Genomic DNA, 72,089 nt, shown 5'->3' with positions numbered 1-72,089 from the left:
TACTGCCGTGAGAGACAAGCCTTCCGCTTGAATAAAGTTACACGCAAAAATAAATTGGGCGTCTAAATCACAGGAAGGGACACAAAGAGCTTTGCACCTACATGGAAGTGAATAGGCGAAAATAAAGCAAAAGCAAAAAAAAAATGCACAAAAGCCATATTACCTGTGGATGTCCATGCCGTCCAGGAGTGCTGGACATACTCCATGAGAGCATAGTACGCGATTTCCAGCGCGTGGATGTTGAGGCAGCCGTCCCGAAAAGTCTGGTGGGAAGTTATGCACTTCTCACCCTCCGGCACCCGGGCATCCACGCGCGGGATTTCGCGGCAGCACCGCGATTCTGAGGAGCTGGACATTGTGCGGCACAGACCGCACTGACACCTGCGAAGATTGCATTGCATCCAAGTTCAATGCAAGCGCGCGAGCGCACAATTTGGTGTACACATGCTACAGCTGCGCCGATATCTTTATGCACGATTTTCTTTTTCGTCTGCTTGTTTACATCCCATACGAAGTCTAGGCCACCGTGGCTAAAAGCACAAAGAACAAGAATAAAGCACACCCGTTTTGCAAGCGGCACGCGCGCACGCGTCCATTGTATTGCTCCCATTTCATAAAATCACTCCTGCTTGAAAAAAACAGGCCTCGTTTTTATGAATGTGTACGAAGTTGCTGCGTATCGACAGCCGTGGGACGCTACCAAAAGGAAAAAACATTTCAAAGAACACGCACAGAGGTACCGAACGGTTCCATGAATGCGAAATCACCGGAGTGACTAGTTAGCACTTGAAATTCAAATAAAAAAGGTAGGACCTACAGGAAAGCGGCGTTATGCTGTTTTTTTATTAGTATTATTATTGCCGGCTGTACATTTTGCGTGAAATAAATCAGCCTACAGGTTTCGTATAACCGCGAGTAGCTGACTTTTCGCGGCAAATAACGCTGCGGCGCGGATCGGCAGGCATGTAAACAAAGGCTTTGCACACCGCGTCACACCTTATTCTACGGCATCACGTAATTGTCTGGTCCAAGCAAGATTTGTTTTTTTTTGTTCAGCACAACATTTCTGCAAAAATTACCAACGCTTCGCACTTCCATATCTGGCAGTGCATAACGTAATGTAATCTTACCAGTCAATGTTCCCGAGCCGCCACGCTTCTGAGTCGTCGTGCTGGACGGCTTCGTTGCTGTCCGACTCCTCGCCCGCAGCGGGTCGAACTTAAAATGTTCGGCCGCGCGTACACCTACAATGTCAACGTCGTCCAACGACCACGAATCGTCTGAGTGGGAAGACGATATGGCGGTGAATGCGCGCCGCGCCGCTCGCGCTGCGAACGTCACAGTTTCTGTACTTACGTCATGGGCTCTGGGCGCCTGCGACCACAACAGTGACGTCAAGTACGATGTCCTGTCATGGCGGCCGCTTCGCTGGTGTATGAGTCGAAACCGAAACTGACACGTTTAAAGAAGGCTGTAACTAATTATTTACGCTGCTGCAGACCATTTAATGTACCATTTTATGATTACTGGGGTGGTAGCCACCCATTGCAGCAAAAAAAAAAAAAACGCAACACAAAATTTTCGTGTCAGTACTCCTTTAAAACGGACAGCTAACTAGTCCGTCATAGTTATCGAAAATCACTGATCATCTGCACAAGGTTAACGTTCCGCAATGCCATAAAAATCTGTTTTTTAATTCTTTCCTTCCGAAAACAAGAAAAATAACCACTTGCTAACCTGAATGACCACAATCAGGGATGCGCGCCAATTTCGTGCAGCCGCGGAAGCCTAATTTCGTTCTCAGTAAACAGTTGTTTCCTTCATGTTGTCCACATCCGTGCTTTGTATATTTATCCTACACGTATTTCGGTGTTCTCATCTGTTATGCTGATTTTCTTTTGGTGGCTGAGTGTATCTTTTATGTGTTCAGGTATTTGCATGTATATTCTCAGGGTTGAAGTTCGATTGTGGCCTCTATTCCTATTTAGTGATAGGTATAAGTATTATTACATTTTCTCGTATGCTCGCATTGTGCTTATTTATTTGTTTGAACCTATATATTATCACAACCCCTCTATAATTTCCTGAAACCTCATTGTTTGTTGTATCTAAAGCGCATTTATTGTGGAACACGTGATCTCGCCATCTACAATAGTTTTTGCGTTTGCAACATTTTCACTCCTTTCTGTAATGCCCTTCATGCATTGAAGGTATTGAAATAAATAAATAAATAAATAAATAAACCCTAAAAAAGTTTCCAAGATTTCACGTGTAACAAGCTATCATCTGCATAACCGAGAAAAAAATGTAGAGGGAGCAGTATAGCCGCAATTTTTTCCAGCATTTTTTTTTCGTGCTTGGAACACTCATTGTCACACAGCAAAAGGTAATCGGCCACCTTGCAATGTCTTTGAACGTTCACGCACACACTAGACAAACTTGAGCAGCACCGAATCAAAACCAGCAGACCAGAACTAGGAAAGGTTGTGCTTGCTCGGAAACTGTTAAATATATTATGAGAAGCGCCGTGCACATTAGCGCCACAAAATGTAAGGAAATTAAATAAACTTGCCAAAAGAATCGTCATGGGTACAATAGTTGGCACCATTTTTCCAGTTATTTTTTATTTTCCGAATTATTTTAAACGCGCTTGTTTAAAAGAGCTTTTTCATGGATATATCTTGAAGGACAGAAAAAATTACAAAATACACTTTTAGAAACTTTTAAGAACGAATGCATTTATTTGCAATTAACGTTTTCCCTCTACAACCAAGGCGCGAAACGTTGGCTGGATGACTATGCTAACGTTGCGGTGCGCTATTATCAGAAGATTAAAAAATTACTTAGAAACGGTCATAACATGAAGGTGATGGCACACAATGAATGTATTCATTTCGCCTGCTACCAACCATTATTTGAAAGCGCAAATCTTTTTAAAGAAATTAGTTCAGTATTCGGAGACAGGTAGGCGCTAAATAAAGTAGACTGTTTGGAAATATTTTGTTTGTGTTTACAGCACATTGTTTGTACCCTATTTCTATTTGTGCTTTTGTTTCCCTTCTTAGTGAGCAGAAAGCACCAACCGCGGAATTGCTTGTTTTAAAACATTATTTGCCAACTTGGTGCCCGGAATAGCATTACCAAGCCGTACGTGTTGGCCTGTAACTGGCATATATTCTTCGTTTGAATCAGTTTTCAGAGACACTGTTGCGTTAGCCTCGGTAGCACAGGTTTGCTTTGTACCTAACACGCATAATGGTGATGTGAAAGGTATTTTACTAGATCGCGCATCTAGTTTTCACTCACTCTGTAACACCAAATTTGATATAAGACCTAATGCGATTGGTGGCACTCGGCGAGAGTTTGGTTCAAACTGCTTAGCACACATTAAGGTTTCTTTACAAATGTCGCTTTTATACTTTACAAATGACACAAACATAGGATAACGACAACTGTCGCGATGCGGTCACTCGATTAACGCTGCTTTAATGTGGATCAAAATATTTCCTATCGAAAAGCACAGTTGGCGTTTCATTTATTCATCTATTTCTTTATTGCTAGAGCGGATATTTATTTAAACCGGGGCCTTCAAAAGAAAAAAAACCCTCTAGTTCACTCTCATCTGCCCCGTATTGTTGCATCTGTCACTCCTCTCTTGGGATCTACTTTGTGTGCAGACAAAGAAAACAGGAACGCCGTGCTAAACGTCGGTTCACCGGCTACTGACAAATGCGGAAATTAGGTATCGAGCAGCTCAAGCTGCAAGAGTTTTTGCAAGGGATTGTAATCGGGTACACGTTTTTCTAAAAAATGGTCCAAACCCTGACTTATACCCCTTCAGACTTAGACTCCTTTAGTCTTGTTTTTGCATGGCCTCAATGGCGTGACGTAGTATATAATGGGTTTAACGTGTGAAACTTCAAATTTGGCAACGTTCAACGCACGCTCTCTCTTTACCGAGGTAAACGTGGATCTATTACTTGACGAGCTCCAGGACAATAAGTGGGATATTCTAGGATAAGCGAACTTAGAAGCACAAGTGAAGTGTTCATGTTGCTCACTAGAGGGCATTATCTGTGCTGCATAGGAGCCCAAGAGAAGAAGGAATTTGAGGTGTGATTTTAATACACAGCAGAAAAATCACGAAACGTGGAGGGGTGTTTCAGTATTATCGAGAGTGTTGCGGCTGTTGCAATCAAGGAGAACAAGCGATGTAGATTAAGAATGGTACACGCCGATGCGCTAACAAACAGGTGTGATGATGTAGCGGTAGACGCCTTTTACGAGCATGTCGAATCAGTAATGAAAAAGATAACAACGCAGTTTTGGATTGTGATGGGAGACCTCAGCGCAAAGGTGGGTAAGTAGAAAATTGGAGAAAGTTCAGTGGAAAACTCCGTAATGGACAGTTGCAACAGTTGAGGATATCCATTGGTGGGATCTGCCGCGAGAAACAATGTACAGTTCATGAACACATTCTTTTTCAAAATAAAAGTATAGGAAATGGGCGCGGAAAGTACGTGATGGTAGAACTGAAAACAAAATTGACTTCATTTTGTATGACAAACCGGCTGTCGTGCAGGACGTAGACGTGCTGAGTGAGACTCGTAACAGCGATCATAGGATGGTTGGATGCCAGATAAGGTTGGATCTCAATAAATAAAGAATGAAACTTGTGAAAACTAAGAAACCCCGCATGAATTCCGTCAGAGCCTGATAGCAGTACTTTAAAAAAACTTGTCAATACAAAGTATTGCTTCTAATCGAGCAAAACGGGGTACGGGTAGGCGGATTAACAACAACCTAACATCGTCACCGAGTAAATCAGCAGCAGGTGTTGGGAGGTACAACATTAAGGGTACTAACTCGAAAACTAAGAAAATGAATGGAGTCAGTGCGAGGCGTGAGACCATGAAGGTGTAAAGTGTCGCGGATTGGATTGAATTGCCCAAGCAGTCCAAAATGGTTAATATATGTTAAACAAACGACATTCGTTCATATAATATAGAAGTGAATAAAAAACCCTGTATATAAGGGGAAGCTTGAAAGTAACAAAGAGGTAGCTAGCGTTTCGCAAGGACAGGGTGTACGCACTCGGAGATGAGTATTGTTACATACCACAAAACTAGGGCCAGATAATAAAGGTAGCAGAACGATTCTGCCCCGGGCCATACTCCAAATACGTTAAAGCAGAGGAAAGTACTGATAGTACACGCGCAACTTGCTATGTCCCACTAGTAACTAAACAGGAGGTCGGAAAGGCTCACAGAGGCATGAAAAGAGGACAAGCTGCTGGTGGCGACCACAGAACGTTGGATCTTGTGGAGAAGAGAGGACATTTTGTACTGAAAAAAACTTGCTGTACAACTTTCGCAATGCATGAATACTGAAGCAGTGCCCCTGGACTAAAAAACGCCAACAATATTCTGATTCATAATAAGGGAGATCAGAAGGACCTGAAGATTTGCAGGCCTATTAGATTACTCGCCGTTGTGCACAAGCTTTTTACCAATGTAATACTCAGGTTTCAATGTTTAGTAAACACATCTTGGTTTAGAAACTGCGTTTAGAAACTGCGTAAGAAGCTCTCGAAGTAAAAAATTACAGTATTTTCCCGTAGGGGAACCCTGAGTAGTATGCGAAGCAGGCATGGGGTCGATTGAAGTGCCCATTATTTTAAGTTCGTCGTTTCCGTGAGGTTGAGGCACGTAGCTACCGTTATATTTACTGTTTGCTCTCCATGGTAACTACCACACTTTTCACTTACCGGAACTACGAAATGGGAAATTGCGTTCACCCCATGGTTGTTTCACATACCACCCAGGGTTCCCTTAAGGGAAGATGGTATAATTTTATTGGAACGGGGTGGGTGGTGTTAGAGTGGAGAGGCATTAGATGGATAGAGAGAGGGAGAGAGAGACTTTGTACGTGGTATGAGTTTGTCTTTATTTAAGCATTATTATCAGCTTGTTCAACATAGGTTACGTCAAGCTGTGGCTGGCGTTCCGCATTTATTATGACCGCCTTATGGTCTGTGAAATGTAAAGTAAAGTGTTGTTGTAGTGGATGAACCCTAAAGTTGCTGAAGATGAGGTCGATTGACGTTACCCGCATGGTTGTGGGCTGTTTGTAATCACGGCCCGCCGAGAATTGCCGACGCACGCCGCTGCCGACGCCGATGAAATATCGAAGGCGCGTGAAGCGTGCTCGTCTCGTGCCGGCCCAGGAAGACACCATGAAAACTGCCGCTTCAGGAGCCCTTAAAGGGGAAGCGTGCTGGTCACGTCCCGGCCCAGGAAGACACCGGCAACGCTGTCGATCCAGGAGCCATATAAGGGTAAGACACCACCGGGCGTTCAGCAAGGTGAGCTTGCGCAGTGAGGGTGTAAACGGCGCCACAACGACCACGACAAAGGGACGGACATAACCCCAACCATGAGATCCTTCTAATCTAAAACTGTCAGGTTCTCCTAGTGACTCTAAACTCTGAAGATAAAGTTATTACAATGGAAGAACTGCACACACAAATGATGATGATGAATAAATCTTTATTTGTCAAGCTGGTGCAGATGTTAGGGCACCCTCCCGGTGGGGGGCTTCCCTATTCCTAGATACCCTGAGCTCGGATGGCTGTCCAGGCCCTCTTCACCAGTTGACTTTGGATCCCAAGGTCTGGAATAGTCAGGCGGTTCACATAGAAAATTGCAAAGTATGCTATACTAGAAGAATAATCAAGGAATGCAAATCAAAACGCATAGTCACATTGGCGACATCAACAAATCAAGACCCAATCACAGTGAAATCATTGATTAAAATAAAACGTGAAAGCTGAACGTAAATGCGGAAAGAAGGACACAATTAAAAGATAAAGGTAGAGACAAAAAGATTTCAAGAACTACGTAAGTACATTTCGAGTAAGTATGTTAACAAACACTTAGGTAATGTATGCAGAGATAGCGAACTTATAATCGATACCATGAAAGAATTCCGCTGTGCAATGGCTGAAAAAAGGGCAGTCTGCAAGCAGTAATTGATGTTAGTTTTCGGTAGTAATTTATTATACTGTTCGGAGAACCGGATAGTATTTCTATTAGTAAGGTGAGAGGTGGCAAAACCATCAACAAGGACACTATTATGGCAGGAACGGTAGGTTAGCAGACCTCTAGTTTGCTGCAATAAACACCTGAGAGGTAGGACCTTCACGCTATCATAAATGCCCGTAACCGAGTCCCTGAAGGGGCTGAAAATTATAACAGGAACAGCTCCATTTTGGAGATGATATAGACACGACAAATGGGCGGAGTATGCAATGCCACATGACGACAAACAGTTAGTGAGGGGACTATGAATAAATGCATGATACAGTGACCGAAGGATGTGTGGTTGGAAGTATTGCAATCTCAAAATCATACATGTTCCGGGAATGCTGTCTTAGTAACCGATTCACTGTGAACATGAACTTTTAAATTCAAATCAAGCAAAACACCAAGGAATGACGTGATGCAGGACAGAGATTTAGCTTCATCGCCAAGATTTATACACGTGGGAGGGGGGCCAAAATCCGTTAGTTATAGGTATGGACAACCTAAAGTTGGTTTTTCTAGGATTTAGGTAAAACAGTCGTTTTCGTTGCGTGGGGCGGTGTTTGGTAGATCTCAGTTCAGTTTTTTTTTATATGGTTTAAGTCTATCGCGCGAAAATATCTTGGTATCGTCTGCGTAAAGAATGCAGCGCGAAATTTTGAGATTAGTCTGCGAATCGTCATTGAAAACGAAGTGGTCCTGGAATGCATTCCTGAAGAAGGCCTTGATCAATAATATTGGGACAGCAAAACGCCTCAGAACTCTTCACAACCTGTTTTCTGTCAGACAAACAAGTGAGATGAAGTGTTAAAGCAGGCCACCGCCACCGCATAGTTGACATCCCAGATTTATAACAACCCAGAGAGAAAGCTGTGCTTAGGAAAATTACAAAACCACAGATCACGTCCATGATGTCCATCAGGTGAGAGAAAAATCCACTGAATTCACTAAACCACAATTCATTGCATATATATTTTAGGAGAGAGCAGTTGGTTCCGCACACACCTTAGCCACGCTTGATGCACTAAACCACCAGGCAATAGAGGAGACCTACTGAATCCTTCTAGAAGACATCTATAAGGAATGCTCGGGCAGAAAAATCCTCCTCAAGCGAACCGATAAATTTCCGATGCGAAAGAGAGTAAGACAGAGAGATACCATCTCGCGAAAAGTATTTACAGCAGGTCTGGAGGGGTGGTTTAGATGGGTTCACTGGGAAAACATGAGAAAAAATAAACGGGGTATAGCTGAGCCACTTGAGGTTTGTGGAAGATGTAGTAATTATGAGAGACGCTGTACAAAACCTGCAAACAATACTTGAGGAGCAAAAATCAGAAAGCAGCAATGTGGCTCTGAAAGCAAATTTGATTATATTTAAAGTAATGAGGAATAAGGACGCGAAAGTACGTCCTCATGAGTCTGGAAAAGGAAACTCCGGTGGCAGATGGTCAATTCTCACTCTAAACATGAGAAAGAAATCCGGCACAGAATAGGCATGGGTTGGGAAGAACGCGGCAGAAACTCCCAAATAATGAAAAGTAAGCTTCCGGTGACACTGAAAAGTGCAACCTGAAATTTGTGCTACTACTGTGTATGACATACAGAGTTGCGACTTTGCCCCTTACTAAACAACTACAATGCAAACTGAGGTCGACATTACAGACTATTGTACGAATTATGTGAGGTGTAGTACTCAGGGACAGGAAACGAGCTGCCTGGATTAGAAAAAGAAGTGGAGTCAAAAGGTTGATATTTTAAATTAAGCAAAGGTAATTGACTTGGGAAGGAAATGTAGTGACATGGGCCGACAACCGCTGGACAATTAGGGTAACAGAGCAAATACCAAGAGTTGGTTCTAGGAGGGAATGGCCATTAATCCTAAGGAGGGATTACATGCGGAAATTTGAGGGTAAGCCGTGGATTCGAGGAGCACAGACCCAGAGAATATGGAAGTCAATGTGGGAGCCTTTCGTCCTGGTGTGTACCTGAATAGAATGTTGTTGCTGTTGTTGGTGGTGATTATCGTGTTGGTGATGAATATTGTATTCCACCTACGTGCAATATTGTATTCCTCCTATTGTATTCTAAAATACCCGCAAGGGTTCGTTCCTCGTTTGCAATTTTTGTCTTCGTACGCTTGACGGTCATTTCGGGACTCATTTAGCGAAGTTAACACGCGTTTTAGCGAAGGTTTTGATTAAACATTGGCGATGACTTTCATTCAAAAAGGGTTTTGCTCTTGTCTATTTTTTCTTTTCGGAGGGATGGTGCAATCTTTGCTCCACATCGGCACTGGTACAAACATTAGTGGGGTGGGCCGGGCGAAGTGTGCAGGGATGACAAGGCGGGCTGAGGCATATTCTTTTTTTTTTACGCCGTTAATGGATTCATTTTATGCCACCGTGCGTGGTTGCTGATATCATTTTCTTTCCTAAGCATGTGTTTTGTGCATGGTCAGGCAACTCTATCATAATAATAAGATACAAAACCACAAAAAATGCGTTCGGGAGTGTTGGTAAAGGCTATAACTTGTTTCGCATACCGAATGCTTGGTCATTTCTTTGTATCTAATATGTTTCATTGATGCCATTGTCTATAACTGGTCCTTTCTTACAATGGTGCAAGAAAAAGCATTCCAGGAAAGCATGCACTGACACGGAAAACTTGAATGGCGAAGCTGTTGCAGGTGAGCATTGCCGACAAATAGTTAAGTTTCGGTATCATTGTTCATTTTCATAGTTGTGGTGCTGGGAATGGTCGTCATATGCATCAAAGAGGTCGTCGTCCACTTCGCGCGAGGGATTTATGAAAAATTATAATCAGCTATACAGACTCCCACATGCTTTTTGTCATCGGCTCGAGGTAGCGGTGGGGGAATATGCGAGTCGTCTCAGGAAGGAATGGCCCCGTATATTCGGTCAAAGCAATTTTGTGTTCATCAGCAACGAATGGCATCGCGCCGTTTGTGTGATGCCTACGGCGTGTGTTTCAGAGAACTACATTCAATATGGCCACGCTCACTTTCCTACCGGTACTCCGTGGTCCAGCACAAACGAGGGTGCCGAGAACAAGAAGCTCTGTGTGCTATTTGTGTTAATCATGTTCTGCAGTGCATCAAGAAGTCGCCCATTGTCGTGTGTCCCGTGTGTGTCTTGCCGCGTCGTGGTATGTACGTGATGATATCGTGGTGGGCTGTTTTCATTCGGAAGTCCCATCGTCACCGAACTCGATCTAAGGACGTCGAAGTGTCGAAGCCTAATCTGTTGCTGGGGTATTTATGGAATAATTGTCGGTGTACCGCAACCTGTGTGAGGAAGTGCCACGATTTTCCCGTTTTCAACGCCAGTAGGGGTGACAAGTTGCAAGCGTTCTCATTTCTTGCTTTGAACGTGGGCTGCGCCCGATGTTGAGCGTAGACCTACGTGGTGTCCGTCGGATCCGACGCGCTTTGTCCAAACATGTGTCACGTGTTTCACTAGCCAGATACTGCCGCTCATACAGCTTTACGCGTTCTTAAGTTTATTGTCAAATCTTGCAATGTAACATATCTTTCCTAATGATTTCCGTTCCTTTGGATTGTGGGGATATGAACGCAGGAGCGGTTTGGCGTGTTTTTCTTTTCTTTTCTGCCACAAACAGGTATGATTACTGCATAGGTGCACTGACTTGCAAGGAATTAAACGTTCGTGCACAATTATTCCAGAGTGGGTAGCTTTAAAAAATCAGTATGAACCTGCCTTTCTGCGCGAGACGGGTCCCTCACGTTATTCCTATGCGAATTAGAATATTATCTCACGCGAAATGTATGAACGAGTGGGCGTCCCTGTCCGAAATCCCGCCACGCCGGGCATAGCGGATGCTGCTGCCGGACAAAATAGTGGATTGTTGTAGTGGGACACCGCCATGCCAAATGGCGGGCACTATCGGGCACGCCGCTATTGGGGGGGCATGGTGGTACAGATGGCGGCATACCCGTCTAGCGGGCATAGGCGTCACAGGGAGAATAGTGGGCCGTGAATTTTTCTGGAATGGCAGCCGTCTTGACAGAATATGCATAGATGTACGCGTGGCTGCCGGGACACTTTTGCTGCTTAATGTTGAAGAAGTAATGCGAAACCGTGCGCTCACACGACAGCTTCATTTTATTGTGCACAGACCCTGTTTTCACGGCGGCTCGCCTCTGTAAATAACCGCCACAGGTACTTGAGGGCATAGTTGACGCACACTTCACCAGGGGATTCTGAAAGTAAAAGGCAGGCCACATATCTGGTCAAGGAAACTCACACAGACCTTCCATTTTTTGTTCTCAATAAAGCGGTAGCTCTTCTTCTTAGTAACGTTTTCAGTCGCCTTCTATATCTGATATATGAACTGAGCCTGGTCTGAGGATGAACGAGTGAAAACCATGGACATGAAAAAAAAACTACGGGCAAATAAGGTTCTCACCCAAAATATTTTCTGCCTTTCATTAACATACTGAAACCACAGGGCGTGGAAAGGAATGGGATAAAAGTAAGAGGCCTAACACAAGCGTTGACCCGCAACCTGTATTACCAAAATGGGAAAACACACGCAGCTGCGCGCATGCGCAAAGGGAGAAGAAAATATTGATTCATGTCTGCAAACAATATTGCGCTGAAAAACAAGAAAACACAGGATAAAGCATGTGTAGAGGGGGCTGACAAATCACTTGATCATATGGTCGACAATCTTGGCTTCTTTTTTGTGGAGCGTAATCAAGGTGTGGCTTACGCAGTCAGCTTTTTAAATGTTCACGGAAAAGGCTTCTAGTATCTCCCTAACCACTCCATTTCTATGCTCGAAGTGCCCCTTGCTATCATTGAAACAGGGTTTGCACCCACACTTTTTGCAAGTCGCAGGTCAAATTGCGTAAGTGCGATCTTTTATCGTCCCTGAGTGCGCTTCTAGTATTACATTTAGGAAGGGCCCCATCTGCCCCATGTACTCTCCTTTACAAGACAGCGGTATTGGGTGAACGGCACACATTTTACAAGGCAAAATGCACACGTGTCTTTACACCAAGTGAACGTTTATTTGTTGTTCACCAATGAACAAAATAAAGCCGGCCTATTTGGTTTTTAGCCGAGGAAAAGGGTTGCATACCATATAGGGACCCCACATTTTTTGCCTGCCTGTCGTTTTGTGCATGTACGGCAAGACAACTCAGCAAAGGAACTCATGAAACGTGCTGTTATGCCCTACATGCACACGATGGCACACGGCCTGAAAAATGTGGTATCTCGATATGGTGTGCAAATCCTTTTCTAAGCTAAGAACAAAATAGACAGGCTTTGTTTCTTGGTGAACAAAAAGCGTCCACATAACGCCAGTTTTACAACTTCCACAGTCAAGCACACGCGTGCTTTTGCGCCTTGTGAAATGCGTGTCGTTTACCAGATACGGTTCTCTTGCATAACAGTGTACGTGGGGCAGATGGCACAGACGATAAAACATCACACGTATGCACAGTGAAGAAAAGTGTGCATGCAAACCTCTATTCGGTGACAACGAGGGGCTGTTCGAGCATAGAAATCGGATGCTTAGGAATATAGTAGAACCATTCAACATTAACCTTTATAAACCAAAATATTCCGGCACTCCTTGGGCTGAACCATCTGCCTACTTCCTGTAGGTACTGCGGGCAGACCAGCCACTGCCCCAGCCGAATGACACCGCTCACGTTTGAATGCCTTTTGTGCGTCTCATATGGCGTGAAAATGTGTAAATGCCTTCTTTTGATGTGTCATCATAACACAGCTTACTGCCTGAAAGCACATTCATGCAAAACGAGAACTAATTCTTATGCCAGGCTTGACCACGCAACACACAGATGCAGTGTGTCGCATGTCGTGAATGAAGGGTGTTGCGCGTTCTCGTCAAAATAACGAACTGTGTGGTTCGATTTTGCGGGGACCCACGTTTCCCTACGCCTCGCCTGCACATGCTTTCGCGAACCGGCAGCCGCCATTTTGGACAGCCAGCGCATCGCGTGAGCCATGACCTCTTCGTGACCCCATGCGATGCACCGAACCTGCTCGCTGTGAATCTGTGCGCGAGGGCGCGGGGGAAGGAGGACCAGTTTGTCGCCTTCCTTCACACCACCCTCTCCTCGACCAGGGGAAGGCCTGCTCTCCCCACCATGCTGACCTGCAGGATGAACGAGTGCTTCGCCGGGAGTCGACTGGGCGATTTGGTCGGAATAGGTTGGCTATGCCCAGATGATGGGAACCCAGTTTGTTCCACGGACTGTGCTGATATTTTGTCCTGATCGGTCGTACGGGATGCCTCCCCTGCTCCCGCAGCCGTGATGAAGGTTATCGAGGTCTGGGTCCCGCGGCTTGAGCGAGCAAATGGAGCCACTGTCTCCCCACAAGCGATAGTCATGTTGTCTGATATATGCCCTGTATCTGCCAGGCAATAAAGCCTCTGAGAACCCGAACCTGTGCGCGAGTCTTCGGATTCCTCAGGGCTAGTGTATGGCGCGTAGCACTTTCTCTAGCGTAGCTAGCCAGGGTCCTCTGCTATCCCGTAAGTTAGCCCACCATTTGTAGTGCCAGTCTTTCTAATGTGCATTGTTATACCCAGGTGTTTACAGCTACTGGCCATCATTTTAATTCCCGCGTTCAAGTCCCATGCTCAGAGAGAAATTCACATGCACAGAGGCCATCCATTCGAGTGTGACAGCGCCGCTGTTGACTGCACTAACAAGCAACGCATGCGCAAAATATTAGTGCAAAAATATCCGGAAGAAATAAGCGTATAGATATACAATGACACAAACACACAGAAGCATAAGAATAGAAAGACACACATCGCTTGCGTATTTTTCCTTACTTCACTCCAAGTGTGCTATTCACTACTTTACTCCTATATGAAGTCTAATCACCCTATAAATTTTCCTGGGGTTCACGGTGCTGTGCAAATAGGTCATCAGGCTGAACTGAAAACACTGAATCAAGCCGTTTGGCACAAAGAGCAAAAAAGTGTGGTTGCATGTTTCTTCTAGAAATCTGTTACTGACCCCCTTGACATCCATCGCTGACTCTGGGTATTTACAAGTGTGCTGCCAATCATTCTCGCTCAAATTGTGGCGTGTGAGGATCTATTTTGCTGCACTACCCTTTTGTGGTCAATTGCTGTAGGTGACTTTCCCATACCACAGGGATTAGCTGCCCACTTCCCCTTCTCACATACCCATGCTGCAACGCAAGCTAAGGGTTGATTTTCGCAGACCTTGGCCTCGTGAAATAAACACAGCTAACTTCTAGAAAACCGGAGAGTCTGACTGCAAGCGTCATAGAGTTCAATAAACGGGCTTTCTAAACTGGCGTGCCACACCTTTTCTTTTTCCTTTTTGCTGCTCGAGCCAAGCTGCTGGATAGGAAGTACTTTCGGTTCAACATGAAGACCCATATTCGCAGCGCTGCAAGGCTCCAGAAAATTTATAGATTACACACATGTATACGCCTGAGTAAGGTGGTAAATTGGGGAAGTTGGCGTAAGTTCATTTCGTAAAACAGGGCAAACACACAGACAGAAGGAAGGAAAATTATGTAAGCTCTGTGTCTTTTCTTCCTTATGATTCTGTGTGTTTGCACCGTGGTACGATATCTATACGCCTATTTCTGTGTGTTAGTTCTTGCGTGAAGACTTTGCAGTTGTGTTGGTTGTTAGTGCAGTCAACCGCAGCGCGGTCATGCTTCAACGGGTAGCTTCCATATATAGTGAATTTCACGCAGGGCATGGTGACTTGGAGGTGGGATTTAAAAAGAAAGCAAGCGGCTGTAATAACCCGGGTAACACCGAGGGCATCAAAAAGTCTGGCACTACAAAATAGAGCCACACAAGTCATGATTTTGTCGAAAACAACATGCCACACACTGCATTCACAATCTGAGCAGCATGGTCAAGCCTCGCATAAGAATTAGTTCTAGTTTTCCTTGAATGTGCTCTCTGGTGAACAAACTAACTGCGGCATAATACATCAAATGAGAAGGCGCTTACCAATTTTCAAGCCACACGAGACGCACGATGTGCAGTCCACGATACGAGCGGTGGCACGCTGCGGGGGCAGCAGCTGGCGTGCCCACATTCCCGCACACAGCGCTTGCATGGCAGCACACTGATCACGAAAAAATGCCAGCGCCCAGGGAGAGCCAGGCAATTATGGTCTATAGAGGTGACTGCGTAAGCCAGACCTCGATTACGTCCCACAAAGGAAAAAGCCAAGCTAGTTGGCCATACGCTCACGTGACTTGTCTGCCCCTCTCCACAGACCTTTTCTTCCAACTCCTTGTCTTTTTAGCGGATTATCCTATGCAAAGCTGCATCAGCCTTTTCTTCTCCCTCTGTGCAGGTTGCATGTATATGCGGATTCTTTCTGTTGCCTAATAAACACTAGTTCGAGTGAGGACTAGTGTTGTGCCCCTTTTTATTGTCCTGTTTTTTGTCCAGCGTGTTGTTTCCCACAATCATAAATGTCTTAAGTCGCCTCCCATTTTTCAACTAGAAACTACCCCTCAGCCTGAACTCAGGTTGAACAGCTGGGAACGGTTTTTTTTCTGAAATTAATACCTATTCCCCAGTAAAAATACCAACTCAAAACAGGCGTGTCAGCCAGTTGGAAACATCTTATATGCTCTAAATATTACATGAATCGACAATATATTCTTGACTTCTTTTTTACAAAGCGCACAATAACAATGTAGATGTTCACATACTTTTTCAATTTCCACATTGACGAAAGATGCTGTCTTCTCTGCTAGAAGGTCTGCCCTTTCACATCCTGTACCGCCGCTTCTGTAGGGTTGCCAGATCCAGGCGGAATTCTCCATAGGATGTGTTCCGCATCAGCCATGTCCATTTTGTGTCAGGCACATCCAGATTTGGCCCAATCTGCACTTGCAATTAGAAAACAAAGCAATTAATTTTAAACTCCCAACTGATAACTTGCGATCTTTAAATCAGGTATAAGTACTATATCCTGTGTTGAGGTTGTACCTTACTTTATTAGAAAACTAAATCCCGTAACCAAACTTTACTGGTAACATAAATCCAAAGATCGGATCAAATAATTGTTGTGCTCTGCAACATGCTATACGACTGGTTTTCAAATGGGGGTCAGCAGACCCCAAGGGGGTCCGCGAGAGCACTTCAGGGGTCCTTGAAGCCTCTTTCAGAACTTTTCCCCTGCCACTGTTTTCTCTATTTTGCCAGAACTTCTTGCTATGCTAAAAGGTGGCCTCGCTGCATTACATGTATGTTTAGTTTCTCTGCGTAGTGCATATTTTTAAAACTTCTTTCCACACAACATGCCAACTATGACAAGAGATAAAAAGGCCTACATAAGGAAGCATATAAGGGTTTGTTCAAAGACTTGTAGATACAAGTACAAATTGTTTGATATTATGTCAAAGATCAACATATGCTCAATCGTTGGGTCCCCACTGTTTCGCAAGCCAAGAAGGGGTCCCTGGGACAGTCATGGCTACGAAACACTCCGCTGCTGTACTATTGATGTTTTGGTACGCCAAAAGATAACACTCACCTGCCGCAGTGGCTCAGTGGCTAAGGCGTTTCGCTACCGAGCACAAGAACACGGGTTGGATTGCCGGCTAATTTTACCCTAGTGGCGCGTAGATGGGCAAACAGCAAAGCTGGCCGCCCCGCCTAGCTTATTTTTCGTTCAACTAAGATTATGCCTGGTTATGCTTGGAAACTCGGCCAAGTATTTTGTGTAGTTGTTTTGAAATGCGCACAAGTTTTAAAGAAAGCTTTCTGCCACTACCAGCCAACGGTTTCTTCGTGGTGTGCGCAACAAGAAACTCCCAACGTGGCTGATGAGGAGGAGGGCCCTTTTCACTCACTGTGTAGATGGAGCGGTGTGTAGATGGAGCGGCGAAGGGCGCTATTACCCAGCGTTCCCCGAACGCCGGAGTTGCTTTCGGAGCTGTGCGCCCCGGCAGGCACGTTGGCAGAACCATTCTGTTAGGTTTGTCATCTGCTTTAGCAACGGTTGTTTGCGCCTGTTCTTGTGCAGCTTCGCGTACACCTTCACACGACTTTTTTAACTTGCTCTACAGCACCTCCTGGGTAACTCAGACCCGACGGAATTAAGTGGCCATACACTAAAGGTACGTTAAGGATTGGTTTGGAGGGCAGGAAAACAAAATGTACACACCCCTTTACAGACATCTGGTCACTAGACAAACGCTTCCTTTTGCGCAGTGCTTGCCACGAATGGGACTCTGTTTTCTAAATTGCTGAATACAAATTTGGTTGTGTTTTAACAGGCAATACACAAGGCAAAAGAACCAACAGGATCGGACAAATAGCGATTATAAAAGTTCCCTCAGCTTTCTCGCAATTCTCAACCTTACTAAGCTAACTAGTTATCGGTATAAATGGGAATCACTAAGCTCACATGCCGAATTGCTTCGGTGTTTGCGCTTGTATCGTGCGGTGGTGTAGCCCCTAGCTAGCCCATCAGAATGACGAGGTTCCGCTGTCTCACCCTCGCTCGTTGTTTTCTTTCTGCTGACGCACGGCCGGGATACGGCGGCGGCGTTCGGCGCTCTAGCCCGGCCGTGGCCAACACTGCTGCAATCGGGACGCCACCTCCGTGAATTCCAGATAACGGCTGGCAGAATATGTGGTTTCACTCTTTGCACTGCCACGTTTGTGAATTCAAGTGACGGCATGGGCAATTGTTGTGGATGTCGTTTACAGCTTTGCTTTCCAACCACCTTTAAAGCGAGGATTGGAACAAAATTTTTTTGCTTGGTGTCGTCGTTAGACCTCAAAAGAGGAATGACCACTCAGTGATGAAAGAATGTACAACGTATGCGTGCCAACCAACTTTGCAATGAAGCCCAATGTGTGCGGTGGCCACTTTTTTATTTGGAGGTGAAAATCATAAGGGTGTGCATGTTCAAAATTTCGACACACATTAAAGATCCCCAGGTGGTCAAAATTAATCTGGAGCCCTCCCCTACAGCGTTCCTCATCGCCTTTGTAGCGTCAGCGAATACACCATACAATCAATAATGCAGCTCGAAGGGTAATGGAGAGCACAGAGGGACAATCGTTTGCTAAAAAAAATTTTGAACTCCTTTGCTCTCAACAATTTGGCTGTGTGGTCTGGTGTCTGGGATGCTAATTAAGTTGAATAATTAATGTTCCAGCGACATTTGGCGTCTTTCACTGCCCTAAGTCAAGCAAGGATTGAGCCATAGTGAAGCTGCTGGATTTCTTTCTACGCAAACACTGAAGAACCCAGCAGCACACGTTTGTACAAGTTTGAAATTGTCTGTTAACATGTTCCATCGATGCTTTGCACTGTGGTAGTAGTAGTCATCATATGCAAAAATATCGTCGTGGTCCTTTTGACGAGCACTGCATGCACCACTTGACAACAGCTGGGGCGGAGGGGCGCGCTTACATGCACGACGCATGCACTGCTTTCCTCGATTTGCGTCGAGGTTCCATAGAGCAGGTGTTTAGAATCTGTGGTGTTGCTGGTCGCTAGGCAACCCGAGGCACTTCTCCAACATTTTGCCTTTTTTTTTTGCTAAAGGCGCTATGCATGCGAGTGTCGGTTGGCGGTTGCTCGAGGCACACGCTCACGGGCAGTCGGCATTTTTTGGGTATTTTAAACGCATTAGCGCCACACATTACAGCCAGCTACAAGAGTTGCACTGTTCAAACTGCACGCATGGGAGAAAAATGCTGCATGAAAGCCGGTCCGTAGTCCAGCATTCCAGTGTCTATGAGTATTTAATGGCAGATTGACTATAACGTGCTTTCATTTCTATTTGTCACACTGCGCACCATCATCATCATCAGTGCCGCCATGACCACGAGTATGAAATGGCTGATCAAACACGACTGCCCACCTGGGCGGCTGGTCTTCAGCGCTCCCAGTCCTGGCAGGGCCTACGCGTACACAATAATGTAGCAAGCCGCATCCGCAACAACCAAATCTGCGTTTTAAAATAAATTATAATCTACCCAAAATTTTAAATGCAGAGCATTTCAGTGACTCAGATGTCACCCGCGTTGACGCCCGTAGTCCAAACCGCAGCCCTCCCTACTATATAAAAAAAATACTATCCGGCGCCCGGTTTCGATCCCTCGACCCTGCGGGCGGAACGCAATGCACATGGGGCTCTACCCACTGCGCCACAAAGCCGACACAGAATGGGACGCTACGAACGCGCCTTATATCGTTGACTCATTCAAATTACTGCTGACGAGCGCTCTATCGTCAGCAGTTGCCACAAGTGCAACAACATTACCATAACGCAAAACTACTTAACGTCGTGCGCCCCCGGAAATGCTCTGCATTTGATCCTGCGCCTCGCGAGGGGGATGTTTCACTGCGTCTTCTCTCGGTCGCGGGACCTGTGGCGCCATCTGGCGGAGGCGCGGCACAACTCGTAGCACTTTCTTTGAAAAAGCGCCTCAAAAGCGCGGCAAATATGAAATAGGGATGACGCGCGTTCGAGGCAATCCGCCGACGCGGCTGCTTTCTGTACAGACTCGGCGGCGAGCGTCTTTGACTCTCCAAGTGCTAAATTTTGGGACGTGCTGCAGGGAACCCTAAAAAAGGATTTCCCACTGGACGCTCATGGAATCAGATATTTTTGTTTAATGCTTTTGAAGTAAGCCATAACCGAGCACAAGCAGCTGAGAAAACAACGTTAATAGAATAGCTTATTGCAGGACAGCTATTGAAATGCGTGACGTTAAAACTGTGGAGTGCTTTATCACTGTATTTTTATGCTGTTTTTATGCATATTTATACTGTTTTATGCATATTTTTATGGACTGTATGCTGTATTTTTATGCGCACACGATTGAAACAAGGTCATTCATCTCTTACAAATAGCTGCTGCAATCTGGCCACTATTCGTAAACTCGAAGCGCCAAGGCTAGTATACAGGCCACATTGTCTACTGCGACTTGTGTGGTAGGAACACGTTACACTTCTCAATTGCACGTTTGTCACTGCTTTTCCACTGGACGTAATTAGCCACGACAAAGTATTGTTCTTCCATAGAAAGAAAAGTGCGAACGAGCCACTTCCGGCACGTATCTGCTGGCTGTCGGGAGCGGCTGCCGTTCTCAGTTTCGGTTCCCAAAATCCGAATTTATCGGACAGTTTGTGCTGTGTGCCATCAGGTTTTAAACCAGTTTTTGACGCTACCGTTCTTTTTATGTCGACTATTAGAGAGCATTCTTACATGGCCAGAAATTAAACTCTAGTTGGACTTTTAGGACCAATAATTTTTCAAGAAAGAACTGTTCATAGAACTTTGCTCTTGAGTGCTGCGCATGCATCCAGCTGAAGTTGGAAGTTAAAAGAAAAGTGCTGCCGAGATTTATATTGCACGCTAAATTCTGTTTTTTTGGCTCCTTATGATTCATTAGTGTACATTAACGACAATGGAAAAAATTCTGCTTACGTGCCCACCTACAGCTGCAAACATTTTCAAAACTGGCTCAAGGAGGAAGGGAAGAGGGGACACCACAGCTCCAGCAACACTTTTCCTCCACGAAGCGAACCTGGTGGTGGTCGCACCGGCACTGCAACTGCTAAAAGCAGATACAAATGATGATCAGGCTCAATATACTGAAACAGTTCAAATACAAACATAAAGGCCCAATGCAATGCATTGAAAGTCTACGTAGGTTCCTAAGAAAAATGGTCAGCTGTGTGGTTAGCTGGCTGCTCCAAGCAATGCTATTATTGGCAATAACTGTTGCATTGTGCACCAGAAGGCACAAATTACCAGAAAAAAAGAGCAGTGGATGCTTAGTAGCATATTGTATTGTCACCGCTCATCTGCCACCGATTTGTTTTACGAGAAAGCCCTGAAAGCAAGTGCACATTCTCGAGACTAGCCTGCAGCCGGCAAAGTTTATTTTCCTCTACTCCCTCATTGGTAACCATTTGCTTGCAGCCTGGTCAGCGTTAAAAATGTTTGTCTGATTCTTCACAAGCTTTTTTTATATCTACATGTACAAATTAACTGGAACTGCCAAACAAGTGGGGAGGAAAAAGAGCAGAGCTGGAAAGCAGCAAAAGCTTTCTAAGCAGCGAGATGAGAATACGCATGTTTGTTTAGATGCCCACGTCGTCACCCTGACATAACAAACCAGCAGAGAACACGTGCAGATCAATAATGAATGGAGACCCGGTAAAAAAAAGAAAATATGGTGGGCCATCTAATGTTTTTTTTTTCCTTTTCTACTGTTCATTACCGTCACCATGCTTCACCGCACTTCAAGGTGTGATGTCTGCTGCTAGTATAACCTTTCAATGAGAGGGGGCACACATCCACTTAGTAGTTTAAGTGGCCGTGGGTGATTTTGAAGCCCAAAGAAGCCTTGTTTTGAAAAAATCAGAAAACGTGCCATGGCCAAGAGCCCCTTAGTTCCCATCAGCTCAAATGTGAAACCTGAAACCTGCAAAACTTAATCCTGAATAACCCACGGGCAACTTGTTCTCTATAGTTTAATGGCTTGCGGTCACTCACATGAAAAAAAGGTTAAAGATAAGTTCGTTTAGCCATCATTAAGTGCATGCCATAATAGCAGTTAGTGTTCCTCACATCATTCCTAGTCATGCGTAAAACGAATTTGCAGTTATAGCTCCATATTAATTACAAGCTAGTTAGGTACGTCAACACCTCTTAGCCTCCATATTCGGGCTGTGGTATCTGGAAGGCTCTCCTCCTCGTTTTATGGATAAAGCCAACTATTACAAGACTACCTCCATCTTTTTTACTTGACACTTGTAACATCTTGTTTCTGCTTCAAAATGCCATTAAGTTATGTGCATGTTCACCGGTTAACAAAACTAACAACAAATTCTGCACATCAAGCTCACTTTTTTGCTCAACCAGTGTTGCAGGCTTAAAAAGCTGTAAGATGTGCCAAAACATAAGAACAAACCCCGAAGTAAATAGGCAGACACCATCATGCTAGCCGAAAGCCAACACCAAGCCTCGTTACGTTTAATAACAAACTGAAACAGTTCTAGGCAGCAATATGATGAAAGCAGTGATAACTTATCTAGATGCGTGCAAAGATGGTTCAAGTTTGGAAATTAGACTTCGTTATCTTACCTAGCCACCTGATCGGTCAACCTTATCTGTGTCAAAACATTATAAGCGAAAAAGTAACACTGCTAAGGCTCAAATGCTTTTTAAAACAATCCTTAAACTCAAATAGGCAAATTCAGCTTACTGACATTGAACAAGGCACATAATGCAAGAAAATTCAGAACTGCATGAAAGCAATGTGGTCACCATTTATTTACTAGGCCCGAAGACACTCGACGTGCCACGAGATTCCTCGTCCATGGCCTGGGAGTACCTCGTGCCCGTTCTTTATCTTGAAAGCAACTTCTCTACCTGCAAGCGGCCAATGGCCTGCAAAATGCAGATTATTATCAACCAACATACAAGACGCCGTCATTTTTTCTAGAACCTGGTGCACCCAAAATGCAGTATCACAGAGATCACGAGGCGGCCTTGCCCACTGTAGGGTAGATTATGAAAATCACTCTTATACAACATTCGGCTGAGCGTAAACTTGCCGTAACCGACAAAAACTACGAGGCATGAATATCAGCAATCAATATTTCAAATGATCCTTCTAATGTTTCTCTCATAAGGTCTCTCGTAAGAAGTTACTTCACAAACTCCGCAAAATTATAAATAACCATCAGCTCTTAAATTGGCTTACAGCATACATTACCAATCGTAAACAGTTTGTTGTATTCAATGGGGAAACTTCCGAAGATGTTTCTGTGGACTCTGGCGTCCCTCAGGGGTCAGTGCTTGGGCCCCTTCTTTTTCTTTTGTTTATTAATGATATTGTCTGCAATATTCCTGTGAAAATACGGTTGTATGCCGATGACTGTGTTATCTACACGGAAGTGAACAGTGTAGCCGATCAAATTCTTTTAAATGACACACTCAACAAAATTGTTCTCTGGTGTGACAAGTGGCAAATGTGCATTAACTTTGACAAAACAGTAGTTATGAGAATTACTAACCGGAAGAGTCCTTTAGCGTATACGTATTCCGCGAACAACAATTTCCTTCATGAAGTGTCTGTGTACAAATACTTAGGCCTCTGGATTTCAAATACTTTAAATTGGGGTCACCACATTGATTATGTGGCAAGAAATGCCAACTGTAAGCTTTTCTATTTACGAAGTACGCATGCGAGCAGCTTTTTATTATGTACCCTGAGCTTATAGTACGTATGGTCCCATCGTTAAGCAAAGTGGCATCAGAGAGACTGTCTATACAGTGAAACATCGTTAAACCAAACATAACAGTAAGGGGAAAAATTACGTACTCCGCGGCACTACCGATTATCCCAATGCATTCGCTAAAAGGAAACAGATTCGCGGATTAGGTTTAACTCCGCCTAAAAATAAACAGACAGCTTAATCGGGTACGGTTTAACGAGATTCCACCATACGTCGACAAGAGGTCCAAATTTCTTGTATATTGTCTGCATTGTTGGAATTTGTGGGAAGTTTCGTCAGCTGTTAAAGTTGTTTTGAAATAGCTGACTGAATTTCGAAGTAATGAATCAACAGTTGCCCTCGTTTATCTTTCGGAAATTTCGTGTCATCGCTTTATGAGTTATAAACATTTGGCTTTTGCAGCGGTGGTAATAGTGATGGCTAGGGTTTAATGATTACATTCTGGTGCTTATGCAGTGAAGAAGTAAGGAGTTGCACGTTTAATTTCAAGAAAGGGATATGAATGTGCATTGGCAGACATTTAGATTTCCAGCGTCTTTGTGATAATAGACCATTGTTGTTTTACAGAGTGTGTACATGTTTAGGCCTCTTCCCATTGAGGACACTTTTATTTACATTCAACACTGCTTCCTACTTTTAGGTGTTTTTATTGTGCCAGCAACTGTGACAACAGTCGGAGAACCTTCAAAGAGGAACTGAAGGCAGTTCAGGTTGAGCGTCAGTAGTAATTGCAAACACTGGTGTAGCAGTTCAAATAGGTCATGTCACGCCTTCATATTAAATTTCAAACATGCATGTTGCTTCTGGCTTTACAGCTGCAAGAAAAATTAAAAACTTCGATGCGGCATATCAAAATGGTATTCCTTTTCAGGCCTGCAGAGTATGACGTCACTGCTTTTATAGCACACTTTGTAGCTTCGGGTTGCGAAGACGCCGTAAGAATTTTAAACATGTGCTCAACAAGTCGCAATGGTTTTGCGTCGCTTCTTCAAGGTGCTATGTACTCCTTTTCAAGGGTGAACTCGTGCATCTGGCTAGAAAGGTATGGTAATAAATGAAAGCTTTAATAAAACACGTGGGAACGCGTTTACGCCAGGCCTTCAGGCTGTGCGTCGCTTATTTTTACGCACTCATTCTCGCTTCTGGCCATGGAGTTGCGGTGAGATTTGAAGATGCATATTTCGTTCGCTGGAATGGGTTTATACCAATCCCTTAGGCTGTGATGTCGCTTCTTCCAGAGGCCACACTGTAGATTTTGGCTATGACGTTCAAGTGAGAAGGTGACACTTACGTAGTACCTTAGAATAAATTCATGCCACACGTTCAGGCTTTTAGGTCTCGGCGTCTCACTGACATTTTCTAGTTTTTGGCCATAACGTTTCGGTGAGGGTTGAAGACGCTTATGTAGTATGTTAGAATGATGTCATACCACACATTTTCGCAGTGAAGTGCTGCTTCTCACTCACATACCTTTGCTTTTGGCTTTAGGTTGCTGCTGCTGACTGGAAAGTGTGGTGAGAATAGAAAATGTTTGTGCAGCTGCCCATGACACTTGAAAGTGAAAGTAAATATTTCTTCTCCCTGTTCCAGTTCGGTGCTCTGATTGGTTACAGAAGTGGACAAAAGAAGGAATATGCTTCGCCAGAGCTGAGTGAATATTTTTAAATAAGCACAATAAATCTCATATTCATGTTCATATTCACAATATTGAGCCTGCTGAATGATGTTGTCTAAATAGGTGCAAGAAGAATGAAATTTACTTGTATAACCCTGCCGCGGAGTTTCATATGGGGCAGTCAGTGTTCCACGTCGCTATTTGGTGTACATTCGGGAAGATAATTGGCTTGAACATGATTATCAGAAATGAAAATGTTTCAACAAAAGCTTGACATGGCTGTAAAAGAACTGCATATTGAAACGAATATTTCCTTTATGTATGCCTTACTCATCAGTAATAAAATATCCTCGCGGCAGATGGGTACTTCTTATTTTAAAGCCAATTAGAGTTTATTGTAGCATAACTGTTGAAAGTAGAAATTTGGAAGAATGCATTGGTAGGTCTCTATGCAATTTTGCGATAAATTCTCACAATCGCAATTTGTAAGGCGGGTGCTACTTAATTAAATCGCCGTTAACTACCTCCGAAACCGCCGCCTGGTTTGAAAGTATGACCCCATACTCTCAATCAAACAAACTTACGTAGAGCGCCTTTCCCCGCTCGTGCCTCGTGAACTATCAATGATTAGAACCCGTGAACCCGTGTTTATGATTAAAACCCGTGAATTACTGATGATGGGAGCAAGAGCTCGCACAAAAATTGTCATGTGAAATGGTGTTTCACAGAAGATTCGTGCTTGAGCCTAAATTGGAGCTCGCTCTATAGCTACCTTAGTGAGGATGGCCCAGTTGTTTTCTGGATAACTGCTTAACTGAATGTATACGCGAGTATGTGAGCGAAATGTTCGAAGGAAAGCAAAAAATAAACGAAAGCGTTGTACAAGAATCCCAAAACTATTCAGCAGGAACCTGCAAAGATTAAACAGCAGTGGTGTTAAAACGGCTTTATGATTTTATGCGGATAACAGGAAGATTTTACCCTATACCTATGAAGCACGGAAGAAAAAGCTTCAAACTGTATCAATCGGGCATAGAATAGCGGCCGCCATGCGGTTCCGTCGTGTTCTCCTAGCTATCTTGAACAGGTCATTTTGAGTAGTAGCGGCACGCGCCAGCAGCCACCAAGGAGGGATGGTAGGACAGTGCCCGTTGTTGCCAGCTGAAAGTAGCGCCACACTTCTGCTACATGCATCTCCCATACCAACGTCATCGTTGTCGAGATGAGTTGATCAGCATCCTGCCACTCGCAAGTTCATTGGACACGCGAGAGCGGCCGTCATGCGGTTTTATTATGTTCTCGTCTGCTATTTTACAGCGATTGGTCCGCGAACTTCTTCGTTTTCGAAAAGCTAAAGAAATGTCGGTTCACTGTTCCTCCCATGGCCAAGCACTTTTGTCACAGTAATGTGGAATGAAGAATAAGGAACCGCTTTTGGCACCGAAGTTATTGTAAACTGCAACAAAGCAAGATACCACGGTAGGGAAGAACTGGAAACGCGCTTCCTCCTTCTTTATTCACTAACGAAAATAGTGTGCACGCCCTGCTTTTACCTCCTCTGCTTCCACAGCAGATGCCTCTTACATTTTAGGTCGGTCAAGGCAAAAATTGACAAGAATCTTCTCGAGGTGCCTTCACAGCTAAATGAAGTTAGGAAAAGTCAGCTGAACTTGGAGAAAATAGAAGACGATGATGATGATGATGGTATTTGTTTAATGGCGCAAGGCCGACGAGGGCAAAGAGCGCCAGAGAAGTCATTTATGAAAAGAAGTGATTACCACAAAAGGTACGTATAAAACATGTAAACTGGACATTGTAAGATCAAAAAAAGATAATGGTGATGGCTGGTGTATAGGGCCAGATTTGATTATGCATGATAAGAAATGAGGTTTAAAAACTTCACGTCTGACAGATACTTAAACACGCGTTGCACAGAAACTATGGCATTATCACCCAGAAACAACGATGGGTGTACAACTTCTGCAGTGTGAACGCCCATATTAGTAACACTGACTGTGCAAGGTGTTCCTTTGCAGATGGAACGTGATGCAGGAGCTGCAGTGTTCATTATTCCAGGAAATCTTTTCAAGAGCCTTTTCCTCGGCATGCGCCTCGAGTGCACTACTCTTCAGCTGCGTACATATACAGGAGAGCTCATCACGGCGGCCGGAGTGTAAACGTCACGGTGGAATACAGTCACAAGCTACATGTTCTTCCTCTCTACGTTGTGCCGCAGGAAGGCCCACCACGTTTTGGCCGAGTGTGGCTACAGCAAACCCAGCTCGCCTGGGCAAGCCTCAAGGAGATGCATGCCATCAAGACAGCGTCGAAAGCCTCACGGGAGCCGCCTGCAGTACTCCAGGCACTTTTCCGGAAGTACAGTAATCTGTTCAGTGTTGAGCTGAGAACAATTCAAGGTGAGAAGGCACAACTTCATTTCGAGGATAATCAGGAGCCTAGGTTTATGAAGGCAAGAACAGTACCTTTTGCGCTCCAACCTTCAGTCGAAGAGGAAATAGGGAAGCTGACGAGAGTGAATATACTTTCGCGTGTTACCAGTAGCAAGCACGTGACCCCTATTGTACCAGTCATAAAGAGCAATGGGTCCTTCAGGCTTTGCGGTAACTGTAAAATGACCGTAAATTCAATCTTGGACACTGAACACTATCCTCTTCCCAGAGCCGACGAATTTTTCGCAGTCCTGGCAGGACGCAAAATGTTTTCGAAGTTGGACTTGAACCGAGAGTACCAACAGTTATAGTTGGATGAGACTTCAAAAGGGTATCTCACATTGAATACCCATCAAGGATTGTATGCAGTAAATCGCCTTCCTTTCGTAGTTCTTTTCCCTCCGGCAATTTTTGAATGAACTATGGATAACATACTAAAAGGCTTGAAAGGACTGACGTGCTACATTGATGACATCATGGTAACGGGAAAAACGGACGAAGAACACATGCGCAACTTGGAATCCGTGCTACAGCGCTTGTCTGAAAAGGGGTGAACGTGAAACCGGCCAAGTGCGAGTTCTTCAAAGATAAGCTGCAGTATTTGGGCCACATTGTAAGCGCCCAGGGAGTGCAAATAGCAGACGATAAAATCAAGGCTTTAGTGAAGCCACCACGACCAACTGAGAAGCATCAGTTGCGGTCACTTTTGGGTCTTGTGAATTATTATGGAAAGTTCGTGCCCAACGTTTCGAGTGTTGTCTCGCCCCTCAATAGGCTTTTGGGAAACGACGTTCCCTGGTCATGGAGCGACAAGCGCGAGTCAGCCTACCGACAAGTGAAGGGTCTCCCGTCGGTGCCCCCAGTGCTGACGCCCTACAATCCCACTACTCCACTGCAACTATCCTGTGACAAATCGGCGTATGGGATCGGTGCGGTGTTGTCACGTGTAGATGTCAAAGGTCAGTGTCGTCCTATTGCGTACGCACCCCCTACCCTCTCTAATGCAGAACCTGGCCAAGCCAGACCGAGGAAGAAGGGCTTGCCTTCGTTTTTGGTTTGAAGAGGCTTCACTACAACCTGTATGGACGCACCTTCGTCCTCGTTACAGACAACAAACCTTTGCACGCAATCTGGGGCCCGAAGACTGGCATTCCAACGATTGCTACAGCGAGACTGCAACGTTGGGTCGTTCTTCTCTCTGCTTATACGTATACGCTGAAGTTCATGTCATCGGCCGAGAATGCAGATTCCGACGGTTTGTCACGCCTCCCACTTCCTGATCACAGTGAAACTCCTTCAGAAGAGATGTTTTACGTTTTGCGTTTCAGTACATTGTCTGTGAACTGCCGGGACGTGGCACGTGAGACTTGCCGCGACCCTGTGTTAAAGAATGTGTTGCATCACGTGCTAAGTGGTTGGCCGGATCGCCGTTGTGCTTGGAGCAGGGATGCCTCGAGCTTGGAACCCGTGTGGTCATTTCTAAGCCCTACCAGTTCTTAATTCTGGAAGAACTTCATCAAGGACACCCTCGCATAGTCAGAACCAAGGAGTTGGGAAGAAGTTACGTCTGGTGGCCCACCATTGGCCGCGACATTGAACGGCAAGTGAGCGGATGCCAAACCTGTTAGTCGCAACGAAACTTCCACTGCCCCTCTCCACTGCGCCCATTGGCCTGGCCTACCCGACCTCGGGAGTGTGTTCATGAAGACTTTGCAGGACCTTTCAAAGGTGCTATGCTACTAGTTGTTATTTACGCGCATTCAAAGTGGCCCGAGGTGTTTGTAATGAAGCAAACGTTAGCTGAAAAAACGATCAGCTTCTTGCGTGATTTGTTTTCCGCTTCGGGTTTCCCTAGACGCTCGTCTCAGCTAACGGGCCGCCGTTTACAGCTGCAGAATTTGCTGGGTACATGCGCACCATAGGTGCACGTCATATTCGAACAGCGCCTTATCATCCAAGTAGCAAAGGTCAAGCAGAGCGCTTGGTTTAATCACTGAAAGCATCGCTGTGAGAAGCTGCAGGGCTGCCATTGCATTCCGCTCTTGCAGATTTTCTTTTGGCATACCGTAACACCCCCCACACTACCACAGTCGAAGCTCCAGCCGTGTTGCTTCTAGGAAGACGCCTCCGCACCCGACTCGATGCTGTCAAACCGTCGATTCAAGCAGAGGTTGCAGCTAAACAGTTCACGCAGACTCTCCGCAGAGGCTTATCGAAGCGACACGAGAGACATTTGAGTGTGGGTGATAGGATGAAAGTGCGAAATTTGAGGAGGGGAGAGAAGTGGTTGCAGGGTATAATTCTTGCGTGTACGGGACCTGTGACTTACAAATTGAGTGTCATGACCCCTCGTGGTGTGTTTCAGTGGACTCATCACAGGATCACCATCGTTCGCGTGCCGCCCGAGAAGGACACTTCCGCCACATTGAAGCCCATCGGCAGCAGCGGAGCTCAGCGTCAGCTTTCCACGGCTCAGGACCTTCAACCGGCCCCCATGCACCGACCGCAGCAACGGAAATACCCCCTTTGACAGAGGCAGCCGCCGCAGAGATACCAAGCATAGTTATGTTGTCATAAATTACGTCCGGAGGGATGTTGTATTGCGTGCCATTGAGACACGTGACATGTCGTCACCACACTCTCGGCTTCGGCTCCCCTCTCAGTGGTTATAAATACAGCTCGCCTGCTAGCTAGCTCGCCCTTTTAATTTATTATTATTATTTATAGAAATCTTACAGGTCCTATTGGCGGGCATGGAGTAAGGGGGGCGTGTTAAAACGCAATAACAAAACAAAGCAACAATTGAAGACAGGAACATCGTACAACAAAATGTAAATGCATTATACATATTTCGAAAGAACAAGGCGATCACTTTTTCACCTTACATGTACACTTGTGGCCTACTATTTGTGAGAGGGAAAAACACACACACACACACAACATACACGAAAATATTGGTAATGGGCGTTGCACAAAAATATTTTAGCAGCATTAAATAGTGTAATGCAGGAGTAGCTGACGGCAAAATATTTCGGGGTTAGATATGGTGGCAATGTTATCGGGCAGATCATTCCAAAGGCGGATGACACCAGGCAGTGCGGATGAAATAAATGCATTGGTTTTACCGTATATGCACATGAAACTTGACTGATTATGCAATCTGCGTGAAAAACAACGAGGTAATTGAAGTGGAAGCCGGGTTCGTTTGTGGGTGAAAATATATTTGTGGAAAAGGCACAAAGCAGCAATATTACGGCGGCTATCTAATGATGGAAGTTGCAGGTGTAGTTTTATTTGTGTTACGCTGGAATTGATAGTGTAGTTACGTGATATGAACCGGGCTGCTCTATTGTGTATCATTTATATCATATTTATTACGTAATTCTGGTTAGGCGACCAAATTGGCGAGGCGAATTCTTTTGTGGCGAGGATGAATGTTTGAAAGGCGAGTATACGAATGTTAGTAGGTGAATTTCTCAAGTTGCGACGTAGATAAACCAGCGAATGTGATGCTTTGGCGCATAAAGACGTGATATGAGGGACCCATGAAAGGTCGGCTCTAGGTATGTGCTCCACATTGGGAAGTTGTTGCTTCACAAACTACCCCTGCACTTTAAACAATTGTCATGCGGTATGTCCGTCCACCCGCCAAACCAATCTGGTTGCGAGCAGACGCCTATAAAAATTTTATCCACCATCGTAACTTAGAAAACAAGGAGTTATTCTTGCATGTATGCACTTCGTACAAACTAGAGGGATTGAAAAGTGTAGGCAGTCGAGAGAAATTGAGAATTGAGAGGCGGAGAACAGCGGGAACGTACGCGTTACGAGTGAAGCGCATAGCATATGTCCAGTTCACGTTAACCAAGGGGGTGGGTTTTTTACACAGAGTTCATTGCACCGTAACCATTTTTCTTTTACCCAGGGAGACTACGATTGTTAGTTCGGACAGGTTGTTCCCGGTAAGGCGCGGGTTCACACCGATATCCACCTTCGTAAAATATTCAGGTAATCGGATATAGCGTGGTCATTCTTCGTGAAAGGATAAATTTATTATAAGAAAATCCTGGTATCAGTGATACAACGTAAAACGCCGAAATATTTAAACAAGTTCAGCGCCTGTCGCTACAAAACTAATGGAACCCGAAGGCTGCCAGTTACAGCCATTTACAGAAACACAAACAGCTTCAACTTGATTATAGACAAACAATTGACATACAAAAAATTTAAATTTGCTTACACCCAAAAGAGTAGCATGCGAGGGAAACAAAGATACAAAAACATTCGCATCAAGAATGCAGCAATATTCAGAACAGGGTTGCTGTTGTGTCAGAACGCGTACTGTAGCGCTCTAACACAATTCTAACAGCAACATCAATTTTCAAAACGAAAATCCCTCAGGACACAGGTTTGGAAAACTAGCATGAATAATTACCCTTTTCTTCGAAACCTCAATAAACGGAGTAGACAGATATCGCCGACACCCTTCCTCACCAAAAAGGGCTAACGGGCTTTCCAGAAAGCTCACGAGGTGTTGTAAAAAAGGAAAAAAAGGGCCACTGCATACGGTAGCCGCGAATGGAATGGAATGCGAGGCTAGAATTCTGGCACTGATAACGCTTGCTCGTCACGCACCGTTCTTGCAGACAAGCCGCTTGATGCTAATACTGCTATCGATGTAGCCAGAAATCCCTTATTTAACTTGGAAAAGGTTATGGCAAATCCCCGATTTTCCCGATGAGAGCCAAAGAAGCCACGAATGAATGAGCGCTTTAGAAAAGAAATAGCTTGCAATTTGTCTCAAGCAAGCCGATTACCGCATGTTAAAAAGAAATTGGTAGTTTTCTGCTAAAAGGAATGACCCAAAACCAGACGGACAAGAAACCCGGACGCTGCTGCCCGCTTTGCGGCGCTTTCTCGCACCGCGTCGACGCCGATATCTGGCGAGCATATACATCGGCGTTTTTTTTTTCTTAGTGCTGCCACAGCTTATACTTGCCAACCTGACGATTTTAATCATAAAAATCCTGTGACCAAGTTTACATGCAAGGATTTCTAACTTGTCTTGTTAGCCACACAATAAGATTCCAGATTGTGCCGTTTGTATGTAATGCACTTGGGCAGAAAACTAGAATTTATATCACCCCGAAATTCATATCAGCCACAGCCGTAATTGAGATTCTACTGGGTACCAAGGTTTTTTGCACACTACATTTTGTGAAATCTGTGGCGGAATTTCTGAAATTGTAAAAAAATCTATATTCTAACATTTCACTAAGAATTTCAGAGACTTGATTGGCATGCAATGTGCTGTTTTGCGTGACAATTTGCCACAGGTGCACACTGGCGACCCTGCACTACAACGAAAATGCGGGTAGAGACCAGGCGGTGACTAAGGCTGGGGAGCCGCTGTGGCAGCTGAACATGCCCGAGGCCGGAACTGGGGACTGCACAGTGGTTGCAATCAAGAAGCCACCCACCTACAGTGCGTATATATTGGCATTTAAGTTTTGAGGGTGACTGCAGTGAAATGCAGCCACTACCTGGCTATAATAACGTTTCCCACTCTGCATGGGGTAATACATTGATGCTACTACCCCTTCAGGACCTGCATATCTGCTGTTAGAATGGCCACTTGCAGTAACCATTGTTTGAAGGTTAGCGGTTCATTCAAGTCTATCAATCTACAAAACTCTAAAAAGGTGTCATTGAGAGCTGCACTATAGCTCAGCTGTAATGTAACACTGGAGTCGATGTTTGTAAGGGTACTGACATTGGCTGTTGGCATTAGTTGCTCTCTGTTACAAAAGCATCTACTGGCATTCTGTGCAGAGTATGTGGCACGTCTTCGGGAAGCTGTGGATGACATCCTCATCACTGGACCTCCACCACCTGAAGATGTGTTGGCTAGGAACTGTGTGCTACCTGATGAGAGCTCAAGTGCCGCTGCGCTGCTGGGTGAACCTGTGGAAGAACAGCCAGCCGTACCAACCACTGCCGAGCTGAAGAAGGCGCTTGTAGCAGCCCGCATGTCACGATATGAATCAACATAGGCAATCGACAGCGTCTTCTATCGGAACGGGCACCATCTTTCCGAGTCTCCTAACAATTTCCATCGTGTTGAAGGTCCAGAGGATTGAGGCCCTCAGAACATTCTGGCTGTGCAGAGTCTTTCCACGAAGCCGTTGCTCACGTGCAGCCAAGTACCCGGTCCCTTTGTCAAATCGGCAACCAGGTACCGACCGACACACCGTTCGCACTTCCAGGTGCGAACAGGAGGTGACTGTTGGGGCAATATTATCGGCGTACATCAGGCTGGGTAGGCGCTGTTGGCTCGTCCTCTCCTGCCCTAAACAAGTCCATTCAAACCGAAGGGATGTTCCACTTCCTTGGGGATGAACATCGTCTTGCTATGGCTTCCTTTTCCAGGTGCCTGCCCCTTCTCCAACATGGTGTCAAACCTATCTCTCCATGCCTGGCACTGCATTGGGCTTAGGCGCTTCAGAAGGATTGCTGTAAAGCCGCCCAGACCTGTCGCTGTGCGAGTTCGGATATGGTTTAGGACACATTTCGATTGTTTCACTTCCGACTCAAGGCGCTCCCCGAAATCTGCTGTATTATGCGTTCCGGCCTGTCCTTTCCCATGCGTGCGTGTCTCTGCATGGGTCCTGCAGAGTGCATTCATGCTGCATGTTGCCTGAAGCAGGTTCTTTGTGGATCACAGCTCCAATCACACACAGCATGGGCTCCGTGCGGTCCACCTCTGCAAAAGGATCTGTATCTCTGGGTGGCCATATTGCTGCTTAGACCTGGCATCTTTGTGTAAGCGTTGTACATGTTGCCAGAAATTATGGAGTGCCCCCTGCCTACTCTTTTTGAGTTCTCAAACAAATTCATGTTTACTTGTCAGATTCTGAAATTTTCTATGTAGCCGTCCCACGGCTGCTTGCAAACTGGCTCAGGTTGCTAAACCCGTACTGCCATGTAATCTTGTCGGCGTGCTTCCTTCCTCTCCTGTAGTGCAGATGGGAAAGCTGTGTTCCACCAGCTCTCCAGACCATTATTGGTAGGTTTGTTTTGACTTTGCTTTGTCTTTTTCAAAGTCTGCATCTATTTGACCTACTTCAAGTACTCCACCTCAGGACTTTCTTGAAGCAGTTAAGCAATCTGTTCCACCAACTGCTCCGTCAGGTTGTCGGAGCACTAGCACTGACCCTCCTTCCACATCTTCTCCCGAATATAAGCCGCAGCCGGTTACTTCCCGGACTTCGGGTTTAAATTTTGTCAATCGTCATTCTCGTAGCTTCTCATGAGGACTGGTGACACCACTGCGAGCTCAATGGCTGATGATTGCTTTCCTGACGACCAGTTTTCTTACCTCTCACACTTGTGTTGGAGGTTTGTGACGACCAGGTGTCTATGGTGTCCAGCAACTCCTGGTCATTTCTGTCTCGCATCATTAAGGTCTTCTGGGTGGCTGTTGCAATTCCCTAAGAGCAGCACCTGGTGTTCAGTTTGAAGACACTTCACGTTGTCTCTTAGGCACTTCTACAGCGTCACATTTTACTTCCTGTTGGCCTGTCTGCACTACATCGACCCATCAAGACACCTGCCAGCCACAGATAATACGGCATTCTAGGTGCCGCTCTCAAACACCAAAGGTCCCGTCAGAGCAGTACTCCGACTCTTCGTCCTCATTTCCAGCCCTCCTGTTGCACCCTTACCAATTCTGTTTTCAGCAGGTAGCTCCCAAAAGTATGATTCTGCCACTGTGCATAATCAAGTGCTCTCCCTCCAGAGCTTAAAAAGTCTCCTCCGATTTGCTTAGGGATCTGCCGCCCTCATCTGCGTCTATTTCCGGTTGTGCGGACAAATTCCACTTGCAGTCCCAGCTGCCAATTCAAAGCCTGGACCAATGCGTTCCACTTGTGAATTTTGCTTTGTGTATCCTTTCCTCCCCTCCATACTTGGGATTGCATAAAGCGAGTAGTGGTCTGTGAGAACTGCTGTACCCTATTGCTAACCTTTCCCCTCAGCCACTTCTCCTACACCATCAGCCGCCGCCTATTTTTCCCAGGTGCTGCTTCTGATTACTGGGCTCCTGTTGTCGTGTGGTGAAGAAGTGTGTGTGCCATTTGCGTTGCAAAAGTGGTGTTTACATGTTTCCCTGTGGACATGGCAAGATTGGTCTGTTCTGGTGACATGCTCTATGTTATTGCAGTATGGGGTATCTGCATGTGCAAATTTTTTTCACGTGGGGATGTGAGTGACATTGTGGGTGTTTATGAACTGCACAAAAGAAAATTAACATGTGTGGATAATTATTTTTGCATTCTACTAATTGACTTTTCAGTAAGAACTATGTTTGGGTTATTATCCTTGTTTATGCATTTCCAATTGTTTGTAAACCTGCCACAGAGTTCCTAAAGTGTGTGTTGTTACCCAGTTTATTCTTGCTAAGAGGAAGTGGGTACTTGAAAGAAAGAATGGAAGAATGGAATGGTTAACTTGGCCTGCATAAAGTACCACCAATGTTGGCAGTATTTGTGCATTTGCACCTTATCTCCCACTTTCTCAGAGGCTTCCTGCCATGTTTCTAAGCCATTGCAGCTGTCTGTCAGTTCCTGCAGCTAGCTTTATGATCAACACTCGTGTGTAAATGTGTGCACATTTTGTTGAGTATTGCAAACTTCTACCTCACCTGTTTTTTCTTTTTCTTTTGCTGTGGATCAGGTCTGCGGGGGCTTTCGGGTCTGTTGCGTTTTTTATTACTCAATGGTACAAAGTGAGAAATGGGTGTGGGTCTTTTTTTTTACAAAAGTAGAAATAAACTGGCCAATGAGTCCGAAGAAGCCACCAGCACCTGCTCCAAAATATAATACCGCTGCCATCACTGTTTCGGTTATCAGGTTCCTATTGTCACCTTGATACTGATATGCAATTTTGTTATGAATGATCACACCGGAACTTTGAATAAACTTTATTTATTTCTCTTCAAAACTCGGGGTACTTAAATCCCGTGTATGCTTCCGATGGGAAGGTGTCCCTGACACTGTTTACCACACAGCTGGGCAAAGGGACCCGGCGGCCCGCACCCAGGACGCGCCAAATCCACCGCACAAACTGGCGGTACGCGGTGTACCTGTAGCGGCTGAAATGAAAAACACGTTGCAGCAGTTGCCGCAAGGCCAGGAAAACCACACTGCTTTGTTCGCAACAAACCAAGTATCTGTTGTATTTTCTTTGCTTCCTGAGAAGCTCTTTTCAATGGATCCTTCAGATGGGTGGCATTTCCACGTAAAGATTGAGTTTTTATTTTCAAAGGTTAGTGAAAATTAAGCAGTCTTTAAGGCGACGGTATGTCAGCGAGTTGGCCAGGATCTATAGCTTCTGTATAAATGTACTTTTGCTCGGCCGGGTTAATTCTCTGTACGTGGATGACAAGCTGGCGAAGCTTCCGGCACAGTGCACGGCCTTCCTAAAGGTTTATCTTTCATGCATTCAATGTCCTAGATTTTATTTTATTGATTTATTTTTATTCCTTGTAATTATAACTCCGAGGCACACATACCCCCCAAAAAAGACACAATTGCATGCGCCAAGTTCCTTTACACTTTATTTTTTTCCAATGCACGCCGCTCCCAGTGGGAACCAAGTGCTCCCTGGGGAAGCCAATGAATTCAACGACAGACGATACGTGTGGACGCCAATGACTTTTGCAAATTAATACTGCCGTGAGAGACAAGCCTTCCGCCTGAATAAAGTTACACGCAAAAATAAATTGGGCGTCTAAATCACAGGAAGGGACACAAAGAGCTTTGCACCTACATGGAAGTGAATAGGCGAAAATAAAGCAAAAGCAAAAAAAAAATGCACAAAAGCCATATTACCTGTGGATGTCCATGCCGTCCAGGAGTGCTGGACATACTCCATGAGAGCATAGTACGCGATTTCCAGCGCGTGGATGTTGAGGCAGCCGTCCCGAAAAGTCTGGTGGGAAGTTATGCACTTCTCACCCTCCGGCACCCGGGCATCCACGCGCGGGATTTCGCGGCAGCACCGCGATTCTGAGGAGCTGGACATTGTGCGGCACAGACCGCACTGACACCTGCGAAGATTGCATTGCATCCAAGTTCAATGCAAGCGCGCGAGCGCACAATTTGGTGTACACATGCTACAGCTGCGCCGATATCTTTATGCACGATTTTCTTTTTCGTCTGCTTGTTTACATCCCATACGAAGTCTAGGCCACCGTGGCTAAAAGCACAAAGAACAAGAATAAAGCACACCCGTTTTGCATGCGGCACGTGCGCACGCGTCCATTGTATTGCTCCCATTTCATAAAATCACTCCTGCTTGAAAAAAACAGGCCTCGTTTTTATGAATGTGTACGAAGTTGCTGCGCATCGACAGCCGTGGGACGCTACCAAAAGGAAAAAACATTTCAAAGAACACGCACAGAGGTACCGAACGGTTCTATGAATGCGAAATCACCGGAGTGACTAGTTAGCACTTGAAATTCAAATAAAAAAGGTAGGACGTACAGGAAAGCGGCGTTATGCTGTTTTTTTATTAGTATTATTATTGCCGCCTGTACATTTTGCGTGAAATAAATCAGCCTACAGGTTTCGTATAACCGCGAGTAGCTGACTTTTCGCGGCAAATAACGCTGCGGCGCGGATCGGCAGGCATGTAAACAAAGGCTTTGCACACCGCGTCACACCTTATTCTACGGCATCACGTAATTGTCTGGTCCAAGCAAGATTTGTTTTTTTTGTTCAGCACAACATTTCTGCAAAAATTACCAACGCTTCGCACTTCCATATCTGGCAGTGCATAACGTAATGTAATCTTACCAGTCAATGTTCCCGAGCCGCCACGCTTCTGACTCGTCGTGCTGGACGGCTTCGTTGCTGTCCGACTCCTCGCCCGCAGCGGGTCGAACTTAAAATGTTCGGCCGCGCGTACACCTACAATGTCAACGTCGTCCAACGACCACGAATCGTCTGAGTGGGAAGACGATATGGCGGTGAATGCGCGCCGCGCCGCTCGCGCTGCGAACGTCACAGTTTCTGTACTTACGTCATGGGCTCTGGGCGCCTGCGACCACAACAGTGACGTCAAGTACGATGTCCTGTCATGGCGGCCGCTTCGCTGGTGTATGAGTCGAAACCGAAACTGACACGTTTAAAGAAGGCTGTAACTAATTATTTACGCTGCTGCAGACCATTTAATGTACCATTTTATGATCACTGGGGTGGTAGCCACACATTGCAGCAAAAAAAAAACGCAACACGACATTTTCGTGTCAGTACTCCTTTAAAACGGACAGCTAACTAGTCCGTCATAGTTATCGAAAATCACTGATCATCTGCACAAGGTTAACGTTCCGCAATGCCATAAAAATCTGTTTTTTTAATTCTTTCCTTCCGAAAACAAGAAAAATAACCACTTGCTAACCTGAATGACCACAATCAGGGATGCGCGCCAATTTCGTGCAGCCGCGGAAGCCTAATTTCGTTCTCAGTAAACAGTTGTTTCCTTCATGTTGTCCACATCCGTGCTTTGTATATTTATCCTACACGTATTTCGGTGTTCTCATCTGTTATGCTGATTTTCTTTTGGTGGCTGAGTGTATCTTTTATGTGTTCAGGTATTTGCATGTATATTCTCTGGGTTGAAGTTCGATTGTGGCCTCTATTCCTATTTAGTGATAGGTATAAGTATTATTACATTTTCTCGTATGCTCGCATTGTGCTTATTTATTTGTTTGAACCTATATATTATCACAACCCCTCTATAATTTCCTGAAACCTCATTGTTTGTTGTATCTAAAGCGCATTTATTGTGGAACACGTGATCTCGCCATCTACAATAGTTTTTGCGTTTGCAGCATTTTCACTCCTTTCTGTAATGCCCTTCATGCTTTGAAGGTATTGAAATAAATAAATAAATAAATAAATAAACCCTAAAAAAGTTTCCAAGATTTCACGTGTAACAAGCCATCATCTGCATAACCGAGAAAAAAATGTAGAGGGAGCAGTATAGCCGCAATTTTTTCCAGCATTTTTTTTTTCGTGCTTGGAACACTCATTGTGAAACAGCAAAAGGTAATCGGCCACCTTGCAATGTCTTTGCACGTTCACGCACACACTAGACAAACTTGAGCAGTACCGAATCAAAACCCGCAGACGAGAACTAGGTAAGGTTGTGCTTGCTCGGAAACTGTTAAAGATATTATGGGAAGCGCCGTGCACATTAGCGCCACAAAATGTAAGGAAATAAAATAAATTTGCCAAAAGAATCGTCACGGGTACAATAGTTGGCACCATTTTTCCAGTTATTTTTTATTTTCCGAATTATTGTAAACGCACTTGTTTAAAAGAGCTTTTTCATGGATATATCTTGAAGGACAGAAAAAATTACAAAATACACTTTTAGAAACTTTTAAGAACGAATGCATTTATTTGCAATTAACGTTTTCCCTCTACAACCAATGCGCGAAACGTTGGCTGGATGACTATGCTAACGTTGCGGTGCGCTATTATCAGAAGATTAAAAAATTACTTAGAAACGGTCATAACATGAAGGTGTTGGCACAAAATGAATGTACTCATTTCGCCTGCTACCAACCATTATTTGAAAGCGCAAATCGCTTTAAAGAAATTAGTTCAGTATTCGGAGACAGGTAGGCGCTAAATAAAGTAGACTGTTTGGAAATATTTTGTTTCTGTTTACAGCACATTGTTTGTACCCTATTTCTATTTGTGCTTTTGTTTCCCTTCTTAGTAAGCAGAAAGCACCAACCGCGGAATTGCTTGTTTTAAAACATTATTTGCCAACTTGGTGCCCGGAATAGCATTACCAAGCCGTACGTGTTGGCCTGTAACTGGCATATATTCTTCGTTTGAATCAGTTTTCAGAGACACTGTTGCGTTAGCCTCGGTAGCACAGGTTTGCTTTGTACCTAACACGCATAATGGTGATGTGAAAGGTATTTTACTAGATCGCGCATCTAGTTTTCACTCACTCTGTAACACCAAATTTGATATAAGACCTAATGCGATTGGTGGCACTCGGCGAGAGTTTGGTTCAAACTGCTTAGCACACATTAAGGATTCTTTACAAATGTCGCTTTTATACTTTACAAATGACACAAACATAGGATAACGACAACTGTCGCGATGCGGTCACTCGATTAACGCTGCTTTAATGTGGATCAAAATATTTCCTATCGAAAAGCACAGTTGGCGTTTCATTTATTCATCTATTTCTTTATTGCTAGAGCGGATATTTATTTAAACCGGGGCCTTCAAAAGAAAAAACACCCTCTAGTTCACTCTCATCTGCCCCGTATTGTTGCATCTGTCACTCCTCTCTTGGGATCTACTTTGTGTGCAGACAAAGAAAACAGGAACGCCGTGCTAAACGTCGGTTCACCGGCTACTGACAAATGCGGAAATTAGGTATCGAGCTGCTCAAGCTGCAAGAGTTTTTGCAAGGGATTGTAATCGGGTACACGTTTTTCTAAAAAATGGTCCAAACCCTGACTTATACCCCTTCAGACTTAGACTCCTTTAGTCTTGTTTTTGCATGGCCTCAATGGCGTGACGTAGTATATAATGGGTTTAACGTGTGAAACTTCAAATTTGGCAACGTTCAACGCACGCTCTCTCTTTACCGAGGTAAACGTGGATCTATTACTTGACGAGCTCCAGGACAATAAGTGGGATATTCTAGGATAAGCGAACTTAGAAGCACAAGAGAAGTGTTCATGTTGCTCACTAGGGGGCATTATCTGTGCTGCATAGCAGCCCAAGAGAAGAAGGAATTTGAGGCGTGATTTTAATACACAGCAGAAAAATCACGAAACGTGGAGGGGTGTTTCAGTATTATCGAGAGTGTTGCGGCTGTTGCAATCAAGGAGAACAAGCGATGTAGATTAAGAATGGTAGACGCCTATGCGCTAACAACCAGGTCTGATGATGTAGCGGTAGACGCCTTTTACGAGCATGTCGAATCAGTAATGAAAAAGATAACAATGCAGTTTTGGACTGTGGTGGGAGACTTCAGCGCAAAGGTGGGTAAGTAGAAAATTGGAGAAAGTTCAGTGGAAAACTCCGTAAGGGACAGTTGCAACAGTCGAGGATATACATTGGTGGGATCGGCCGCGAGAAACAATGTACAGTTCATGGACACATTCTTTTTCAAAACAAAAGTATGGGAAATGGGCGCGGAAAATACGTGATGGTACAACTGAAAACAAAATTGACTTCATTTTGTATGACAAACCGGCTGTCGTGCCGGACGTAGGCGTGCTGAGTGAGATTCGCAGCAGCGATCATAGGATGGTTGGATGCCAGATAAGGTTGGATCTCAATAAATAAAGAATGAAACCTGTGAAAACTAAAAAACCCCGCATAAATTCCGTCAGAGCCTGATAGCAGTACTTTAAAATAACTTGTCAATACAAAGTATCGCTTCTAATCGAGCAAAGCGGGGTACGGGTAGACGGATTAACAACAACCTAACATCGTCACCCAGTAAATCAGCAGCAGGTGTTGGAGGTACAACATTAAGGGTACTAACTCGAAAACTAAGAAAATGAACGGAGTCAGTGCGAGGCGTGAGACCATGAAGGTGTCAAGTGTCGCGGATTGGATTGAATTGCCCAAGCAGCCCAAAATGGTTAATATAAGTTAAACAAGCGACATTCGTTCATATATTATGGCAGTGAACAAAAAATCCTGCATATAACGGGAAGCTTGAAAGTAACAAAGAGGTAGCTAGCCTTTCGCAAGGACAGGGTTTACGCACTCAGAGATGAGTACTGTTACATAACACAAAACTAGGGTCAGATAATAAAGGTAACAGAACGATTCTGCCCGGGCCATACTCCAAATACGTTAAAGCAGAGGAAACTACTGATAGTACACGCGCAACTTGCTGTGTCCCACTAGTAACTAAACAGGAAGTCGGAAAGGCTCACAGAGGCATGAAAAGAGGAAAAGCTGCTGGTGGCGACCACATAACATTGGATCTTATGGAGCAGAGAGGACATTTTGTACTGAAAAAAAAACTTGCTGTACAACTTTCGCAATGCATGAACACTGAAGCAGTGCCCCTGGCCTAAAAAACGCCAACAATATTCTGATTCATAATAAGGGAGATCAGAAGGACCTGAAGATTTGCAGGCCTATTAGCTTACTCGCCGTTGTGCACAAGCTTTTTACCAATGTAATACTCAGGTTTCAATGTTTAGTAAACACATCTTGGTTTAGAAACTGCGTTTAGAAACTGCGTAAGAAGCTCTCGAAGTAAAAAATTACAGTATTTTCCCGTAGGGGAACCCTGAGTAGTATGCGAAGCAGGCATGGGGTCGATTGAAGTGCCCATTATTTTAAGTTCGTCGTTTCCGTGAGGTTGAGGCACGTAGCTACCGTTATATTTACTGTTTGCTCTCCATGGTAACTACCACACTTTTCACTTACCGGAACTACGAAATGGGAAATTGCGTTCACCCCATGGTTGTTTCACATACCACCCAGGGTTCCCTTAAGGGAAGATGGTATAATTTTATTGGAACGGGGTGGGTGGTGTTAGAGTGGAGAGGCATTAGATGGATAGAGAGAGGGAGAGAGAGACTTTGTACGTGGTATGAGTTTGTGTTTATTTAAGCATTATTATCAGCTTGTTCAACATAGGTTACGTCAAGCTGTCGCTGGCGTTCCGCATTGATTATGACCGCCTTATGGTCTGTGAAATGTAAAGTAAAGTGCTGTTGTAGTGGATGAACCCTAAAGTTGCTGAAGATGAGGTCGATTGACGTTACGCGCATGGTTGTGGGCTGTTTGTAATCACGGCCCGCCGAGAATTGCCGACGCACGCCGCTGCCGACGCCGATGAAATATCGAAGGCGCGTGAAGCGTGCTCGTCTCGTGCCGGCCCAGGAAGACACCATGAAAACTGCCGCTTCAGGAGCCCTTAAAGGGGAAGCGTGCTGGTCACGTCCCGGCCCAGGAAGACACCGGCAACGCTGTCGATCCAGGAGCCATATAAGGGTAAGACACCACCGGGCGTTCAGCAAGGTGAGCTTGCGCAGTGAGGGTGTAAACGGCGCCACAACGACCACGACAAAGGGACGGACATAACCCCAACCATGAGATGCTTCTAATCTAAAACTGTCAGGTTCTCCTAGTGACTCTAAACTCTGAAGATAAAGTTATTACAATGGAAGAACTGAACACACAAATGATGATGATGAATAAATCTTTATTTGTCAAGCTGGTGCAGATGTTAGGGCAGCCTCCAGGTGGGGGGCTTCCCTATTCCTTGATACCCTGAGCTCGGATGGCTGTCCAGGCCCTCTTCACCAGTTGACTTTGGATCCCAAGGTCTGGAATAGTCAGGCGGTTCACATAGAAAATTGCAAAGTATGATATACTAGAAGAATAATCAAGGAATGCAAATCAAAACGCATAGTCACATTGGCGACATCAACAAATCAAGACCCAATCACAGTGAAATCATTGATTAAAATAAAACGTGAAAGCTGAACGTAAATGCGGAAAGAAGGATACAATTAAAAGATAAAGGTAGAGACAAAAAGATTTCAAGAACTACGTAAGTACATTTCGAGTGAGTATGTTAACAAACACTTAGGTAATGTATGCAGAGATAGCGAACTTATAATCGATACCAGGAAAGAATTCCGCTGTGCAATGGCTGAAAAAAGGGCAGTCTGGAAGCAGTAATTGATGTTAGTTTTCGGTAGTAATTCATTATACTGTTCGGAGAACCGGATAGTATTTCTATTAGTAAGGTGAGAGGTGGCAAAACCATCAACAAGGACACTATTATGGCAGGAACGGTAGGTTAGCAGACCTCTAGTTTGCTGCAATAAACACCTGAAAGGTAGGACCTTCACGCTATCATAAATGCCCGTAACCGAGTCCCTGAAGGGGCTGAAAATTATAACAGGAACAGCTCCATTTTGGAGATGATATAGACACGACAAATGGGCGGAGTATGCAATGCCACATGACGACAAACAGTTAGTGAGGGGACTATGAATAAATGCATGATACAGTGACCGAAGGATGTGTGGTTGGAAGTATTGCAATCTCAAAATCATACATGTTCCGGGAATGCTGTCTTAGTAACCGATTCACTGTGAACATGAACTTTTAAATTCAAATCAAGCAAAACACCAAGGAATGACGTGATGCAGGACAGAGAATTAGCTTCATCTCCCAAGATTTATACACGTGGGAGGGGGGCCAAAATCCGTTAGTTATAGGTATGGACAACCTAAAGTTGGTTTTTCTAGGATTTAGGTAAAACAGTCGTTTTCGTTGCGTGGGGCGGTGTTTGGTAGATCTAAGTTCAGTTTTTTTTATATGGTTTAAGTCTATCGCGCGAAAATATCTTGGTATCGTCTGCGTAAAGAATGCAGCGCGAAATTTTGAGATTAGTCCGCGAATCATCATTGAAAACGAAGTGGTCCCGGAATGCATTCCTGAAGAAGGCCTTGATCAATAATATTGGGACAGCAAAACGCCTCAGAACTCTTCACAACCTGTTTTCTGTCAGACAAACAAGTGAGATGTAGTGTTAAAGCAGGCCACCGCCACCGCATAGGTGACATCCCAGATTTATAACAACCCAGAGAGAAAGCTGTGCTTAGGAAAATTACAAAACCACAGATCACGTCCATGATGTCCATCAGGTGAGAGAAAAATCCACTGAATTCACTAAACCACAATTCATTGCATATATATTTTAGGAGAGAGCAGTTGGTTCCGTACACACCTTAGCCACGCTTGATGCACTAAACCACCAAGCAATAGAGGAGACCTACTGAATCCTTCTAGAAGACATCTATAAGGAATGCTCGGGCAGAAAAATCCTCCTCAAGCGAACCGATAAATTTCCGATGCGAAAGAGAGTAAGACAGAGAGATACCATCTCGCGAAAAGTATTTACAGCAGGTCTGGAGGGGTGGTTTAGATGGGTTCACTGGGAAAACATGAGAAAAAATAAACGGGATATTGCTGCGCCACTTGAGGTTTGTGGAAGATGTAGTAATTATGAGAGACGCTGTACAAAACCTGCAAACAATACTTGAGGAGCAAAAATCAGAAAGCAGCAACGTGGCTCTGAAAGCAAATTTGAATATATTTAAAGTAATGAGGAATAAGGACGCGAAAGTACGTCCTCATGAGTCTGGAAAAGGAAACTCTGGTGGCAGATGGTCAATTCTCACTCTAAACATGAGAAAGAAATCCGGCACAGAATAGGCATGGGTTGGGAAGAACGCGGCAGAAACTCCCAAATAATGAAAAGTAAGCTTCCGGTGACACTCAAAAGAGCAACCTGAAATTTGTGCTACTACTGTGTATGACATACAGAGTTGCGACTTTGCCCCTTACTAAACAACTACAATGCAAACTGAGGTCGACATTACAGACTATTGTACGAATTATGTGAGGTGTAGTACTCAGGGACACGAAACGAGCTGCCTGGATTAGAAAAAACAAGTGGAGTCAAAAGGTTGATATTTTAAATTAAGCAAAGGTAATTGACTTGGGAAGGAAATGTAGTGACATGGGCCGACAACCGCTGGACAATTAGGGTAACAGAGCAAATACCAAGAGTTGGGTCTAGGAGGGAATGGCCATTAATCCTAAGGAGGGATTACATGCGGAAATTTGAGGGTAAGCCGTGGACTCGAGGAGCACAGACCCAGAGAATATGGAAGTCAATGTGGGAGCCTTTCGTCCTGGTGTGTACCTGAATAGAATGTTGTTGCTGTTGTTGGTGGTGATTATCGTGTTGGTGATGAATATTGTATTCCACCTACGTGCAATATTGTATTCCTCCTATTGTATTCTAAAATACGCGCAAGGGTTCGTTCCTCGTTTGCAATTTTTGTCTTCGTACGCTTGACGGTCATTTCGGGACTCATTTAGCGAAGTTAACACGCGTTTTAGCGAAGGTTTTGAATAAACATTGGCGATGACTTTCATTCAAAAAGGGTTTTGCTCTTGTCTATTTTTTCGTTCCGGAGGGATGGTGCAATCTTTGCTCCACATCGGCACTGGTACAAACATTAGTGGGGTGGGCCGGGCGAAGTGTGCAGGGATGACAAGGCGGGCTGAGGCATATTCTTTTTTTTTACGCCGTTAATGGATTCATTTTATGCCACCGTGCGTGGTTGCTGATATCATTTTCTTTTCTAAGCATGTGTTTTGTGCATGGTCAGGCAACTCTATCATAATAATAAGATACAAAAACCACAAAAAATGCGTTCGGGAGTGTTGGTAAAGGCTATAACTTGTTTCGCATACCGAATGCTTGGTCATTTCTTTGTATCTAATATGTTTCATTGATGCCATTGTCTATAACTTGTCCTTTCTTACAATGGTGCAAGAAAAAGCCTTCCAGGAAAGCATGCACTGACACGGAAAACTTGAATGGCGAAGCTGTTGCAGGTGAGCATTGCCGACACATAGTTAAGTTTCGGTATCATTGTTCATTTTCATAGTTGTGGTGCTGGGAATGGTCGTCATACGCATCAAAGAGGTCGTCGTCCACTTCGCGCGAGGGATTTATGAAAAATCATAATCAGCTATACAGACTCCCACATGCTTTTTGTCATCGGCTCGAGGTAGCGGTGGGGGAATATGCGAGTCGTCTCAGGAAGGAATGGCCCCGTATATTCGGTCAAAGCAATTTTGTGTTCATCAGCAACGAATGGCATCGCGCCGTTTGTGTGATGCCTACGGCGTGTGTTTCAGAGAACAACATTCAATATGGCCACGCTCACTTTCCTACCGGTACTCCGTGGTCCAGCACAAACGAGGGTGCCGAGAACAAGAAGCTCTGTGTGCTATTTGTGTTAATCATGTTCTGCAGTGCATCAAGAAGTCGCCCATTGTCGTGTGTCCCGTGTGTGTCTTGCCGCGTCGTGGTATGTACGTGATGATATCGTGGTGGGCTGTTTTCATTCGGAAGTCCCATCGTCACCGAACTCGATCTAAGGACGTCGAAGTGTCGAAGCCTAATCTGTTGCTGGGGTATTTATGGAATATTTGTCGGTGTACCGCAACCTGTGTGAGGAAGTGCCACGATTTCCCCGTTTTCAACGCCAGTAGGGGTGACAAGTTGCAAGCGTTCTCATTTCTTGCTTTGAACGTGGGCTGCGCCCGATGTTGAGCGTAGACCTACGTGGTGTCCGTCGGATCCGACGCGCTCTGTCCAAACATGTGTCACGTGTTTCACTAGCCAGATACTGCCGCTCATACAGCTTTACGCGTTCTTAAGTTTATTGTCAAATCTTGCAATGTAACATATCTTTCCTAATGATTTCCGTTCCTTTGGATTGTGGGGATATGAACGCAGGAGCGGTTTGGCGTGTTTTTCTTTTCTTTTCTGCCACAAACAGGTATGATTACTGCATAGGTGCACTGACTTGCAAGGAATTAAACGTTCGCGAACAATTATTCCAGAGTGGGTAGCTTTAAAAAATCAGTATGAACCTGCCTTTCTGCGCGAGACGGGTCCCTCACGTTATTCCTATGCGAATTAGAATATTATCTCACGCGAAATGTATGAACGAGTGGGCGTCCCTGTCCGAAATCCCGCCACGCCGGGCATAGCGGATGCTGCTGCCGGACAAAATAGTGGATTATTGTAGTGGGACACCGCCATGCCAAATGGCGGGCACTATCGGGCACGCCGCTATTGGGGGGGCATGGTGGTACAGATGGCGGCATACCCGTCTAGCGGGCATAGGCGTCACAGGGAGAATAGTGGGCCGTGAATTTTTCTGGAATGGCAGCCGTCTTGACAGAATATGCATAGATGTACGCGTGGCTGCCGGGACACTTTTGCTGCTTAATGTTGAAGAAGTAATGCGAAACCGTGCGCTCACACCACAGCTTCATTTTATTGTGCACAGACCCTGTTTTCACGGCGGCTCGCCTCTGTAAATAACCGCCACAGGTACTTGAGGGCATAGTTGACGCACACTTCACCAGGGGATTGTGAAAGTAAAAGGCAGGCCACATATCTGGTCAAGGAAACTCACAGAGACCTTCCACTTTTTGTTCTCAGTAAAGCGGTAGCTCTCCTTCTTAGTAACGTTTTAAGTCGCCTTCTATATCTGATATATGAACTGAGCCTGGTCTGAGGATGAACGAGTGAAAACCATGGACATGAAAAAAAAACTACGGGCAAATATGGTTCTCACCCAAAATATTTTCTGCCTTTCATTAACATACTGAAACCACAGGGCGTGGAAAGGAATGGGATAAAAGTAAGAGGCCTAACACAAGCGTTGACCCGCAACCTGTATTAGCAAAATGGGAAAACACACGCAGCTGCGCGCATGCGCAAAGGGAGAAGAAAATATTGATGCATGTCTGCAAACAATATTGCGCTGAAAAACAAGAAAACACAGGATAAAGCATGTGTAGAGGGGGCTGACAAATCACTTGATCATATGGTCGACAATCTTGGCTTCTTTTTTGTGGAGCGTAATCAAGGTGTGGCTTACGCAGTCAGCTTTTTAAATGTTCACGGAAAAGGCTTCTAGTATCTCCCTAACCATTCCATTTCTATGCTCGAAGTGCCCCTTGCTATCATTGAAACAGGGTTTGCACCCACACTTTTTGCAAGTCGCAGGTAAAATTGCGTACGTGCGATCTTTTATCGTCCCTGAGTGCGCTTCTAGTATTACATTTAGGAAGGGCCCCATCTGCCCCATGTACTCTCCTTTACAAGACAGCGGTATTGGGTGAACGGCACACATTTTACAAGGCAAAATGCACACGTGTCTTTACACCAAGTGAACGTTTATTTGTTGTTCACCAATGAACAAAATAAAGCCGGCCTTTTTGGTTTTTAGCCGAGGAAAAGGGTTGCATACCATATAGGGACCCCACATTTTTTGCCTGCCTGTCGTTTTGTGCATGTACGGCAAGACAACTCAGCAAAGGAACTCATGAAACGTGCTGTTATGCCCTACATGCACACGATGGCACACGGCCTGAAAAATGTGGTATCTCGATATGGTGTGCAAATCCTTTTCTAAGCTAAGAACAAAATAGGCAGGCTTTGTTTGTTGGTGAACAAAAAGCGTCCACATAACGCCAGTTTTACAACTTCCACAGTCAAGCACACGCGTGCTTTTGTGCCTTGTAAAATGCGTGTCGTTTACCAGATACGGTTCTCTTGCATAACAGTGTACGTGGGGCAGATGGCACAAACGATAAAACATCACACGTATGCACAGTGAAGAAAAGTGTGCATGCAAACCTCTATTCGGTGACAACGAGGGGCTCTTCGAGCATAGAAATCGGATGCTTAGGAATATAGTAGAACCATTCAACATTAACCTTTATAAACCAAAATATTCCGGCACTCCTTGGGCTGAACCATCTGCCTACTTCCTGTAGGTACTGCGGGCAGACCAGCCACTGCCCCAGCCGAATGACACCGCTCACGTTTGAATGCCTTTTGTGCGTCTCATATGGCGTGAAAATGTGTAAATGCCTTCTTTTGATGTGTCATCATGCCACAGCTTACTGCCTGAAAGCACATTCATGCAAAACGATAACTAATTCTTATGCCAGGCTTGACCACGCTGCACACAGATGCAGTGTGTCGCATGTCGTGAATGAAGGGTGTTGCGCGTTCTCGTCAAAATAACGAACTGTGTGGTTCGATTTTGCGGGGACCCGCGTTTCCCTACGCCTCGCCTGCACATGCTTTCGCGAACCGGCAGCCGCCATTTTGGACAGCCAGCGCATCGCGTGAGCCATGACCTCTTCGTGACCCCATGCGACGCACCGAACCTGCTCGCTGTGAATCTGTGCGCGAGGGCGCGGGGGAAGGAGGACCAGTTTGTCGCCTTCCTTCACGCCACCCTCTCCTCGACCAGGGGAAGGCCTGCTCTCCCCACCATGCTGACCTGCAGGATGAACGAGTGCTTCGCCGGGAGTCGACTGGGCGATTTGGTCGGAATAGGTTGGCTATGCCCAGATGATGGGAACCCAGTTTGTTCCACGGACTCTGCTGAGATTTTGTCCTGATCGGTCGTACGGGATGCCTCCCCTGCTCCCGCAGCCGTGAAGACGGTTATCGAGGTCTGGGTCCCGCGGCTTGAGCGAGCAAATGGAGCCACTGTCTCCCCACAAGCGATAGTCATGTTGCCTGATATATGCCCTGTATCTGCCAGGCAATAAAGCCTCTGAGAACCCGAACCTGTGCGCGAGTCTTCGGATTCCTCAGGGCTAGTGTATGGCGCGTAGCACTTTCTCTAGCGTAGCTAGCCAGGGTCCTCTGCTATCCCGTAAGTTAGCCCACCATTTGTAGTGCCAGTCTTTCTAATGTGCATTGTTATACCCAGGTGTTTACAGCTACTGGCCATCATTTTAATTCCCGCGTTCAGGTCCCATGCTCAGAGAGAAATTCACATGCACAGAGGCCATCCATTCGAGTGTGACAGCGCCGCTGTTGACTGCACTAACAAGCAACGCATGCGCAAAATATTAGTGCAAAAATATCCCGAAGAAATAAGCGTATAGATATACAATGACACAAACACACAGAAGCATAAGAATAGAAAGACACACATCGCTTGCGTATTTTTCCTTACTTCACTCCAAGTGTGCTATTCACTACTTTACTCCTATATGAAGTCTAATCACCCTATAAATTTTCCTGGGGTTCACGGTGCTGTGCAAATAGGTCATCAGGCTGAACTGAAAACACTGAATCAAGCCGTTTGGCACAAAGAGCAAAAAAGTGTGGTTGCATGTTTCTTCTAGAAATCTGTTACTGACCCCCTTGACATCCATCGCTGACTTTGGGTATTTACAAGCGTGCTGCCAATCATTCTCGCTCAAATTGTGGCGTGTGAGGATCTATTTTGCTGCACTACCCTTTTGTGGTCAATTGCTGTAGGTGACTTTCCCATACCACAGGGATTAGCTGCCCACTCCCCCTTCTCACATACCCATGCTGCAACGCAAGCGAAGGGTTGATTTTCGCAGAGCTTGGCCTCGTGAAATAAACACAGCTAACTTCTAAAAAACCGGAGAGTCTGACTGCAAGCGTCATAGAGTTCAATAAACGGGCTTTCTAAACTGGCGTGCCACACCTTTTCTTTTTCCTTTTTGCTGCTCGAGCCAAGCTGCTGGATAGGAAGTACTTTCGGTTCAACATGAAGACCCATATTCGCAGCGCTGCAAGGCTCCAGAAAATTTATAGATTACACACATGTATACGCCTGAGTAAGGTGGTAAATTGGGGAAGTTGGCGTGAGTTCATTTCGTAAAACAGGGCAAACACACAGACAGAAGGAAGGAAAATTATGTAAGCTATGTGTCTTTTCTTCCTTATGATTCTGTGTGTTTGCACCGTGGTACGATATCTATACGCCTATTTCTGTGTGTTAGTTCTTGCGTGAAGACTTTGCAGTTGTGTTGGTTGTTAGTGCAGTCAACCGCAGCGCGGTCATGCTTCAACGGGTAGCTTCCATATATAGTGAATTTCACGCAGGGCATGGTGACTTGGAGGTGGGATTTAAAAAGAAAGCAAGCGGCTGTAATAACCCGGGTACAACAGAGGGCATCAAAAAGTCTGGCACTACAAAATAGAGCCACACAAGTCATGATTTTGTCGAAAACAACATGCCACACACTGCATTCACAATCTGAGCAGCATGGTCAAGCCTCGCATAAGAATTAGTTCTAGTTTTCCTTGAATGTGCTCTCTGGTGAACAAACTAACTGCGGCATAATACATCAAATGAGAAGGCGCTTACCAATTTTCAAGCCACACGAGACGCACGATGTGCAGTCCACGATACGAGCGGTGGCACGCTGCGGGGGCAGCAGCTGGCGTGCTCACATTCCCGCACACAGCGCTTGCATGGCAGCACACTGATCACGAAAAAATGCCAGCGCCCAGGGAGAGCCAGGCAATTATGGTCTATAGAGGTGACTGCGTAAACCAGACCTCGATTACGTCCCACAAAGGAAAAAGCCAAGCTAGTTGGCCATACGCTCACGTGACTTGTCTGCCCCTCTCCACAGACCTTTTCTTCCAACTCCTTGTCTTTTTAGCGCATTATCCTATGCAAAGCTGCATCAGCCTTTTCTTCTCCCTCTGTGCAGGTTGCATGTATATGCGGATTCTTTCTGTTGCCTAATAAACACTAGTTCGAGTGAGGACTAGTGTAGTGCCCCTTTTTATTGTCCTGTTTTTAGTCCAGCGTGTTGTTTCCCACAATCATAAATGTCTTAAGTCGCCTCCCATTTTTCAACTAGAAACTACCCCTCAGCCTGAACTCCGGTTGAACAGCTGGGAACGGTTTTTTTTCTGAAATTAATACCTATTCCCCAGTAAAAATACCAACTCAAAACAGGCGTGTCAGCCAGTTGGAAACATCTTATATGCTCTAAATATTACATGAATCGACAATATATTCTTGACTTCTTTTTTACAACGCGCACAATAACAATATAGATGTTCACATACTTTTTCAATTTCCACATTGACGAAAGATGCTGTCTTCTCTGGTAGAAGGTCTGCCCTTTCACATCCTGTACCGCCGCTTCTGTAGGGTTGCCAGATCCAGGCGGAATTCTCCATAGGATGTGTTCCGCATCAGCCATGTCCATTTTGTGTCAGGCACATCCAGATTTGGCCCAATCTGCACTTGCAATTAGAAAACAAAGCAATTAATTTTAAACTCCCAACTGATAACTTGCGATCTTTAAATCAGGTATAAGTACTATATCCTGTGTTGAGGTTGTACCTTACTTTATTAGAAAACTAAATCCCGTAACCAAACTTTACTGGTCACATAAATCCAAAGATCGGATCAAATAATTGTTGTGCTGTGCAACATGCTATACGACTGGTTTTCAAATGGGGGTCAGCAGACCCCAACGGGGTCCGCGAGAGCACTTCAGGGGTCCTTGAAGCCTCTTTCAGAACTTTTCCCCTGCCACTGTTTTCTCTATTTTGCCAGAACTTCTTGCTATGCTAAAAGGTGGCCTCGCTGCATTACATGTATGTTTAGTTTCTCTGCGTAGTGCATATTTTTAAAACTTCTTTCCACACAACATGCCAGCTATGACAAGAGATAAAAAGGCCTACATAAGGAAGCATATAAGGGTTTGTTCAAAGACTTGTAGATACAAGTACAAATTGTTTGATATTATGTCAAAGATCAACATATGCTCAATCGTTGGGTCCCCACTGTTTCGCAAGCCAAGAAGGGGTCCCTGGGACAGTCATGGCTACGAAACACTGCGCTGCTGTACTATTGATGTTTTGGTACGCCAAAAGATAACACACACCTGCCGCAGTGGCTCAGTGGCTAAGGCGTTTCGCTACCGAGCACAAGAACACGGGTTGGATTCCCGGCTAATTTTACCCTAGTGGCGCGTAGATGGGCAAAGAGCAAAGCTGGCCGCCCCGCCTAGCCTATTTTTCGTTCAACTAAGATTATGCCTGGTTATGCTTGGAAACTCGGCCAAGTATTTTGTGTAGTTGTTTTGAAATGCGGACAAGTTTTAAAGAAAGCTTTCTGCCACTACCAGCCAACGGTTTCTTCGTGGTGTGCGCAACAAGAAACTCCCAACGTGGCTGATGAGGAGGAGGGCCCTTTTCACTCACTGTGTAGATGGAGCGGCGAAGGGCGCTATTACCCAGCGTTCCCCGAACGCCGGAGTTGCTTTCGGAGCTGTGCGCCCCGGCAGGCACGTTGGCAGAACCATTCTGTTAGGTTTGTCATCTGCTTTAGCAACGGTTGTTTGGGCCTGTTCTTGTGCAGCTTCGCGTACACCTTCACACGAGTTTTTTAACTTGCTCTACAGCACCTCCTGGGTAACTCAGACCCGACGGAATTAAGTGGCCATACACTAAAGGTACGTTAAGGATTGGTTTGGAGGGCAGGAAAACAAAATGTACACACCCCTTTACAGACATCTGGTCACTAGACAAACGCTACCTTTTGCGCAGTGCTTGCCACGAATGGGACTCTGTTTTCTAAATTGCTGAATACAAATTTGGTTGTGTTTTAACAGGCAATACACAAGGCAAAAGAACCAACAGGATCGGACAAATAGCGATTATAAAAGTTCCCTCAGCTTTCTCGCAATTCTCAACCTTACTAAGCTAACTAGTTATCGGTATAAATGGGAATCACTAAGCTCACATGCCGAAATGCTTCGGTGTTTGCGCTTGTATCGTGCGGTGGTGTAGCCCCTAGCTAGCCCATCAGGATGACGAGGTTCCGCTGTCTCACCCTCGCTCGTTGTTTTCTTTCTGCTGACGCACGGCCGGGATACGGCGGCGGCGTTCGGCGCTCTAGCCCGGCCGTGGCCAACACTGCTGCAATCGGGACGCCACCCCCGTGAATTCCAGATAACGGCTGGCAGAATATGTGGTTTCACTCTTTGCACTGCCACGTTTGTGAATTCAAGTGACGGCATGGGCAATTGTTGTGGATGTCGTTTACAGCTTTGCTTTCCAACCACCTTTAAAGCGAGGATTGGAACAAAATTTTTTTGCTTGGTGTCGTCGTTAGACCTCAAAAGAGGAATGACCACTCAGTGATGAAAGAATGTACAACGTATGCGTGCCAACCAACTTTGCAATGAAGCCCAATGTGTGCGGTGGCCACTTTTTTATTTGGAGGTGAAAATCATAAGGGTGTGCAAGTTCAAAATTTAGACACACATTAAAGATCCCCAGGTGGTCAAAATTAATCTGGAGCCCTCCCCTACACCGTTCCTCATCGCCTTTGTAGCGTCAGCGAATACACCATACAATCAATAATGCAGCTCGAAGGGTAATGGAGAGCACAGAGGGACAATCGTTTGTTAAAAATTTTTTGAACTCCTTTGCTCTCAACAATTTGGCTGTGTGGTCTGGTGTCTGGGATGCTAATTAAGTTGATTAATTAATGTTCCAGCGACATTTGGCGTCTTTCACTGCCCTAAGTCAAGCAAGGATTGAGCCATAGTGAAGCTGCAGGATTTATTTCTACGCGAACGCTGAAGAACCCAGCAGCACACGTTTGTACAAGTTTGAAATTGTCTGTTAACATGTTCCATCGATGCTTTGCACTGTGGTAGTAGTAGTCATCATATGCAAAAATATCGTCGTGGTCCTTTTGACGAGCACTGCATGCACCACTTGACAACAGCTGGGGCGCAGGGGCGCGCTTACATGCACGACGCATGCACTGCTTTCCTCGATTTGCGTCGAGGTTCCATAGAGCAGGTGTTTAGAATCTGTGGTGTTGCTGGTCGCTAGGCAACCCGAGGCACTTCTCCAACATTTTGCCTTTTTTTTTTGCTAAAGACGCTATGCATGCGAGTGTCGGTTGGCGGTTGCTCGAGGCACACGCTCACGGGCAGTCGGCATTTTTTGGGTATTTTAAACGCATTAGCGCCACACATTACCGCCAGCTACAAGAGTTGCACTGTTCAAACTGCACGCATGGGAGAAAAATGCTGCATGAAAGCCGGTCCGTAGTCCAGCATTCCAGTGTCTATGAGTATTTAATGGCAGATTGACTATAACGTGCTTTTATTTCTATTTGTCACACTGCGCACCATCATCATCATCAGTGCCGCCATGACCACGAGTATGAAATGGCTGATCAAACACGACTGCCCACCTGGGCGGCTGGTCTTCAGCGCTCCCAGTTCTGGCAGGGCCTACACGTACACAATAATGTAGCAAGCCGCATCCGCAACAACCAAATCTGCGTTTTAAAATAAATTATAATCTACCCAAAATTTTAAATGCAGAGCATTTCAGTGACTCAGATGTCACCCGCGTTGACGCCCGTAGTCCAAACCGCAGCCCTCCCTACTATATAAAAAAATACTATCCGGCGCCCGGTTTCGATCCCTCGACCCTGCGGGCGGAACGCAATGCACATGGGGCTCTACCCACTGCGCCACAAAGCCGACACAGAATGGGACGCTACGAACGCACCTTATATCGTTGACTCATTCAAATTACTGCTGACGAGCGCTCTATCGTCAGCAGTTGCCACAAGTGCAACAACATTAACATAACGCAAAACTACTTAACGTCGTGCGCCCCCGGAAATGCTCTGCATTTGATCCTGCGCCTCGCGAGGGGGATGTTTCACTGCGTCTTCTCTCGGTCGCGGGACCTGTGGCGCCATCTGGCGGAGGCGCGGCACAACTCGTAGCACTTTCTTTGAAAAAGCGCCTCTAAAGCGCGGCAAATATGAAATAGGGATGACGCGCGTTCGAGGCAATCCGCCGACGCGGCTGCTTTCTGTACAGACTCGGCGGCGAGCGTCTTTGACTCTCCAAGTGCTAAATTTTGGGACGTGCTGCAGGGAACCCTAAAAAAGGATTTCCCACTGGACGCTCATGGAATCAGATATTTTTGTTTAATGCTTTTGAAGTAAGCCATAACCGAGCACTAGCAGCTGAGAAAACAACGTTAATAGAATAGCTTATTGCAGGACAGCTATTGAAATGCGTGACGTTAAAACTGTGGAGTGCTTTATCACTGTATTTTTATGCTGTTTTTATGCATATTTATACTGTTTTATGCATATTTTTATGGACTGTATGCTGTATTTTTATGCGTACACGATTGAAACAAGGTCATTCATCTCTTACAAATAGCTGCTGCAATCTGGCCACTATTCGTAAACTCGAAGCGCCAAGGCTAGTATACAGGCCACATTGTCTACTGCGACTTGTGTGGTAGGAACACGTTACACTTCTCAATTGCACGTTTGTCACTGCTTTTCCACTGGACGTAATTAGCCACGACAAAGTATTGTTCTTCCATAGAAAGAAAAGTGCGAACGAGCCACTTCCGGCACGTATCTGCTGGCTGTCGGGAGCGGCTGCCGTTCTCAGTTTAGGTTCCCAAAATCCGAATTTATCGGACAGTTTGTGCTGTGTGCCATCAGGTTTTAAACCAGTTTTTGACGCTACCGTTCTTTTTATGTCGACTATTAGAGAGCATTCTTACATGGCCAGAAATTAAAGTGTAGTTGGACTTTTAGGACCAATAATTTTTCAAGAAAGAACTGTTCATAGAACTTTGCTCTTGAGTGCTGCGCATGCATCCAGCTGAAGTTGTAAGTTAAAAGAAAAGTGCTGCCGAGATTTATATTGCACGCTAAATTCTGTTTTTTTGGCTCCTTATGATTCATTAGTGTACATTAACGACAATGGAAAAAATTCTGCTTACGTGCCCACCTACAGCTGCAAACATTTTCAAAACTGGCTCAAGGAGGAAGGGAAGAGGGGACACCACAGCTCCAGCTACACTTTTCCTCCAGGAAGCGAACCTGGTGGTGGTCGCACCGGCACTGCAACTGCTAAAAGCAGATACAAATGATGATCAGGCTCAATATACTGAAACAGTTCAAATGCAAACATAAAGGCCCAATGCAATGCATTGAAAGTCTACGTAGGTTCCTAAAAAAAATGGTCAGCTGTGTGGTTAGCTGGCTGCTCCAAGCAATGCTATTATTGGCAATAACTGTTGCATTGTGCACCAGAAGGCACTAATTACCAGAAAAAAAGTGCAGTGGATGCTTAGTAGCATATTGTACTGTCACCGCTCATCTGCCACCGATTTGTTTTACGAGAAAGCCCTGAAAGCAAGTGCACATTCTCGAGACTAGCCTGCAGCCGGCAAAGTTTATTTTCCTCTACTCCCTCATTGGTAACCATTTGCTTGCAGCCTGGTCAGCGTTAAAAATGTTTGTCTGATTCTTCACAAGCTTTTTTTATATCCACATGTACAAATTAACTGGAACTGCCAAACAAGTGGGGAGGAAAAAGAGCAGAGCTGGAAAGCAGCAAAAGCTTTCTAAGCAGCGAGATGAGAATACGCATGTTTGTTTAGATGCCCACGTCGTCACCCTGACATAACAAACCAGCAGAGAACACGTGCAGATCAATAATGAATGGAGACCCGGTAAAAAAAAGAAAATATGGTGGGCCATCTAATGTTTTTTTTTTCCCTTTTCTACTGTTCATTACCGTCACCATGCTTCACCGCACTTCACTTCAAGGTGTGATGTCTGCTGCTAGTATAACCTTTCAATGAGAGGGGGCACACATCCACTTAGTAGTTTAAGTGGCATTGGGTGATTTTGAAGCCCAAAGAAGCCTTGTTTTGAAAAAAATGAGAAAACGTGCCATGGCCAAGAGCCCCTTAGTTCCCATCAGCTCAAATGTGAAACCTGAAACCTGCAAAACTTAATCCTGAATAACCCACTGGCAACTTGTTCTCTATAGTTTAATGGCTTGCGGTCACTCACATGAAAAAAAGGTTAAAGATAAGTTCGTTTAGCCATCATTAAGTGCATGCCATAATAGCAGTTAGTGTTCCTCACATCATTCCTAGTCATGCATAAAACGAATTTGCAGTTATAGCTCCATATTAATTACAAGCTAGTTGGGTACGTCAACACCTCTTAGCCTCCCAGTTCGGGCTGTGGTATCTGGAAGGCTCTCCTCCTCGTTTTATGGATAAAGCCAACTATTACAAGACTACCTCCATCTTTTTTACTTGACACTTGTAACATCTTGTTTCTGCTTCAAAATGCCATTAAGTTATGTGCATGTTCACAGGTTAACAAAACTAACAACAAATTCTGCACATCAAGCTCACGTTTTTGCTCAACCAGTGTTGCAGGCTTAAAAAGCTGTAAGATGTGCCAAAACATAAGAACAAACCCCGAAGTAAATAGGCAGACACCATCATGCTAGCCGAAAGCCAACACCAAGCCTCGTTACGTTTAATTACAAACTGAAACAGTTCTAGGCAGCAATATGATGAAAGCAGTGATAACTTATCTAGATGCGTGCAAAGATGGTTCAAGTTTGGAAATTAGACTTCGTTATCTTACCTAGCCACCTGATCGGTCAACCTTATCTGTGTCAAAACATTATAAGCGAAAAAGTAACACTGCTAAGGCTCAAATGCTTTTTAAAACAATCCTTAAACTCAAATAGGCAAATTCAGCTTACTGACATTGAACAAGGCACATAATGCAAGAAAATTCAGAACTGCATGAAAGCAATGTGGTCACCATTTATTTACTAGGCCCGAACACACTCGACGTGCCACGAGATTCCTCGTCCATGGCCTGGGAGTACGTCGTGCCCGTTCTTTATCTTGAAAGCAACTTCTCTACCTGCAAGCGGCCAATGGCCTGCAAAATGCAGATTATTATCAACCAACATACAAGACGCCGTCATTTTTCCTGGAACCTGGTGCACCCAAAATGCAGTATCACAGAGATCACGAGGCGGCCTTGCCCACTGTAGGGTAGATTATAAAAATCACTCTTATACAACATTCGGCTGAGCGTAAACATGCCGTAACCGACAAAAACTACGAGGCATGAATATCAGCAATCAATATTTCAAATGATCCTTCTAATGTTTCTCTCATAAGGTCTCTCATAAGAAGTTACTTCACAAACTCCGCAAAATTATAAATAACCATCAGCTCTTAAATTGGCTTACAGCATACATTACCAATCGTAAACAGTTTGTTGTATTCAATGGGGAAACTTCCGAAGATGTTTCTGTGGACTCTGGCGTCCCTCAGGGGTCAGTGCTTGGGCCCCTTCTTTTTCTTTTGGTTATTAATGATATTGTCTGCAATATTCCTGTGAAAATACGGTTGTATGCCGATGACTGTGTTATCTACACGGAAGTGAACAGTGTAGCCGATCAAATTCTTTTAAATGACACACTCAACAAAATTGTTCTCTGGTGTGACAAGTGGCAAATGTGCATTAACTTTGACAAAACAGTATTTATGAGAATTACTAACCGGAAGAGTCCTTTAGCGTATACGTATTCCGCGAACAACAATTTCCTTCATGAAGTGTCTGTGTACAAATACTTAGGCCTCTGGATTTCAAATACTTTAAATTGGGGTCACCACATTGATTATGTGGCAAGAAATGCCAACTGTAAGCTTTTCTATTTACGAAGACCTTTAAAATTCAGCACTCCTGACGTCCGAATGACCGCATATAAAGCTCTTATTCTTCCCTCATTAGATTATGCAGCTATTTTTTGGGACCCCTTCACTCGAACCAATATTAACAAGCTTGAAAAGATACAAAAAAAGGGTGTCCGATTTATTTGTAACAGCTACGGGCGTACTTCTGTTTCAGCCTTGTTATCCAGAGCCAACTTACCACAAATAGCTGAAAGATACCGTTTAGCCAGGCTAAAATTTCTTTATCAAATAGTAAAAAGCCACTATAACTTAGACATCTCCAACATAATAACATTCTCCTCCGGGTATGCCACACGGCAAAGGCATCAAATGACAATTACTCCTTTTCGTACACGCAACAATACCTTCAAATATTCCTTCTTTCCGCGGACCATTACTGAATGGAACCAGCTTACTAGCACCCAAGTACAACAGCCTTCACTTTCCTTGTTTACATCATCTTTAACTTAGTGCTGAAATTATGTCATTTATTCTTTATTATGTACCTATGTATTTGTTGTTTGCCTTTTTTTGTGATCTCCTCATCATTTGTACCCTCCTGCCAAAATCCCAATGTGGGATTGCAGTATCAATAAATAAAAAATAAAAATAAAAATGTTTCTTTGAGAATTATTGGTAAGAGCAGTAACATTTACCGTAATTATAGCACGAAAAATAAAATGATAAGGAAAACATTTATTTTGAAATATACACGCTCTGCGCATTCATAAGCTACGCCACTCGAAAGATGTGTAGAGGCATGCGTGAATGTGGTCTGTTCACACAAGTGTTGTAAACAGGGGTGCAAAACTTGGGCTTTACATATCAGGGAAGTTTGAAGGTAAAACGTTCGCAGATGGCATGCAGCCAAGACATTTAGCAGCTTCTTATTTATTTACATGAAAAAGAAATGAGAACCTTTTTTTTTAGTTTGGGGGTTCCACGTATTGAATCTGACCTAGACTACGGGAGGCGCGAATTTGAGGGATCCTCCCAATTTAAACCACCCTGGTTTCGTAAAATGCACTGAAATCTCAACACTACTGCTTTTCTTTTTTTGCATCTATCAGAAGAACAGCTGCAATGGCCGCGGATCACTACCGAAAAAGCCAGCGCACATAAAACAGGCATGCTCTTTTGAAGCACTTGCGCTTCGGCCAGGTAACTTTTCACAATTAGGAATGAAATGAAATGAGTGCCTCGCGGGTAATACGATACTTTGGATGGACATGGGGGAACCAGAAGGCAAACCCCTTTCGACATGGAGAGACTGAACGCACATTTTATTGCCATTTACAAAAAGCTTCCACCTTTACCGCACGCGCAAGGCAGCGATCACCTGGTTACAACAACGCTGTTTTTAACCGTCCGTAGCACGCCAACGTCTAGACGAGGCACGATACGCGCGATGTTTCAACGTGGTCGCATAAAAATTCGTATAGATGCATATTCCCGAGGCGGCTGACGGACAAACAACACTATTCACGCTCATAACTGAACACATTAATACTGAAACATTCATAGTGCGGAGCGTGCTGGGGGCCCTAAATATACTCCGATACCCTGCTCTAGACTGAATTCAAGGCACACCCCGCGTTTTACTTTTTTTTGTTAGTGTACGATTCCCCCAAATAGAGTACTCAGCCGATTACCCAGCTACGCATTATATTTATAACCTGGAGGCTGGAGGGAAGTGGTAATTTTTTGGGTGGCTCATAGGGAAGAACAAGGCGGTAGCGTTTTCGGTGCGGTCAGTTTGACTAATGACACATGATTCTCCTTCACACAACCCCAGGCGCAAACTTTGGAGCAAGTGCTGCCTACATACGTGACAAGACGGAAAAGGTCGCTTGTCAAATGCCAAATCTGCGTAACGCCGATATGATAGATATCGCACACCAACGCGAGCGATACGTTGCACACACACAGAACGTCAGTCCTAAGGGCCGGCACCGGCTCGACAACAGTGCTCCGTTAAATACAGAGGACTAGTAAACGACGTTTCACTTACCTTAACTTCCCAGCCGTACTTGTTCGTCTGGTAGATAAATCCACAGTCGTCACGTAACCAGAACTTTCACGCCGCTGAGAATTTACCGAATTGTACTACCAATGCAGGCAGCCATGACGGCGGGAGCCGAACGAGCCGCCGAAACGTCGCCGCCGTCGTCTTGTGTGGCGCTGCCCCCCGGCCGGGCGCCAACTGAGTCGAGGGACGCGCGCCGTTCAAAACGCGTGAAAAATAAATAACACTCTAGCATTGTCATGGACGCCTAAGCTGTCGGTGAACTGTGAGGTCAGGTGCCACTTACCTCCAGCAGGAGTTGAGAGCCTGTTCTGTAAGCAAACAGTACGTGTTACATGAGCTATTTCATGGCCTGACGGGGGCTGCAGGCGACAACGGCTAGGAACTACGATGGTGGTTCTCTCGCTGGCTTCGTAGTGTTGCATCTTTTCATATACATGCAGAGCCCGGCATATCATCTTGTTGTTCATATATTAGATAAGTTCGCGTTATGCACGCCTGTGCGCACGCAAGCCGGCCCACTGAAGTGAAGCTTCGTTTCTAGGCCTGGAGGTATATCACTGGCTAAGTTTCCAAATACTTTATGTGCGAAAATAAACATGCTGCGCTCACAACAAATTGCATGGGCGCTGTCGATGTCTATACCGTTTCTTTCGAACGCTCATGGCGCTCTTCACTGTTAGCGCATTTTAACGGCAAACGTCGGTGGGCATTGCCAAGGAGAAAAAAGGGCGTCCCCATCGCAGACGACCAGTCAACATTATTAACGCCAGCATGGTTGTGGTGGGTCACGTTGACCAGTAAGGCCGCCAGTATTGCCCAGGATAGCCGTGGTGCCCACCCAACCTACCGCCATTATTCCCACCTACTCCCAGCTTTAAAAACGTTGCCCAGGTACGTTTCCAGGATGGATCACCATGCCCACCTGATTTCCCAGGATGCCCACCTGATTTCCCACCATAATTTATGCTGGGATTTGCGATCGGGGTATTGGACAGGTTATCAAATGTGGCGGCGTTTTCGGTCTTCTGTGTAGGGCACTTTGGTTGGTCGTAATCATCAGTGGCGCTTTTAAAAGGTGCAAGGTGCGTAAATAAACATCGGAACTGTATGATTGCTGGATTTTGATCCCCGCGATTTAAGAAAGGCGGAATTGTGTGGCCCCGCCACATCACCACATATTTTTTATAGATTGTCAAAAATACACATGCGAGCAGCTTTTTATTATGTACCCTGAGCTTATAGTACGTATGGTCCCATCGTTAAGCAAAGTGGCATCAGAGAGACTGTCTATACAGTGAAACATCGTTAAACCAAACATAACAGTAAGGGGAAAAATTACGTACTCCGCGGCACTACCGATTATCCCAATGCATTCGCTAAAAGGAAACAGATTCGCGGATTAGGTTTAACTCCGCCTAAAAATAAACAGACAGCTTAATCGGGTACGGTTTAACGAGATTCCACCATACGTCGACAAGAGGTCCAAATTTCTTGTATATTGTCTGCATTGTTGGAATTTGTGGGCAGTTTCGTCAGCTGTTAAAGTTGTTTTGAAATAGCTGACTGAATTTCGAAGTAATGAATCAACAGTTGCCCTTGTTTATCTTTCGGAAATTTCGTGTCATCGCTTTAGGAGTTATAAACATTTGGCTTTTGCAGCGGTGGTAATAGTGATGGCTAGGGTTTAATGATTACATTCTGGTGCTTATGCAGTGAAGAAGTAAGGAGTTGCACGTTTAATTTCAAGAAAGGGATATGAATGTGCATTGGCAGACATTCAGATTTCCAGCGTCTTTGTGATAATAGACCATTGTTGTTTTACAGAGTGTGTACATGTTTAGGCCTCTTCCCATGGAGGACACTTTTATTTACATTCAACACTGCTTCCTACTTTTAGGTGTTTTTTATTGTGCCAGCAACTGTGACAACAGTCGGAGAACCTTCAAAGAGAAACTGAAGGCAGTTCAGGTTGAGCGTCAGTAGTAATTGCAAACACTGGTGTAGCAGTTCAAATAGGTCATGTCACGCCTTCATATTAAATTTCAAACATGCATGTTGCTTCTGGCTTTACAGCTGCAAGAAAAATTAAAAACTTCGTGCGGCATATCAAAATGGTATTCCTTTTCAGGCCTGCAGAGTATGACGTCACTGCTTTTATAGCACACTTTGTAGCTTCGGGTTGCGAAGACGCAGTAAGAATTTTAAACATGTGCTCAACAAGTCGCAATGGTTTTGCGTCGCTTCTTCAAGGTGCTATGTACTCCTTTTCAAGGGTGAACTCGTGCATCTAGCTAGAAAGCTATGGTAATAAATGAAAGCTTTAATAAAACACGTGGGAACGCGTTTACGCCAGGCCTTCAGGCTGTGACGTCGCTTATTTTTACGCACTCATTCTCGCTTCTGGCCATGGAGTTGCGGTGAGATTTGAAGATGCATATTTCGTTCGCTGGAATGGGTTTATACCAATCCCTTAGGCTGTGATGTCGCTTCTTCTAGAGGCCACACTGTAGATTTTGGCTATGACGTTGCAGTGAGAAGGTGACACTTACGTAGTACCTTGGAATAAATTCATGCCACACGTTCAGGCTTTTAGGTCTCGGCGTCACACTGACATTTTCTAGTTTTTGGCCATAACGTTTCGGTGAGGGTTGAAGACGCTTATGTAGTATGTTAGAATGAATTCATACCACACATTTTCGCAGTGAAGTGCTGCTTCTCACTCACATACCTTTGCTTTTGGCTTTAGGTTGCTGCTGCTGACTGGAAAGTGTGGTGAGAATAGAAAATGTTTGTGCAGCTGCCCATGACACTTGAAAGTGAAAGTAAATATTTCTTCTCCCTGTTCCAGTTCGGTGCTCTGATTGGTTACAGAAGTGGACAAAAGAAGGAATATGCTTCGCCAGAGCTGAGTGAATATTTTTAAATAAGCACAATAAATCTCATATTCATGTTCATATTCACAATATTGAGCCTGCTGAATGATGTTGTCTAAATAGGTGCAAGAAGAATGAAATTTACTTGTATAACCCTGCCGCGGAGTTTCATATGGGGCAGTCAGTGTTCCACGTCGCTATTTGGTGTACATTCGGGAAGATAATTGGCTTGAACATGATTATCAGAAATGAAAATGTTTCAACAAAAGCTTGACATGGCTGCAAAAGAACTGCATATTGAAACGAATATTTCCTTTATGTATGCCTTACTCATCAGTAATAAAATATCCTCGCGGCAGATGGCTACTTCTTATTTTAAAGCCAATTAGAGTTTATTGTAGCATAACTGTTGAAAGTAGAAATTTGGAAGAATGCATTGGTAGGTCTCTATGCAATTTTGCGATAAATTCTCACAATCGCAATTTGTAAGGCGGGTGCTACTTAATTAAATCGCCGTTAACTACCTCCGAAACCGCCGCCTGGTTTGAAAGTATGACCCCATACTCTCAATCAAACATACTTACGTAGAGCGCCTTTCCCCGCTCGTGCCTCGTGAACTATCAATGATTAGAACCCGTGAACCCGTGTTTATGATTAAAACCCGTGAATTACTGATGATGGGAGCAAGAGCTCGCATAAAAATTGTCATGTGAAATGGTGTTTCACAGAAGCTTCGTGCTTGAGCCTAAATTGGAGCTCGCTCTATAGCTACCTTAGTGAGGATGGCCCAGTTGTTTTCTGGATAACTGCTTAACTGAATGTATACGCGAGTATGTGAGCGAAATGTTCGAAGGAAAGCAAAAAATAAACGAAAGCGTTGTACAAGAATCCCAAAACTATTCAGCAGGAACCTGCAAAGATTAAACAGCAGTGGTGTTAAAACGGCTTTATGATTTTATGCGGATAACAGGAAGATTTTACCCTATACCTATGCAGCACGGAAGAAAAAGCTTCAAACTGTATCAATCGGGCATAGAATAGCGGCCGCCATGCGGTTCCGTCGTGTTCTCCTAGCTATCTTGAACAGGTCATTTTGAGTAGTAGCGGCACGCGCCAGCAGCCACCAAGAAGGGATGGTAGGACAGTGCCCGTTGTTGCCAGATGAAAGTTGCGCCACACTTCTGCTACATACATCTCCCATACCAACGTCATCGTTGTCGAGATGAGTTGATCAGCATCCTGCCACTCGCAAGTTCATTGGACACGCGAGAGCGGCCGTCATGCGGTTTTATTATGTTCTCGTCTGCTATTTTACAGTGATTGGTCCGCGAACTTCTTCGTTTTCGAAAAGCTAAAGAAATGTCGGTTCACTGTTCCTCCCATGGCAAAGTACTTTTGTCACAGTAATGTGGAACGAAGAAGGAGGAACCGCTTTTGGCACCGAAGTTATTGTAAACTGCAACAAAGCAAGATACCACGGTAGGGAAGAACTGGAAACGCGCTTCCTCCTTCTTTATTCACTAACGAAAATAGTGTGCACGCCCTGCTTTTACCTCCTCTGCTTCCACAGCAGATGCCTCTTACATTTTAGGTCGGTCAAGGCAAAAATTGACAAGAATCTTGTCGAGGTGCCTTCACAGCTAAATGAAGTTAGGAAAAGTCAGCTGAACTTGGAGAAAATAGAAGACGATGATGATGATGATGGTATTTGTTAAAGGCGCAAGGCCGACGAGGGCAAAGAGCGCCAGAGAAGTCATTTATGAAAAGAAGTGATTACCACAAAAGGTAGGCATAAAACATGTAAACTGGACATTGTAAGATCTAAAAAAGATAATGGTGATGGCTGGTGTATAGGGCCAGATTTGATTATGCATGATAAGAAATGACGTTTAAAAACTTCAAGTCTGACAGATACTTAAACACACGTTGCACAGAAACCATGGCATTATCACCCAGAAACAACGATGGGTGTACAACTTCTGCAGTGTGAACGCCCATATTAGTAACACTGACTGTGCAAGGTGTTCCTTTGCAGATGGAACGTGATGCAGGAGCTGCAGTGTTCATTATTCCAGGAAATCTTTTCAAGAGCCTTTTCCTCGGCATGCGCCTCGAGTGCACTACTCTTCAGCTGCGTACATATAGAGGAGAGCTCATCACGGCGGCCGGAGTGTAAACGTCACGGTGGAATACAGTCACAAGCTACATGTTCTTCCTCTCTACGTTGTGCCGCAGGAAGGCCCACCACGTTTTGGCCGAGTGTGGCTACAGCACACCCAGCTCGCCTGGGCAAGCCTCAAGGTGATGCATGCCATCAAGACAGCGTCGAAAGCCTCACGGGAGCCGCCTGCAGTACTCCAGGCACTTTTCCGGAAGTACAGTAATCTGTTCAGTGTTGAGCTGAGAACAATTCAAGGTGAGAAGGCACAACTTCATTTCGAGGATAATCAGGAGCCTAGGTTTATGAAGGCAAGAACAGTACCTTTTGCGCTCCAACCTTCAGTCGAAGAGGAAATAGGGAAGCTGACGAGAGTGAGTATACTTTCGCGTGTTACCAGTAGCAAGCACGTGACCCCTATTGTACCAGTCATAAAGAGCAATGGGTCCTTCAGGCTTTGCGGTAACTGTAAAATGACCGTAAATTGAATCTTGGACACTGAACACTATCCTCTTCCCAGAGCCGACGAATTTTTCGCAGTCCTGGCAGGACGCAAAATGTTTTCGAAGTTGGACTTGAACCGAGAGTACCAACAGTTAGAGTTGGATGAGACTTCAAAAGGGTATCTCACATTGAATACCCATCAAGGATTGTATGCAGTAAATCGCCTTCCTTTCGTAGTTCTTTTGCCTCCGGCAATTTTTGAATGAACTATGGATAACATACTAAAAGGCTTGAAAGGACTGACGTGCTACATTGATGACATCATGGTAACGGGAAAAACGGACGAAGAACACATGCGCAACTTAGAATCCGTGCTACAGCGCTTGTCTGAAAAAGGGGTGAACGTGAAACCGGCCAAGTGCGAGTTCTTCAAAGATAAGCTGCAGTATTTGGGCCACATTGTAAGCGCCCAGGGAGTGCAAATAGCAGACGATAAAATCAAGGCTTTAGTGAAGACACCACGACCAAGTGAGAAGCATCAGTTGCGGTCACTTTTGGGTCTTGTGAATTATTATGGAAAGTTCGTGCCCAACGTTTCGAGTGTTGTCTCGCCCCTCAATAGGCTTTTGGGAAACGACGTTCCCTGGTCATGGAGCGACAAGCGCGAGTCAGCCTACCGACAAGTGAAGGGTCTCCCGTCGGTGCCCCCAGTGCTGACGCCCTACAATCCCACTACTCCACTGCAACTATCCTGTGACAAATCGGCGTATGGGATCGCTGCGGTGTTGTCACGTGTAGATGTCAAAGGTCAGTGTCGTCCTATTGCGTACGCACCCCCTACCCTCTCTAAGGCAGAACCTGGCCAAGCCAGACCGAGGAAGAAGGGCTTGCCTTCGTTTTTGGTGTGAAGAGGCTTCACTACAACCTGTATGGACGCGCCTTCGTCCTCGTTACAGACAACAAACCTTTGACCGCAATCTGGGGCCCGAAGACTGGCATTCCAACGATTGCTACAGCGAGACTGCAACGTTGGGTCGTTCTTCTGTCTGCTTATACGTATACGCTGAAGTTCATGTCATCGGCCGAGAATGCAGATTCCGACGGTTTGTCACGCCTCCCACTTCCTGATCACAGTGAAACTCCTTCAGAAGAGATGTTTTACGTTTTGCGTTTCAGTACATTGCCTGTGAACTGCCGGGACGTGGCACGTGAGACTTGCCGCGACCCTGTGTTAAAGAATGTGTTGCATCACGTGCTAAGTGGTTGGCCGGATCGCCGTTGTGCTTGGAGCAGGGATGCCTCGAGCTTGGAACCCGTGTGGTCATTTCTAAGCCCTACCAGTTCTTCATTCTGGAAGAACTTCATCAAGGACACCCTCGCATAGTCAGAACCAAGGAGTTGGCAAGAAGTTACGTCTGGTGGCCCACCATTGGCCGCGACATTGAACGGCAAGTGAGCGCATGCCAAACCTGTTAGTCGCAACGGAACTTCCACTGCCCCTCTCCACTGCGCCCATTGGCCTGGCCTACCCGACCTCGGGAGTGTGTTCATGAAGACTTTGCAGGACCTTTCAAAGGTGCTATGCTACTAGTTGTTATTTACGCGCATTCAAAGTGGCCCGAGGTGTTTGTAATGGAGCAAACGTTAGCTGAAAAAACGATCAGCTTCTTGCGTGATTTGTTTTCCGCTTCGGGTTTCCCTAGACGCTCGTCTCAGCTAACGGGCCGCCGTTTACAGCTGCAGAATTTGCTGGGTACATGCGCACCATAGGTGCACGTCATATTCGAACAGCGCCTTATCATCCAAGTAGCGAAGGTCAAGCAGAGCGCTTGGTTTAATCACTGAAAGCATCGCTGTGAGAAGCTGCAGGGCTGCCATTGCACTCCGCTCTTGCAGATTTTCTTTTGGCATACCGTAACACCCACCACACTACCACAGTCGAAGCTCCAGCCGTGTTGCTTCTAGGAAGACGCCTCCGCACCCGACTCGATGCTGTCAAACCGTCGATTCAAGCAGAGGTTGCAGCTAAACAGTTCACGCAGACTCTCCGAAGAGGCTCATCGAAGCGACACGAGAGACATTTGAGTGTGGGTGATAGGATGAAAGTGCGAAATTTGAGGAGGGGAGAGAAGTGGTTGCAGGGTATAATTCTTGCGTGTACGGGACCTGTGACTTACAAATTGAGTGTCATGACCCCTCGTGGTGTGTTTCAGTGGACTCATCACAGGATCCCCATCGTTCGCGCGCCGCCCGAGAAGGACACTTCCGCCACATTGAAGCCCATCGGCAGCAGCGGAGCTCAGCGTCAGCTTTCCACGGCTCAGGACCTTCAACCGGCCCCCATGCACCGACCGCAGCAACGGAAATACCCCCTTTGACAGAGGCAGCCGCCGCAGAGATACCAAGCATAGTTATGTTGTCATAAATTACGTCCGGAGGGATGCTGTATTGCGTGCCATTGAGACACGTGACATGTCGTCACCACACTCTCGGCTTCGGCTCCCCTCTCAGTGGTTATAAATACAGCTCGCCTGCTAGCTAGCTCGCCCTTTTAATTTATTATTATTATTTATAGAAATCTTACAGGTCCTATTGGCTGGCATGGAGTAAGGGGGGCGTGTTAAAACGCAATAACAAAACAAAGCAACAATTGAAGACAGGAACATCGTACAACAAAATGTAAATGCATTATACATATTTCGAAAGAACAAGGCGATCACTTTTTCACCTTACATGTACACTTGTGGCCTACTATTTGTGAGAGGGAAAAACACACACACACACACAACATACACGAAAATATTGGTAATGGGCGTTGCACAAAAATATTTTAGCAGCATTAAATAGTGTAATGCAGGAGTAGCTGACGGCAAAATATTTCGGGGTGGATATGGTGGCAATGTTATCGGGCAGATCATTCCAAAGGCGGATGACACGAGGCAGTGCGGATGAAATAAATGCATTGGTTTTACCGTATATGCACATGAAACTTGACTGATTATGCAATCTGCGTGAAAAACAACGAGGTAATTGAAGTGGAAGCCGGGTTCGTTTATGGGTGAAAATATATTTGTGGAAAAGGCACAAAGCAGCAATATTACGGCGGCTATCTAATGATGGAAGTTGCAGGTGTAGTTTTATTTGTGTTACGCTGGAATTGATAGTGTAGTTACGTGATATGAACCGGGCTGCTCTATTGTGTATCATTTATATCATATTTATTACGTAATTCTGGTTAGGCGACCAAATTGGCGAGGCGAATTCTTTTGTGGCAGGATGAATGTTTGAAAGGCGAGTATACGAATGTTAGTAGGTGAATTTCTCAAGTTGCGACGTAGATAAACCAGCGAACGTGATGCTTTGGCGCATAAAGACGTGATATGAGGGACCCATGAAAGGTCGGCTCTAGGTATGTGCTCCACATTGGGAAGTTGTTGCTTCACAAACTACCCCTGCACTCTAAACAATTGTCATGCGGTATGTCCGTCCACCCGCCAAACCAATCTGGTTGCGAGCAGACGCCTATAAAAATTTTATCCACCATCGTAACTTAGAAAACAAGGAGTTATTCTTGCATGTATGCACTTCGTACAAACTAGAGGGATTGAAAAGGGTAGGCAGTCGAGAGAAATTGAGAATTGAGCGGCGGAGAACAGCGGGAACGTACGCGTTACGAGTGAAGCGCATAGCATATGTCCAGTTCACGTTAAACAAGGGGGTGGGTTTTTTACACAGAGTTCATTGCACCGTAACCATTTTTCTTTTACCCAGGGAGACTACGATTGTTAGTTCGGACAGGTTGTTCCCGGTAAGGCGCGGGTTCACACCGATATCCACCTTCGTAAAATATTCAGGTAATCGGATATAGCGTGGTCATTCTTCGTGAAAGGATAAATTTATTATAAGAAAATCCTGGTATCAGTGATACAACGTAAAACGCCGAAATATTTAAACAAGTTCAGCGCCTGTCGCTACAAAACTAATGGAACCCGAAGGCTGCCAGTTACAGCCATTTACAGAAACACAAACAGCTTCAACTTGATTATAGACAAACAATTGACATACAAACAAT

The 72,089-nt window shown here is 45.0% G+C and overlaps 1 protein-coding gene across 1 annotated transcript; it reads right to left on the bottom strand.

The window, feature by feature from the left end:
- Window positions 1-36,450: 36,450 nt before the first annotated feature.
- LOC144148370 (uncharacterized) lies at window positions 36,451-37,539 on the bottom strand. The gene is made up of 2 exons (XM_077679914.1): window positions 37,385-37,539; window positions 36,451-36,607 (listed from the first exon to the last, which is right to left on the bottom strand). Exons 1-2 carry the CDS (start codon window positions 37,537-37,539, stop codon window positions 36,451-36,453), a joined length of 312 nt encoding a protein of 103 aa, XP_077536040.1.
- Window positions 37,540-72,089: the final 34,550 nt, after the last annotated feature.

Source organism: Haemaphysalis longicornis, unplaced genomic scaffold (genome assembly GCF_048455015.1).
Source record: "Haemaphysalis longicornis isolate Haplotype H1 unplaced genomic scaffold, Haemaphysalis longicornis Haplotype H1 scaffold_8, whole genome shotgun sequence".
NCBI classification, from domain to species: domain Eukaryota; kingdom Metazoa; phylum Arthropoda; class Arachnida; order Ixodida; family Ixodidae; genus Haemaphysalis; species Haemaphysalis longicornis.
The sequence above is the reverse complement of the archived record's forward strand: the minus strand, read 5'-3'. Positions and strand labels throughout refer to the sequence as shown.

Bases quoted from the DNA above. Each gene is read 5' to 3' on its own strand.
- LOC144148370 (XM_077679914.1), bottom strand. From the start codon at position 37,539: ATGTCCAGCTCCTCAGAATCGCGGTGCTGCCGCGAAATCCCGCGCGTG. The intron at 36,608-37,384 runs GTATGTCCAGCA...TTTTCATTTCAG, and splicing joins GCGTACTATGCTCTCATGGA to CCGCTACAGGTACACCGCGT.